The sequence below is a fragment of the Cottoperca gobio genome, chromosome 4 (assembly GCF_900634415.1).
Source record: "Cottoperca gobio chromosome 4, fCotGob3.1, whole genome shotgun sequence".
In the NCBI taxonomy this organism is placed as follows: domain Eukaryota; kingdom Metazoa; phylum Chordata; class Actinopteri; order Perciformes; family Bovichtidae; genus Cottoperca; species Cottoperca gobio.
The window spans coordinates 7963997-8036085 of NC_041358.1; the positions used below are offsets into that span (position 1 = coordinate 7963997).

Here is a 72089-nt window from a genome sequence, read left to right on the forward strand (position 1 = left end):
TACATAATGTGTAATAATTATATGTGATACCTATATACGTTTGGTGATTGATCTTGTAAGTTCCACAGCAAATAAACATTTTGATTGAAGAGTAAAAAGTAACATCAATTGACAAATCAGTATTGATCAATTAATACTGATATAAATAATCATTTTCAGCCCAGGATAAAACGTTTTGCTTTTCTTCACTTGATTTACAATTCACAGTAGCAGTGAAGTTCATTCTAAAATGTCTCTGTAAGGTCAAAGGGACAACAGTATACAAATGTTATTTCAGTGGTGGCCTCCTGAAGCACTAAAGCAATAAAACAACATTTCCTTAGATCACAGAACTGAGGAGAAAACCACTGATGCACAGCTTGGAAGTTTTATTACAAAACCACACAATCCATAGATGGAACTTGTGTAAAATGACCTTGAGGATGCTCAGTATGCTTTTCCTATATCCACCCCTCCCTCTACAACTTACAGACTTGGAGGTTCTTCAATGCAGTGACCAACTGCTGTGAGGATGCAGTAGACATACTAATGAGCACGGCACACGGCTCACACGTGTCATACGATATCAATGGAGAAAGGACATCTGTGTAATGAAATTCTATGGGCTCCAAAACATCTTGGGCCAGCCCTGGTGGGACGCTACTGCAGTTCTCAACAACTATTGGATATACTACTGTGAAATGTGGTGCAGATTTATATGATACCCAGAGGATGAATCCTTCTGACTTCAATAATCTGAGTTTTCCTTTTAGCGCCACCATGGGGTTAACATTTGTATTACATTTAGTATTTTAGTGAAATGTCTCAACAATTCTTGAATTTATTGCCGTGAAATTTTGGTTGATACATTAATTTCCCCCTCAGGAAGAATTATCATCACTTTGGTTTTTCCTTTTCATTGAGCGCCATCATCAGGTCAACAAAAAGTTGAACTGTGGAGGACTTCACGGTGCAAGAGACTCACAGAATGGCGTTCAGACAGGTGAGTAGCCTACAACAACACAATTAGTTGCCTAGAAACGTAGCCTTGTGTGTGTAGCACTACATGTGTGTGTAGCACTACATGCGTGTGTAGCACTACATGCGTGCGTGTGTAGCACTACATGCGTGTGTAGCACTACATGCGTGTGTAGCACTACATGCGTGCGTGTGTAGCACTACATGCGTGTGTAGCACTACATGCGTGTGTAGCACTACATGCGTGTGTAGCACTACATGCGTGTGTAGCACTACATGTGCAGAAACTGCGCATGCTCTCTTTTTTCTGTAATATATGTGTTTGCGTCTGTAGCCGCTGTGGAGTTTATATTGGCTTTAAATATCTGTTGTTGCTTTGGTGATGTTTTATTGTGCTGATAAATAAAGATTTAATAATGCTTGTTTCAACTGCCGCAGTGTCCAGAGCACGACCGAGGAAGGTGACTGATAATCAGTTGTATGCACAGCCTTCAAAGTGTATAAAAGGAAATCATTTTGGTTTGGACATCATTTAAGAGCTCTGTGGTGTTGTTGTTTCACCAGTGGTGGATTCAAATCTTTTCCTTAAGTAAAAATAGCATTACAGTGTAAAAACCCTCTGTTACAAGTAAAAGTCCTGTGTTACATTAATAGACGCAGTAACGTGTTCAGCACTTTATTGTTGCTGCTGGTATAGGTGGAGCTCATTTTAAGTTAATTGTATACTAATTATATATTGTATTATACATCTGAATTTGCAGTATAACTCAGGTTATCAAATAAATGGAGTAAAAATGACTATATTTATCTCTGAATTGTAGTGAAGTAGAAGTATAAAGTAGCAGACAATGAAATGTGTTTAGTTTTTACTAAAGCACGATACTCGAGTAAATATACTTTGTTACTTTCCTTTGTATGGCAGTGAATGCTGGACCATGAAGCCCACCCTGCAGAAATCCCTAGATAGTTGCTGCACGAGTATGTTGCGTGTGGTACTTGGCATCAACAAGGATGAGCATGTCACCAACACGCACTTGTATGGGGGGGCGCTAAGGGTGGGCGAGAAAACAGCGGTCAGGAGAATGAGGCTGGCAGGTCACTGCCAGAGACACCAAGAGCTAGGATGACTGAACGCACCGATGGAGGGCCCGTCTGAGGACGACCTAGTAGTAGTACTAGTGTATATGCTCACATGTTAATGAACTGTATATTGTAGCCTAAAGGTGGTCTGTAATGTATCACTTTTACATTATATAACTTTAGCTTCGTTTTTATCAATTTTACATTTACTTCAGTAACATTTATTTAAAGTAACAGTTATTTTACTTGAAAAAATTAACTACAAAACTATTCTGGTAATTATATCGATATCTTAAACACATGATTTATCACTTGATTTGTATTTTAAAAACACGTAGAACTGGAATAATTAAGATTAGATTGTGATAACCCTTCTTGAAAACTAACGTCTCAGCAGTGATTTCAACAGATTCATTCACCTCCACATTACCAAAACAAGCAGAATGAAAACGCCTCCAGTGAAAGGAGAATGTCTCGAAGACAAAGTATTTCATTTGTCAGCACACGCATCATAACTAACCCTTTTCGAAATTATTAATCACCTTAAAGCGTCTCTCAGTCTGAAGTAGTCCTACTTCTTCCTTCTGAGGACAAACTCCAGCGTGTTAACCACAATTCTGTTGTCACCTGTCAGCTGCCCTTTCCGTTAAAGAGGTGCATAACACAGGAGCTAATGAAAGAGCAGCAAGGATTGCCAGTGAGCCTGCCCGCCCAGGTAACCATCTGTTCCAAAAAAGCTTCCCCTCGCTCGCTCATGAGACCTCCCGTCACCTCAGTAGCTTCGTCCCAAGACTTTCCCCTTGCGTTACTGGTCCTGCTACTCACTGTAGCGTGCCTGCAGCCACCAGACAGGACTTCAGCATCCAGCAGGCTCAATGTGATCATACTTACTGTAAGCATGTATCCACTCAGTCTATTATAGCCAAGCATACTTTGTATAATGTTGCACTTTTTAAGGCAAGTTAGATATATTACACATATTTTTCTTCTATACAGTGTATCACATTTTACTGACACAGAAGTCACCAAAGTCTTGTGTAGAAATCGATATTTGAATTACCCCTGCAACTCCTTTGATCACAAGCTTATTAGCCAGCAGATGCATCCTAATACCTTGTCACAATCACCGGTGGAAGAAGTACTTACTTAGTAAATACCACGCTGTAGAAATTCAATTAGAAGTCCTGCATTCTAATCAAGTAAAAGTACAAAAGGCCCATTTTAGAATAATGTATGGTGTTTGTATTATAATTATGTGTTCATCACTTTAATGTTGCAGCTGGTAAAGGTGGAGCTCATTTTAATTGCTTCATATACTGCTGGTGAATTTGCCCTTGGGCAAGTCTCATCTTATCTTACATTATGATAATACATAATAATGTGTCAATCAGAATCTGCAAAGTACCTCAAGTTATCAACTAAATGAATTGGAGTAAAAAGTACAATATTTACCTCTGAATAGCGGCGGAGTATAAGTATAAAGTAAGAGAAAATGTAAATACTCAAGTAAAGAACAAGTACCTTTTGTACGTAAGTACAGTACTTGAGTAAATTCCAACACTGGTGATGATTTTTCTCTAACTGGTAGGTTGTTCATGTGTGTTTCAGTATTGTTTTAAAAAAACAACTTAATTATAACTGTTATCCCTAGAGAATCAAACCATTAAAACATAAGTAAAATGATTATGATCATATTATAATGCTATTGAATCATTCAAATTCTAATCTGTTCAATTATACCAACCAAGTTCACATTTTACAATTCACCATCATTTGATACAAGGAAGTTTTTGTATCAATTTTGTATTTTGTCTTACAAGACAATTTGTTCAACAGTTTTGGGAATCAAATGTATTTCAATATCAATCTCATGTCTGTGTGTTAAGTACAGCTAGCATGAAGATGTGGTTAGCCTAGCTTAGTATGAAGATAAAAATGATTAACAAATGATCCAGAAGATATTTTTTCTAATCCTTTATAGCTGCATAACATGTTCATTGTTGTCACTTGACTTTGAGGAGCGTTTACACAAAGAGACATTTTTCACTGTGACAGCAGGTCCTCCTCATTGTTTGTACTGAAAGAGAGCGAAAGCACACTCCATTATTGATTGTCTGGAAATGTCACACAGGCTTGTATACTGTGGGCCAATGTGTTAATGCGAGCAGCAAAAAGTTAGATTCTACCAACTCTCTAAATTCAAATAAAGTACATCTCATAACTTTGGTTGTTATCAATTTTCATTGAGGGATAAAAAGTTTACATGAGTGAGCTCCATCACAGTAGTTGGTGTGAACGTGAAGCTTTTTAATTTATTAAATCTGGCTTTGACTTTGCTGTAGCTTCAGTCTGTGACCTCCAGAGCAAGCTGAGTATAATAATTCTGGTGTGGGCAATGTGTTGTTCAGTTCAAGAGGACGAGGCAAAAACACGAGTTAAGATATCTTTATGTGTGCTGCCGTTTAGTAGATGATCATTTCTCAACAAGCCCTCATAAATGAGTAATTTACTTTGTGTCTCAAACCTAATAACGTTCCAAACCTTTCCCCATCTTTCGTAGGAATTGTTGAATTTCAAATATGTTATATAGTGTGTATCAACAGTTATAACTGTGTTTAGACATACCATAGAGACACAATGTGATATTTACAGATATATATTGGATTTATGTATTGAAAGGGTAAAGGTGCCCCCGAGTGGCCAAACAACAGAATACCTGCAGAGAGCAACTTGATGTTCAAAAACAAATGTGTAATATACACAAAAGCGATGTGAATTAGTTTAATTTACTATTAAGTGCTTTCATTCAGGTTATTGATTTTGGAAATGTCAGAAGTTGTCTGCAGCTATTACTGTACTTGAGTAGCAGTTTTGAGTTTAGTAGTATTTAGTTTTTCCATTTCACTTCCCATTCACAACATTTTAGAAGCAAATATTGTACTTAAATATTGTACTCCACTCCATTTATCTGACATCTATTGTTACGTACTTTGCAGATAAAGTGTTTACATTTCCTAGAAAACATGATCACTTTACATTATTCTATAGATACAAATGCCCAATGTTATACAAAATGCTTAAAAATAACCACTTACAGCACTAAAAGCTGCTTTCTTGCTAATAATAACAATCCATTGTTAGGCCTATGATAATGGCTCTGAACCTGTTTATCTAATCAGTTTTTCCTTTTTGATAAAGTAATGCTTTAATACTAAAAAAGAATACTTACATTGTGTTATTTGTATTTTTACTTAGGTAAAACATCATGTATATGACCATGTTAGACCAGAAGAAGAAGAATATAAGATATTGACATTTTCACAATGAAAAGTTTCTCTCTTTATTCTCAGTTGGTAATCCTTGTAGGTTATTACATTGGTAGGAAATCAACAATCAAAATGTTAACTTATTTCTTCTCAAAACATTATAAGCATGTAATTGATGCATATAGACATACCTAGAGAGATTTTGCTTTCGTGGGAATGAGGGTAGTACAAAAAGTAGTGGTATCTCTCTGCTTTTTAAAGGGAGTACTGAGCAATACTTGCAGTTTGTGAAGTGTCACATCAGCTTTCCGCAGTGGGAGAGAGTTTCCCTTGTTATCAGTGGACTGGATCAACACCGTGACTCTTCCTTTGTATGGGGGAACGAAAAATGTGTTTGTGAGGGAACTCAAAAGTTAGGGTTAAAAATAGAGTAAAAATCCCCAACAAAATTGAATAAAAATGGAGTTATAATCATTTATATTCATGTTTTCAGTCCCACGGAGGAGGAGGAGGAGCTTCTACTATCTTTTCGGAGCCCACACACAAGCCACAGCCCTGACGTTGCCGTGGCAACGGCCATCGGAGTAGGGGGGACGCCTGAAGCGTCTTGTGATTGGTCAGATCAGGCTGTTGTTCAGCCCAAATCCGCCTTTTGATTGGTCATATCTACTGTCACTCTTACATGATGCAACGTGATTGGCTAACTTCTTTATTCGACGCCTCTGTGAATAAGTTCTTGCAGCTGCACACAGTCAGAAAAAAGCGAGCGGAGGAGGTGCTAGCATAATATAATGAGTTGAAGCTGTGTTGTTTTGAGGGCAAAAAAGTTGTTTATTTCTTTCTACTGTTTGCTGTCCATTGCAGCTCTGTGTTTACTTGGAACTATACAAAGTTGGGAGAAATGTAGGGACTTTTTTGACGACTTTGTCGTTGCCTCACGATGGAGGAACCTGCGACAAGGCAAGTGGTAAAAACCGTAACTCGTTAGCTAACTTAACATACCGTTTTTAGTTGATTAATATTGGTGTTAAAGCTGTGTATTCAATTGTCTTTAAAGATTATTGTATAAAATATAAGGCATGGCAAGTATGTTTAAATAGTGACACTTTAGAGTGAATACATGTTGACATTATCCTCCATAGAGAGTTGGAGATGTCCCTGTCAGACGGTACCTCGGACGACGATATGCCCTTAACGTTACCCACAGAGGGCAGCCACAGCGGGAGCATCCGAAAGGTGAGACACCTGAACACACACACACACACACACACACACACACACACATACACATACACATACACTCACACACTCACACACACACACACACACACACACACACACACACACACACACACACACACACACACACACACACGGGTATGTGGTAATACTCATAAGGAAAGGGTCTGATAGGGGTCTGGAGATCCCCCATAGGAGGCTCCATAAAATCAACAGTAAGGTAACTGCAGACTCTGGAAATTATATACAAAAATAACTTCTGTTACCATGATGTTGCCCCTCAATCTTTTGTTAACTTCATAGAAGATGATTAGGTTAAATTAAATCAAGAAAACAATCTTTCACGTGAGGATCATTAAGCAATACTTGGGGTCTGTAACATAAACATAAAGAAAATAATGATAAATAATGATTTTATTAAAAAATAGCAAATTAGCAGCAATAATAATAAAAGTATACCAGTCTTAAAAATGTAATACAATAAAATTGTTTTTGAAAAGACACATGACAGCTGAAATGTAAAATTCTATTTTATAATGATTTGAGCACCAGACATATAATTTCAATCACCTCCTGTATGAAGCTGCAAACACTGCAGATGAGGAGATCTCAAAACTTAAGCAGATAAAACTTAAACTATCTCCGACTAAATACCACTAGAAGAAAGGGAAAACATGTATTTGGTTATTTCTGGGACCTGACGCTTTAATTATCTTAAGATAGTTTAAAGTGTGTTTGACACGTGTAACCTGTTTTGCTCCTGCATTTGTACGTACACTGATATCTGGTAATATGTATACCCCCTGAATTGAACCATGGATGGAGAGAATAAATTATTACAGACTTGGTGCCCTTAAGCAAAGCACTTCCCCTTAGCTGCTTGAGTGTAGAACTAAATCGATTAGTCGACTAATTGATTACTTAATCGACAGAAAAATAATCGCCAACTAGAGATTTCCTGCTCTTCTCTGTTTTAAATCTTATTAAACTGAACATGTTTGGACGAACAAAGCAAGACATTTAAACCGGGATGGACATTTATTTTCATTTTCAGACATTATATAAACCAAACAATTAATAGATTAATCAAGAAAATAATTGGCAGATTAATTGATAATGAAATTGTTAGTAGTCCTACTTCAGTGGGTAGTACACTGTGGTTGGAGCAGCATTTTCTAAGTTTTCATGTTTGTATCTATGTTGCTGAAAAACAACGTGTTGAGAGAAAGTCACCTGGACTTTCGAAGGTCTTTTGACGAGAGTTTAGACTTTATCTGCACGGATGTCGAGCAGCCTCCATCCTCCTGCCCTCCTGATGGTTGAGCAGAGGTGGGATCTTGGCCAGAATCCTAATCCACACAGGCACTCTAAGGATTACTTGACGCATGCATGCTAAACAAACATCTTAACTGGGTGAGAGGGAACGAGAGAGATAAAGGGGGGAAAGAGTTTGAGACAATGAGAAACGTCTGTATATTGTACTGTGTTGGCTGCGAGAGCGATAGAGATTGTGATGTAAGGAGCCACAAGAATAAGAAAGTATTCAGTATGTTTACAGTACAGCTGCTCCATCTGTCATATTATTGTACATCTGTTTACCTTTTGAAGTGTGAAACAGTGGTGCATTGTATGATAGATTGCTATTATAGTGGGCAAAATGTCATTGAAGCAATATTTAAGAAGCCTTTAAATCTTCACACAGAGACACAGCTTTGGCTTCTTTTTTGTGTCATTTAATTTGCATGTATATATTTTTTTAAATTTGAGTTTTTTTGTCATGAATGCTTTCACACAGAATGTGAATATTGTGCGGTGGAAAAACAACAAAGGTTGAATCTAATGAACTTTCACACCATGAGTAAAGGCATAAACCAAACATGTTGTGCTTAAGGGGTAGAGTTGCGGCTATATTTATAAGGGATTATAAAAGAACATGGAGACTCCATAGTCCGACCTAAGACGGCACACTTTCTTCTTCCTTTGAGCTTTGACTTTGGCAGCGCATACCAGGTTAATTCGTTCCGTACGATATATTTTGCATTTTCGTGTTGTTTGACACGCCGAACACGCCAGACATAGGCAGAAACATGCTGGCGTATATGAAAATTAGCTCAAAATGTGTCAGAGTCCAAATACGTCCAACTTTTCCACAGCGGTGTTGTAGCTGACTTATACATAACGAACACATAACAAATTATTATACGTATGTCAAATATTAATAGCTTATCACTTACCTATTTAAAACGTATCAGAGCCTCTAAAATACATCACTTCCTCTGACTTCTTCTATTTATTTTTTAAATTTTCTCTGCAGGGCTGTGATCCCTTCGCCCAGACTCAGCGCAGTAAACTGCAGCACCGGCGGTCTCGCATCAACCAGCAGATCAACAAGGAGATGCGCATGAGAGCCGGAGCAGAGAACCTGTTCAGGTGAGGTGCTGGGACGGGTCAGACGGCTCTTTTTGTCTCCAATATCAAAGTTAGTTTCATTTTCGTGTCATCTCTTTAAGGGATGTTCCCTGCATGGAACATTTTGAAGATAGTCACGTCACTGTCAGGCAATGTCACCTGAATAATTAAATAAGTGAAATTTATGTTGAAAATAAGTGAACATTTGCGATGGTAATGGCATATACCTGTTGAAATTGGATTTCAAGACACAATACAAGGATAACAAATTGTATGTTGTTTTGCGAGGGCTTTGCCTGCTTTATTAAGGCCCTGTCACACATATCCGTATGACAGAAACATACGAAATATCTGCAATAGGTTGATATAAATTAATGGTAAGTTGTGATTGTTCGAAGGACGCAGACGATACGGCGAACATGGCAGACATACGGCCCTGTCACACAGTTCCGTATGGCAGAAACATGCCGGCTTATATGAAAAGTAGCTCAAAATGTGTCCAAATACGTCCAACTTTTCCACAGCGGCAGTTGTAGCTGACGTATACATAACGAATATATAACAAATTATTATACGTATGTCAAACATTGATAGCGTATCACTTACTTATTTAAAACGTATCAGAGCGTCTGGCCAACGGAGCTGGAACAGTGCCATCTGGTTCACGTCATGCTGATGCTTGGAGAACGGCTAACATGCTGAACGCTAGCTGTACTGTAGAAACACGTTTAATAAGTTACTCCGTCGTCAGGCATAATGTTAACATAGGGTAGGAATAGGGTATCCACTCGTTATCAATACATTGGCTGTAGGATTCACCGTCAGCCGACGTAGCCTATATCTAACGTTCCTCTAACGTAGTCACGTAGGTATTTACGTACTATATTTATGTAGGTAAGTATTCACTACATATTCCGTATTCACGTATGTCTAACGTCACGTCTTCATATCTTATGAAGAACACGTCAGGGTACGTCCGGTAATTTTGAACATGCTCAAAACATCAGCGTTCAACAACGCACCCCAGCGTAACACAGTGAGCTCTTAACGAATACTACTTACACCTTACCTTATATCAACGTACACCAGCGTATTGCCGATATTTTGCATACGCCATATTGTTGTGTACGTTATGCATTCGTTGGGCATTCGTCTGATATATTTTGTATAAGTAAGTGATGCGCTATCAATAGGTTAGACATGCGTATCTGTATATGTTCACTTTTCCGATCCGATGAAAAGTTGGACGTATTTGGACTCTGACAAATTTTCGTATGCACCGGCATACGTTTCTGTCATACGGATATGTGTGACAGGGCCTTTAGATGTTTCAAATGTAGTCAAGTGGACCTATTGTTCATGGCATTTATTTTATGTATTTGAAAGGGCAAACTTCCTCTGTAAGATGTGATAATAAATGCTATTGTGGTCTCCTCTGTGTCGGTGGCTCTTTGTTAGCTTGTTGGCTCTGTCACATTTGTGGTGGTGTCCTGTGATGGGAAAAGGTCAGAGATCACTTGCCTCCAAAAAACACACACACACACACACACACACCAGCGTCACCCAGTTTTATGGCTCTGTTTGTGTCCACTGTGGGTGAACATGCATATTTATGACTTCTCTCACCATGTTGTATATGTCCGTGTCTCCGCTTCCTTTTTCTTCTACTAATATGTTTTTGAACGATAATTGAACGCCGCATACATTTCAGCATGAACACTGACAAGGCTTATAACCCAACTGAACTGTGCCGGCTTTGTGTTTTGAAGCAGTTATCTGTCATTCACACGGCACACAAGAGTCTTATTGGTGAAGAAATGTGGGAAATGAAAAAAGAAACGGTGGCTTAACATCAAAGTATTCATTCTGAGAACATTAGCGTCATCTTTATCCCCTCCAGCTTCTGGCCATGTCTCGTGCTTTTGCTTTCTCCCTCTGACTGTTTCTCAGGCTCTGTGTGTTTGTTATCCACTTGAAGTTAGATCACTACAGAGGCTGAGTGTATACATGTAATATATGTGCATACATTTGGTCTACACTTTTGTTGCGGTAGGTTTTAGAACATTTACAGCATGAATAGTCCACTGTGCAGAATTCTCCAAAAGCACGCTCCTTTTACTCATAACGATTCAACTGGAGGAGGAGGAGGAGGAGGAGGAGGAGGAGGAGGAGGAGCCACTTAATTAAAGCAAGGAGCTTCTTTCATCCTCCTTCGTGGTGCAGTGTCAGAATCTACTAAGATCATCACAGAAAACAACAGTGTCTTTAATTAAAAGACAACTAAAGGCACCCCTCATTATTATCCAAGGACTTGTTTGGCTACAACTAATTAATAAAGTTTTTTTCAGGGATCAATGGATGATAGATGGCACGGCTTGTACTTAAAATTACACGAGAAGTGAAAGATTCCTTTCATACATTTCCAGATTTCAAGGTGTCAGTTCTTTGCCTGACTATCATGCTCAAAAAATCCAAAGATATTAAGCGAACACGTATATTAGAGCTGAAATGATTAGTGGATTCATTGATCAGTTGATAAATAGCAAATTAATTGAAAACTTAATTAGGTAATCTGACACCCAAACATGACCTTGTTCTAGCTGTTTGAATGTGATGATTTACCACTTTTCTTTGTCTTACTTGATAGTGAACGGAGTATATTTGGGTTTTGACACTTTTCCTTTTATGTAATATAAATGACAATGTGAAAGAAATACAGGAAGAATCACCAAAAACATTGTAGGTTACATTTTAAAGCTAAATTCCTCAATCTGCTGACCTTTGAGAGCAACATTAAGACGCTTTATAAACAATGTTGTGCTCTAGTAAACAATTATCATAAACACATTGGTTGTAAAGATATGAATGGTGATGAGATGGCAAAAAAAGTCACATGGTAAATGAGACGGTCTGAGTGTTTCAAGACGGGTGGGTGTGTTGCTGACATTCTTCATTATGAAACTGTGTCTGTCCTACATAGACTGGCAGGTTATTAATGGTAAACACTGGATTAGCCATGGAAAATGAGAACCATGAGAGTTTTACTTAAGCAGCGTAAAAGTTGTAGCATCACGTGTTGGAGTTATTTGCTGACATCGCACATCCTTGCGAACATGCGATGTTGATGCTGAAACGATATATCGTGCAGCCCTAATGTGAAGTAATTATCTTGGACTGTGGAGAAACTGGTAAAAATGCCAATCACAATTTATGACATTTTCCAGATGAAGCAATTAATCGAGAATATAATCAAATTAAATGAATGTTTAGTTGCGGCCCTATATGATACAAAGAAAAGCAGTAAATCGTCACATTTCATGTCTTGCATTTTTTGTTTGATAAATGACTTAAATGATTAATCAATTATCAAAATGTTGAATTGCTTTTCAATTGTTTTGTATCGGCACTAACGGGCAGTTTGGAGTAACTTTTTAACAGGTAGTGATTTTCCTTTTCTTTCTCCCCAACTCCATTTTTGACTGGATTTAGGCTGTTATTCTAAAAGGTGATGACTCAGTTTAGGGGAAATAAAACAAACCCTCCTGCCCTTTCTATTGGGACGACGGGTCACAGAGACAAAGAGGACCCCCCCACACAGCCTACCGGCCTGTAATCAGCCGGCTTTGTGTCCGCCTCCTGTCCTGTTCTCATGCAGAGATTCCCAACGGAGCCCCGGCAAGCTCATCCCCCACTTATTTGTCTGGCACTGTCAGACCTTTTTTCTTTCTGTCCTCCCCCTTTCCGGTCAACTGGAATAGTCAACACTCACACACACACACACACACACACACACACACACACACACACACACACACACACACACACACACACACACACACGTCTCTCTTTCTCTCACTCTGAAACTGTTGTGGAACTGGGCCGTGGTTTGAGTGCTGGTGGGTGGGAGGGGAGGGGGAGGGGGGTGGGGGGGATTGCTAATTACAGATGAGCGAGGGGTTGTAACTCATCAGGGTTTGTGATTGGCTGATGAAGATGTCATGTTGGGAATTCAGCTGACGGACAGTAACTAGTTTAGTCCTGGTCTTCTTTTCAGCTATGACAAAAATATCATAAGTTACTTTCAGTTGTTCACACACTCAGAGTAAGACAGTTATGCTTTCCTTTTTTAAAAGCTGCAGTATGTTGTGCGTGCGAGTGGGTGTGTGTAAAGGGGATATTTGGCAGCCCAGTTAAAGCTGACTAATTAGATTGTCCTTGGCTTGATCCTAGTTATAGGCATGTGTGCGTGTGTGTGCGTGTGTGTGTGTGGTCTAACTGGAAGACAGATTAACATTATTTACAGGATCGTGAGTAAAGAATCGCAACTTTCAGTTTCTCTACAAGTCGCTGGCTATTTTTACCTCCCTGTCCATTGTTGAATCATGTATGCTCCGATGAAGGCGTGTTAGACCGAAAGCTTGAACTAAAGTGAAACGCTGCACAGATCTTAGTGTGCGGATATCCCTCTTATCAGTTTATCCCAAAGAATCCAAATACTGCTTTTGGAACATCTGCCTCATAAAGAAGAGAAGAGAACTTACCGGGGGAAATGGTTGTGCAGCAGGGAGTTGCATTACAAAGTAGGAAAGTGTGCAAATATAAAACATCAATAAAAGGTGCACGTATAAGAATATAAATAAGCAGATATGCAAAATAATTTAGGGAGAATAGAGTCTCTGTGTGCGTCCTGCCATCAAGGGAGTGATGACACAAATGTAAAGGAACAGTTTGATTATATGTTATTTACTCACCATCATGTCAGTAGAGACACAAGTGACCTTTGAGTGAACAGCAGGTCTGACGATGCACATATTCAAAAACTAAGAAAATACAAAGAGAATAGAATTGACAGTTTGTAGTTTACGTGTATTATTAATCTATGATCCAAAACATAACCACACCTTTCCAATTCTTTCAATTTGTCATAGCTAGCCTTTGGCTTTGACAGCTTATGTGTTTATTTCCTCCCCATATCTTCCACATGATGATGCATGTACAGTACTTCAGCACAGAGACTATTTAATCTTTCATTTTACCAGATAGGGTGGGTGAGTTCACACCTGCAGTTCGTCATGTGGACCTACGTGGAAAAATCTAATTCCAGTGACTGGCAGATTTTATGCAGCACTGTACTGCTTCTTATGTTTAGCATATTTTTATGTTATTTGGTGCGACAAAGTGCTCATGAAGATATAACTGATTTTAAGCATTAGCCTGTTAGTATTATTAGACTGAATCCCATGTGCTTGTGTGTGTGTGTGTATAATGTGTGCATATACATATATATATATATATATATATATATATATATATATATATATATATATATATATATATATATATATATATATATATATATGTATATGTATATGTGTGTGTGTATTAATCAGGGAAAATACCGGCGCTGACGTGCATATGTATTGCACATGATTATACAGATCAATTATAACACTTAGTGAACAGATTTCACGATCAGCTGATGGATTTATTAGTAGCTTTTTAAATCGTGCTAAAAACACCTTTTCAGGCGTTCACAGTTTGGCTACTTGGTCCTCACCGGGGCTCGATTAACAGCTTTTCACCGCAGCCCAAATGAATCGCACTAACTGGACAAACGGACCTGAGTTTGCTTCAATCAAACAGGTTGGGTTTGAAAGTCAACACAACACACAACTCTGTCTTAGTTGTGTTATCATTGAGCCAGTGGAATTTAATGATTGCGTAATTGGGGGAGTGGTTTCCTTGGCATTTGTATATTATCAGTTACCATGGCAACCCAGTGATGGCTCAGACTTCCAGGAACATTGTGTGTTGTTGACCTCAGACCCCCCCCCCCCCCCCCCCCCAGCAGGGTGAGGTGGCTTTACTTGGCATTAAGACCTTCTCCATGTGATTGGAGGAGCGACGAGTCTTGAAGTGAATGAGCAGATGGTGATGGAGGAGAGCGTGGAGAGATGAGATGGTTGCATAAATTAAAGGGCACTGTTCATTGTGTTTACGCCTATGAATGCAGATTTACACCTGCAGCTCAGTTTTTCAAGGTGGATTGTGTTATTTGTGATGCTAAGCTATTTGATAAAGACACACAGTAACATAATGTCCCCTGACATGTAGTACTGTGACAGCCAGGTGATAATGTGTGTTTACCTTGCATGGCGATGTTAGGCTCAAACACTTTTACAGAATATTTTGTGTGTGTTTTTTTTAATATTCAGAGCTCAGATGTGGTTTTCATCCTCAAATGAGAGAGATCAGTAACATACACATGAAGAAGAAAGGAGATGCACAGCTGGTTATTCTGTTACAGTATACTTTATAAAGCATCAAAACTAAAAATAGTTTAATTGATACATTAGGTAGCTAAATAATGTTCATCATATATAATGTGTTTAAGCTTAAGGGCTGAAACTACCTATTTATGTTATAATACATTGGTCTGTCATTAAATCATTTAGTCTATAAAATGCCCATCACAACTTCCCACAGCAAAAGTCGACTCCCTCAAACGTCTGTTTTGGGTCCAAAATCTAAAAATATTGAATGTCTAATGATTTAAGAAGATAATCTTCAGGTTCTGCAAATAGCTCGGTTATGATAAATTGCCTAATTTAATTTAGATGTTTAAATTGTTGACTTGGAGTCAAAATAACTCTACTTTTCTCACATCGGAAATGCAAGTCTGTTACAGTCGTGTCTATGTTTGAGTTACTGAAGGATGAGATCTGATGTGTGTAACTTCTGCAGGGCAACAACCAACAACAAGGTGAAGGAGACGGTGGCTCTGGAGCTCAGCTTCGTCAACTCCAACCTGCAGCTGCTCAAAGAGGAGCTGGAGGAGCTCAACAGCAACATGGAGGTCTACCAGACAGACAGGTAGAGACACACACACACACACACACACACACACACACACACACACACACACACAAAACATGGCCCATTTAAAAACCATGGCCCATTTATTATTTGTCTCATGGATTCCAGGTCACTGTCATTAGTCTTTAGAATTATGATTGGAGAAAACAAGCATGCACAAGCACGTCTTTGTGGGGACCACATTTTGTTGTTGGCCTGGAGTGTGAGGATATTTCGTCTGGTTCTCAATTCTTCAAAGGACAGTTTGCACGTTAAGATTTAGTTGAAGTTCAAATTAGGTTCTGTCAGATTTACTCAACGTGCTTTGCCTGGGGGCCATCCAGCCATCAGGACAACCTGGCTTAGAACAAGTGGCAGGGGAGGGGGAATTCTTTTAATAGACAAACTCTAGTAGTCTATTTTTATTTATTTAGTTTATTATTATTATTATTTAGTTTAGTTTTAGTTTTAGTTTATTTATTTATTTTTTGCTCCATATTTACTTATTTAAGTACAAAAAAGTCACATTGAGCAGATGGGCCACCCAGCACCCACTCTGACCTGCGGGATGTAAATTGAGTATCACTGGACTACAGATTTGTGTGAATGAAGATTCTCCTCACAAGTATAGAGTATAGTATAGTATTGTGTGTGTGTGTGTGTGTGTGTGTGTGTGTGTGTGTGTGTGTGTGTGTGTGTGTGTGTGTGTGTGTGTGTGTGTGTGTGTGTGTGTGTGTGTGTGTGTGTGTGTGTGCGCCAGGAGATTCTTCCCTCTGTAGCCGGGGGTCATGGGAAGGATAAATCCCCTGATGTCATTAATGGCCCCATGGCGTGTGTGCGTGTTGTGGTTCATTGTGAAGGGGAGGGGGTAACTGTGGGGGTGTAAGGGTTAATACTTGGCTTTAGCTTTGCTTATTAGCAGGATGAAGCACTGAGCAGTGAGCCTGCTGGGTTTGAAGACTAACAGATGGCAGTCCTGACTTGACCGTTGTTCTATCCTGCTCTGTGCGTTTACATGTTGGTGTTTTACATAGTGTAACACACACACGCTGTAATTGTTTCTTTTCACAGTGAGGCTATCAACGTTCCCATGATCCCACTCGGATTAAAAGAAACCAAAGAGGTTGATTTCACAGTTTCTATCCAGGTGAAGATGACATCTCAGATTTCAACCCGCTTGATTTATCTCAATTATCAAATTTCCTTTTATTTGAGAGAAAAAAAATTCTGAATTAAATGGTGAAGGTTGTATTTAAAATATTACAACAAAGAGGAGGAACATTGTTAACCTCTTTTTACAAGCAGTGTTTCAGCTTTGACACTAAACTGTAAACAACATGCATCAAGCGGCCTGCATTATTTATTGTGACAAATACCCAATTAACATCCTTATGGGAAACATTCTGGGAAGAAGTTGCAATTCATTACACATTAGGCCTATAAGCATTACTTTTTAATGTGTCAAAGCTTGATTTAAAAGTCACAAACATGTTGTTTAAACAAATGTCAAAACTCTACAATGGACACTTCCACTGATTTCTAGTGAAATCTTTTATTTGTTGAAAGGCTACTGAGGGGCAGTAAAAGCTCAGTCAAGTCTTCTGGAATTTGTTTAAATTTGAGAGAATACCTCGGCTGTGAAACTGATGTGACCGTCTGTCTCCCCTCAAAGGACTTCATCTGTGAGCACTACGGAGAGGACAGCTCTCTCTACGACAAGGAGATCAAAGAGCTTATGGAGCTCAGACAGGTTATTAAATGCTCTAAACAACTTCATACAAAACAAACTTGATTTAGTATTAAATCTGTTTTTCATCAAGGAGATCTTTTTTTTACTTTAAAATATCTTGAAAGGTCTGAAATGTACAAATTAGTTTTCTCCTTGAAGTTCTGTTTTCATGTGATGTTGTTTTGGCCAGGCCATGCGTACACCCAGTCGTAACCAGGCCGGTCTGGAGCTCCTGATAGAGTACTACAACCAGCTGTACTACCTGGACCAGCGCTTCTTTCCTTTGCACAAGAACCTGGGCGTGCACTTCCACTGGTAAGCCACCAGCACTTTCTAATGTACAAAAGTCTCAAGGTTATTGAATCCTTTCAAGACAAAAATCGGCCAAAACAAAAGTCAACTGTGTGCGGCTGAGCAACTTGCGTTCTTAAGAGACAGATAACTTAAATATTATTTTAATGAAAAGAAAAAAAAACAAAACTGACAATATACTCGACTGAGTATGTGTGACTGAAAACACACCATCCAAAACAGTCCAATCTGAAGCAACAGGCTCAGTTAAAGTCATTGTTAAGGAAGCCGTTACATTGTCATTACCAAATCCAAATATAGTGCCTCATAAAAAAGTAAGAAATAAAATGTCTTTAACTTATGCCATAAAATAGTATTCCCTACAATTGTCATTAAAACAGTCATAGTTTAGTATTTCATAAAGTAATACAGTCAAGTTATTAAAATACCCTAGGTAATCTAATTAATGAATTAATTACTTAAAATTAATCGCATATATACCAATATTTGCCATGAGAAGGATTTAAAAATATTAAAATAGATTTTGGTAGATGAGTGAGTGAATGAATGAATAGACAATATAAACTTTAATGGTCAACATCTATTTTATTTCCCATACACTGAGAAGTAAGAATACTTTTTTTTACTGTTCATATATAAAATAATGGCCGTAACAATCAAACATATGACAATAGGCTAACCTTTTCCCGTTGACCTTAGTATTATTGCTTCAAAATATTGTATGAGAAAATCATTTAGGCAATACAGATCCAACAGTTTAACATAGTGCAATTTTAATGAGTGAGAAAAGTAATGGAGGGTGGCAGAAGAAGGTGGCCACATGTTTGGGAGGCAGGGCAGGCAGCTGTAGATGGGCCCCTGCATCACCACCAGCACTCTGCTTCATAGAGGCTCACAGGCCTGTTCGACCCCACTGTGTCATCTGAGTGTGAAGCCAACAGCAGGAAGCTCCTTTTCTTTTTTCCTGTTTGAGGGCTCTGGAGTAGCTCTGCTGGGTTCATAAAACATGTCATAGAATAAAAATGCAATAAGAAAAAGTGTCATAAAAAAGTTAAGTAAAATTAATATATATATATGTCTTAAAAGTCAAGCCACTGTCGTGTACACTACATGCCATAAATATGTCATAAATAAAGTTATAGTGACTAATAAACGTAATTTGTTATGTCATAAAACAGTCATAGAACAGCCATAAAAAAAAAAATGAATTCCTACAAATTAATACAGGATACATTATAAAAAAAAACCCAGAATACATTATGCTCTGTCTCTTAGGTACGATTCTCTGACAGGCGTGCCGTCGTGCCAGCGTACTTTGGCGTTTGAAAAAGGAAGTGTGCTGTTCAACATCGGTGCCCTGTACACACAGATCGGAGCACGGCAGGACCGCTCTGCAACAGCTGGCATAGACCGAGCTGTAGATGCCTTTCAGAGAGCTGCAGGTGGTGAAACAGCTCATGCTCACTGGAAAACTTGCCATTTCCCTTAAATGGGACTCCAGTTAGGATGTCCAAGCATAAAATAAACATTATACTATTATTCTTTTTTTCTTTAGGGCAGCTATTTGATTTCCTCATTATTTAATCGATTCATTAGTTTATTCAATTAAATGATTTATTCTATTCCATGTAAAACTAGAACAAGATTATAGTATATTATAAAAGCCCAGAACATCTTTGGCAAATGTGTGTGTTTATGTCCTTTTCCATGTGTGTGTGTTCGTTTTAGGTGCATTTAATTACCTCAAAGAGAATTTCTCCAACGCTCCCAGTCTGGACATGAGCGGTCCGTCGCTCTGCATGCTGGTACGTCTGATGGTTGCCCAGGTGCAGGAGTGTGTGTTTGAGCGCGTCACACTCACCACTCAGGACACTCACTTCACTTCCCAACTCCACCTGGCACAAGAGGCTGCGCGGGTGAGTTAACACGTCTCTGGCCGAGTTGTTACTGTTGACTTCCTGTGATTCTCACTCTGCACATGCTCGTGTTTCCTGTAGGTGTCAGACGTCTACTTGTTAGTGCAGCAGACCATGACGCAGCCTCTGATGAAAGACTACGTGCCGTTTTCTTGGGCGTCAATGGTTCAGGTCAAATCTGAGCACTTCCGCGCCCTCTCGCACTACTACGCCGCTGTTGCACTCTGCGATCACACGTGTAAGTCACACCCAACCACGCAGAATATTTCATTCAATATTGTGAGTCAAACTCGTTGCCTCTGCAGTGTGAATGAGACTAAGTACCTTAAGACATTGCAGGGAAGGTTTTGAAAGAGTTTCACTGACTTCACGGGTCATCCTTACGCAGAACAATTCCTTGTGTACTGTGAAATCTCTCGTTCTGTAGTGTCGGCTGAGGAGAACGAGGGGGATGAGGAAGCAGAGAAGGCTTTCCTCCAGTTCTATGTGAACGTTCCTGCAGGACCACCACTCAGCCAGGTTTTACAAGACCCTGAAAAAAGAAGAAAGCTTGGTGAGTTCATGGAATATGTTTAGATATACAGCCATCAAGGCGACATGTTCTTGGAACTTTCTTGCCACTTTGAATTTGTAAGTATTGAATTTGAGAGACAGACGGACAGAAAGTTTACAGCAGTGACAAAACGTCACCAGGTAAATTTTGTGAAAACATCAGGGAAGTAATGTACAAAGAACTTTTAATTAACATTTTCTTTTAGATTTGGTTTCCTCTGCCACTCTAGGTAAAAGTAGTATTCACGTATTTTTTAAAGAGGACATTAATTTTCTCATTTTCAGGTTCATACGTGCATTTTGGGTTTCAACTAGAACATGTCTTCATGCTTTAATGCAGGGGTGTCAAACTCATTTTAGTTCAGGGGCCACATGCAGCCCAATTTGATCTCAAGTGGGTCGGACCAGTAACATCATATCATAAGAACCTATAAATAACGAGATCTCAAAATGTTTCCCTTTGTTTTAGTACAAAAAGTACATTCTGAAAATGTTCACATTTAATGAACTATCTTTTTACAAAACATTATGAACAACCTGAAAGTGCAATTTCAACAATATTATGCCTCAGTTTATCATTTAGTTGCATTACAACTTACAGATCACAGTGTATCAGGCACAACACATTTAGTCACAGGTATCTGGAACAATATAGCATTTTACTTTATGATCAAAACAACTTGTCAAGATATAGAAATTATTTTAAAATTACATTATCATTAAATATCTCGGCTACGGGTAACAACAGACTGCTGTTTCTTCAGACCCGCTAACAATTAATTTATCTCCTCAGTTGTCCGTGAAAGCTGTTGTATGTTTCGCCATGGTGAGTCTCATAGTGACGCCAAATATTCTATTCTTTGAGCCCTGAAACCTGCTGTGAACACACCGAGCACACAGCTTTCCCACTCACCTCTGTGAATAAATAGGAAACGGTCCATTTGTCTTAGAAAACTCTTCACTCCGTGTCTCCTTTTTGATAAAGATATTTTGGGTAATGAGTCTGCGAGTGTAATGTTGACAGAACCTGCCAGCTCCAGAAGTTCTTTTACCGGCAGCTTGCAGTGTTGTGTGCGACCCCCAGTGGACACATTGAAAAATAAGTTACTTGTATTGAACATTTGCAGTCTTCGCTGTAATTTTTACACTTTGCAAAATCATCCCGCGGGCCGTATTGGACCCTCTGGCGGGCTGGTTCTGGCCCGTGGGCCGTATGTTTTACACTCCTGCTTTAATGTTCAAAAAACACATTTTTAAAACACATTTTTCTCATACCGTCTGTCTGAATATTCCTGTATTCACCCTCTGTCTGAAACGCTTCGCTTTAGCGCCTGTCTCTTTAAGCCCCCCCTTCTGAGAAAAATCCCAATCTGCTCTGATTGGCTTGCGGAAAGAAATTGCAAAGTAATTCTCAAGCCGCTCGTAGAGATACTCAAATGGGAGGCATGTGACATCGGAAGGGGAGACAAATCTGAAGCTCTTGTTTAAACCTGATGTTTTATGAGCTGGGTTGTCTTATTTCACAGTATGTGGGTTGATTGGCACTCCAGATACCCAAATGTAAACGCACAAGTACTTAAAAAGATTAAGATAATGTCTGCTTACATGTATGCAGGTAAAGCTCACCTGCGGCGTGCAGTAATCAGACATGAGGAGGCCATGCGTGTCCACAGTCTGTGTAAGATCCTGAGGAAGATGGACATCCTGCAGGACGTTCTGTCTCTCACACACAAACGCTCTTTGGACAAGTACTCGGAGCTAGACAGAGAGGACGACTTTGATGAAACAGCAGAGGCTCCAGAGATCCAGTGTAAGCATCTGTGTTTAAGTCACAATGATATGATTCTATAGTTAAATACCAGTAAGTGACAGTGGTCTGTTCTGTTGACAGCTCAAACCCACCAGAAACCAGAAATCACCCCAACCAACTTCTCTACAGTCCAAGTTACTGACATCTTCCAAAGACTGGTAAGAGAATATTCATTATAGGAACAGTCTGATATTAGGAGCCTTTAAAAACGGCATCACCTGCTGGTACCTGAGTTGAAGATGACTTTTCCCTGTGCGGCAGGGGCCTCTGTCAGTGTTTTGTGCACGGGCTCGCTGGGGTCCGGTCCGTGTGATCTGCCTGCAGAGGAGAGAGGGTGGACTGGGTCTCACGCTCAGAGGAGACTCCCCCGTCCTGGTGGCTGGAGTGGTGCCTGGAGGCTGTGCAGCGGTAAGACGGACTCCACTGACCTTTACACTGTACATTTACAGCAGAACTGCTCATCTCTTCCACATCCTGTCAAACTATGAGATGGTGAGAAGCAGTCACAAAGGTTAGATTCTCATTCGCAACAATGCAATGCATCCACGCCATCTTTCAACCATTTTTTTCCTCTTTCTTTTTGAAGGGACTAATCCATAATTTGCAGCCCAGATTTCTTCACGTCTGAGCTGTGCTGTGTTTTCTGTAAACTGCAGTGTTTTGTGCCAGCAGGAAAACTAAATAATCTTTGGTCCGTGCAGACGTACAATCCAGCTGAAAATCAGTTTAAACTGAATTTAATTAAATTTGCTCCTGGGTATTTTTTAATATTTGTTTTCTGTAAAACATATGAAGAATGAGCCTTATGTTGAATCTACCTCATATTAACCAGCATTATAACAGATTCCGCCATAGAACCCGGGATAGGCAGTTTATTTTTGGTGTCTTGAAGCATATTTTAAGTGGTCGGAGAGAGAGCTAGACTTCTGCACCTCCTCCTGGCTGTTTTCAGGCTTTAAAAAATGTTGCAAGTGACGAGAGACTTTAGCCAGGTCTTTCAGAGAAATGGCGTTCCTATTGGCTGTTCTACAAATACAGATGCACATTCAAGTCCCTTCCGTGAAAGCCTGATTCAACGCAGAATATCCTGTAGTAAAAGTTGCTATTCCAGCGATGGATCCACCACAAACTAGCATACAGCAGTTGGCCTGCATGAGTGGATGAAGAGTGGTTGCAGAATTTGCAATTGAAAATGTATCGTTCAACTCTCAACCGTGTGGAAAATGCAAAAAGGAAATAGCTCACTATTTCGTGATTAACAAATGTTGTGGATTTTCACTCTTTTCCTAATATTTGTGTGTCGCACAGGAGGCCGGACTAAGGGAAGGAGACTACATAGTAGCCGTGGACGGTGAGGACTGTAAATGGGCCAAACATGGCGAGGTGGTGCACATGCTAAAGAGCTGTAGCGACAGAGGAGTGGAGCTCAGTGTGGTCACATTACACTCACACGATACACAGGTAAGCACGTGAGCGTGTGTGTGTAGTCGGGCTGTACCGAATGTCAATGTATTACATTCAAAGCTTCTATTGAGGTTTTCGAATGAAGCTTTGAATGTCTGTTGTCATGTTTTATGTTATCACTCTAAACACAACAACATCCTCAATTTGAATAAATGAAATGAAGTGATGACGTCTTGATGGAGTGCTGAGTGAATGCAGATACAGATTTTCTTTTTTTTGTAACGACGTTATTTACTATGAATAGTATAATACTAATAATACGTGTATAGCTTGATCTTTATCAGCATCTGTGCAGAAATAGCAGCTTTTACACAGGAGGAAAAGAAAAGAAAAGCTGTGCAGTATTCGAATGTTGATTTTAGAATTCAAATGTGAACGTTATGAATGAAGCTTCAAACTATTCGGTGAAGCCTTAGTTTGGGGATGTCAGCGGCTGCTGTTTCAATGCGTGCTGCTGACCTGTGCGTGTGTGTGTGTGTGTGTGTGCAGGTGGAGAGGAAGGCCATCGCACTGTCCCACGGCAGCGATAAGGAAAACACTCGGCAACGTCTGCTGGGAGGACCCAAGGGCCAGAGCTCCGCCTCCTTGTTGAACTGGAACAGGAAGAAGAAGCGGGAAGGAGGCGGGGGCACTAAGAGACTAGGAAGCACTTTCAGTTTGTCGTTTGGAAGCATCCGAGACACTGAGGCCATGTACTGAGACATGACTGCAGGGGAACCACTCAGGGAATCTCAGCAGTGGAGCACATGGTACGATCAGGACGGCATCAGAGCCTGACAGGCAGGGGTGCTGCTGCAGAAAGCACAAGGTTAGTCCAGTAAAGTTGTTCCTGGCTTCTCTTTTGCTCCAACACAGTCCAGGAGAGTTGAACAATCCTGCCTGTGGGGAGTTTGCTGTACTCCTCTGTGCTGTGGAGTCTAAAGGTGCGTTGAGACAGAACACAAGGAACATTTTAGATGCAGGATGCTATAAAATCACGTAGGACTTGGTCTGTGTGGTTTACAGACGGCCATGCTGTTGCTCCTGCTCTGGGCTAAAACATTTTTTTAAAGTGCAGTGATTTGGCGGACAAAATATTAACTTCATTTAACTTTTTTCGGCAAACAAAGTCATTCCCAACAACTAGGGATGAATAGTAAGTCGAGGGTCAAGGATTCACACTATCTTTCAGTCTTAACGACGCTCGCGTGCTTTGTGAACATTGAGATCTGACAAGAAAACTAATATATTTTTCTGCTTTTGTTCTAACCCAGATTCAGACTAACAATCTTAATGCAGTGTTTTTGGAGATAACCCTAATCTATTGGGTTTACCAAAAACGAGTGCGCCTTTATTGACTAAGGTTAACACACACTGGTTGTCGTATGAATCAAACACAACTATTTGCTTCGATTTTTGAAAATAGGCAATTCTAAGACGACACCCCAGCAATATCGGATATAGAAAAGCAGACATTTCATCACCTCCGCTTCCTTGATCGGCACATCCCGGCTAATGTAATTGCGCAGAGGGCAAAATCTTTAGTGAAAATTAAGGAAAACATTACTGAAAGCTCCTTAACACAGAACGTATGTATTGTAACATTAATGTCACGGATGTAAAAAGAATTTAGAGGGAGAATTAAAAATCAAGTACATTATTTCTTGTGTCTCATATTATCCTTAAGTGGTCTCCGATGTTAGTGACCCGTTTCACCACTGAAGTGCTCTCAGTTCATCCACTGATGCTTTACTTTGTACTTTACTTAGAACAAAATAAATGTTTGTTGTTTTTAGTTTTGTCATTTTTAGATGATTAAAAGCACTTCAGATCAAATGTTTTGTAGCTTTTGTTATTTTTTAATGCACTGTGAATATTGAAAAGGACACATCTGTTGTTCATAATGTCGTTCTGATGATTGAACGTGAAACACTCACACGGAGAGGTTGTGTGTATTTGAAATGAAATGTGATACCGAGAGTTCCTGCAGGAAAACCACGACGTGGCGTCCAGTGTGAGTTTAGTGTCGTTAATGTTTTCAGCCGCTGTCCTCTGTTACAGTCCGCCAATATGAGGAACAATAGATGTTAGTGGAAAAAAATAGTCTATTTTAATTAACATTGTTTGAACATTTTGTAAGATTGTGATGTAACTACAGATGTGAGAATTGTAGCACATTACTGATTTGATCCAGCTAAAAAATAATGCTGTTTGTATTTTTGCCATGGCCTGTGTGTTTTTGCTTTTTTCTGTACAATGTTGTGCCATGAAGGTCCATAGTGTTCAGACACACACACACACACACACACACACACACACACCCCCCACACACACACACACACACCATTGTTCTGTTATGCATTTTGTTTTCTTGGAAAAAGTTTAGCAATTACAAAAAAAAGCAGTGTTGACAAAATAAGCCAAGATTGCAAAAAATAGTAGGATCTTTTTTTATTCTCATAATCAGGAATTTCTGATTCAAGGAAACAAGTTTGTCATGCTGTGATCAAAGTGTCTACAATGTTTCCTCTTCAGCTCTCTGTGCTCCGTCTGTATGAGTGAGTAAATGTTTGTCGAGACTGTTGTGAACAGGAATATTTCTTTCCTTCCGTCTGTGTTTCTGACTGATTATCTGATCATCCCTTATTGATTGCATTTGGGGATTTGCACAGTATTTTTTTTTCATGTATAAATACAATAAAAGTGAATGAATGACTCTGTTGTATAATGTTTGAATTTACGTAACATGTTGAGCTCACGCCGCTCTACTGAGCTTGATTCATCTTTCCTTGAAAAGTGAATCAAACAATTAAATCGAATATCAAAAAGTTGCAAATCGATTATTCTGCTAATAGTTTGAGTTTTAAACAAACTCAAACTATTATACTACTATCTCAAAATGATAGTACAATATACAGACACATGTGTATATATAGAACTAGATTATGTGTATTATTTTTCCTTCTATCAATACGACATCGGGTCTCATGCAGGAAGATACAAGAACAAATGTACAATCATTACAAACTATTAGATGTTTTTTGATTTCCCTGTAACTTCAGAACTAACTCTGGAAAATCACATGTTTACTTTGTTTAAGTTGATTTTAAACCTTGAAGTTCTTTTTACAACCGTTCTTACCACCAGCTGTCCAATTCTTTGGCATGATCCAGAGTATTTGCACACGGCACAACACCTGCTCTTAGTGTTTAGGGGCGTTACCTAAGCTAATAATAAACAATCAGCCACACATCTCCAAATTATGATCAGGTGAGATTCATCATTCAGTACATCTGGGTTAGAGCAGATGTAGACGGTTAAGAACGTTTGGTGCATCTGGAGTCAACTTCTTTTATACTTTTTTTTTTAAGATTGTCGCTGCATGAAACCCATTGTGTATGAAATAACACCATTTAGGTTGTAGTTATTTCACAATACTACTGGTTTGTTTTTGGTCACTAGCAGTAAGATGACGTTTACATTTTGAGGCCGTTGCTTTAATGAGATATTACAGATCACTGTTAGCACGTCACACACATTTGTGCAGTCCTGTTCTGATATATACATATGTAGTCTGCAATACATGGGGAAGTTCTTGCATTAATTTTGTCTCCACATTTGTCCTTTTTTTTTTTTTTTACCAATTTATCTCACTGTTGCCAAATTGCATTTACCAAAAGCTATTCAGAGAACTGCTAATATTTTGGGACTGAAATGATGATTTTGATGTGCAGTGCTAAAGCCATATACTTTATGACCACTAGGTGGCATCAAAACATTAACAAAAGCTGACAAATGCACAGCTCCTACATATCCCCTCAGCCAGAAAAAACACTTTAGCGTTCAGTCTGACTTAGACTACACTTAATTCTGGGTAATTATTATGCTAGTGGACAGTATTGGTCATGAGATTTATGAGATTCATTGCAGCCCCGACAGCCTCACCTTGGCACATCCAGGCGTTAGACTGTCACTGCTGCTGGCTGGATACATCACACTCAGTTATGTGTAGACTGAAGTTATACGACAGCGACATCGCTACAAAGAAGTTTGATGAAGCAGTCAGTCGATTAAACAGGTTGTATTCCCTCATCTCAGCAAATCCATTACTAGGTACGATTATAATTATTACTGATAAACCAATATTATCAATTACATGGATGGCTACTTTACTGTAGAAGAGTGTGTGACCGTTGACACGTCACTCACTCTAGTGCAGAACACAGTATAAACTCACAAGACACCAGAGACAACGCTTTCACTGAATGCCACCTGCAAAAATAACAAATCAACACCTGTCCTATTTTTTCAACAGGTGAGTGGCTTTAAAGCTAGGGTTTATTTTAGAAGCATTTTACTTTATATTCATTGAAATTCTCCTGACAGTAATCAATAAATGAAATTACCTGACATGAAAAATAAAAAGTATCTTTTGCCTGCAATCATTTTTTTAGTCTGCATGAAATTGTTCCCGTGACTCATTGAGGCAGCGCTTAAATGTTTTGGGAGAGTGGCTGGGATTTTATTTTGGTTGGATACTTTCAAAAATATAATCTTTCACCAAAGTTGCCTTCCCCAGCTTTAACAGTAAACGTTGATTTGGACTAATTTGCTTTTCATTCAGCTTCGTGAAGCCCTGTCACACAGCTCCGTATGACAGAAACTTATGCCGGCACATACGAAATATCGGCAATACGTTGATATAAATTAAGGGTAAGTTGTGATCGTTTGGAGGACGCAGACGATACGCCGAACACGCCAGACATACGGCCCTGTCACACAGCTTCTGTATGACAGAACATGCTGGCGTATATGAAAAGTAGCTCAAGTGCCATCTGGTTCACGTCATGCTGATGCTGGAGAACAGCTAACATGCTGAACGCTAGCTGTACTGTAGAAACACGTTTAATAAGTTACTCCGTCGTCAGGCATAATGTTAACATAGGGTAGGAATAGGTTATCCACTCGTTATCAATAAACTGGCTGTAGTGTTCATCGTCAGCCGACGTAGCCTATATCTAACGTTCCTCTAACGTAGTCACGTAGGTATATACGTACTATATTTACGTAGGTAAGTATTCACTACATATTCCGTATTCACGTATGTCTAACGTAACGTAACGTCTGCATATCTTATGAAGCACACGTCGGGTACGTCCGGTAATTTTGAACATGCTCAAAACATCAGTGTTCAACAACGTACACCAGCGTAACACAGTGAGCTCTTAACAAATACTACTTATACCTTACCTTATATCTACGTACACCAGCGTATTGCCGATATTTTGTATCGATATTTTGTATACGTCATATTTGTGTATACGTTATGCATTCGTTGGGTATTCGTCGGATACATTTTGTATAAGTAAGTGATACGATATCAATAGGTTAGACATGCGTATCTGTATATGTTCACTTTTTCGATCGGATGAAAAGTTGGACGTATTTGGACTCTGACATACGTTTCTGTCATACGGATATGTGTGACAGGAACTTTAGAAGTCTGTCCTCCACTTGCTTTGAGAATGACTTGCAGTGTCGATTACAATTATTTGCAGGTAAACTTTGCCATATTAATACATTATAAGAAACGTGTTAACTTATGCCCCCCCCGACAACTACGTGCTTCCTAACAACCCAAACTATGTTGGCACGAGAACAGTGTGACAGAGTTATCTGGAGTATTTCAGCACAAAAGTGGTCCATTTTATATAACCATGTTTTATTTTTTTAGGGATAGCTACTGGTCCAGTCTAATATGGAGCGTGGGATACAGTGGGATTTATTTATCATAGAACTGATCAATACAACATTATTGTGTTTACTTACAATTGTATGCACAATGAAAAGATGTGTAGCAGGTTAAATGACCCCGACAGACTTCATGAGAAGCTTCTCCTTTAAATGATGTAGAATACTTCATGTACAGTATAGGGAATAGATGCATCTTCATGGAGAGTGCTGAGCGTAGAAGCACATTTCTCTCTGCGACTTTAAATGAACACCAACAGTTCCTGGGAATCCGGCTGCAGGCGAGGTGGACTTCAGTCCACCTCTCGTCTCCCTGCGGGGGCTGTCGCTGCCCCGAAGCCACTCTGTTCCAGCTCCGCTATCACCGACATGTGTTTGAAGGCTGCGGGTTGGTGGTTAAATGTCTCGACCATTTGGTACGTCTCCTGCTTCTGCGTGCCGTAGAACAGCTGCACCTGATTGGCCAAACACTGAGCCTGGTGGACGGTCTGGGGAAGGGATACACGGTTTCACATGTAGCAAATACACAAGTCTTTAAATAGATCTGTCCTTTTTGTTGTCCAGGTCTGATACACTACAAGGTTCATAATATGTGGATTACTGAACATGCTACTTTTTCTTTTAGTCATACAGTATAGTGCATGTTATCTGTAAATAGTGGGGAAAACACCAGTATGGTCCATTAAGAAGGGTGTAGCCTGCAGCCGGGTGAGTCCATACAGGTGAAGGACTTACTATGAATTTGGGGTCCAGCTCGGCCGTCATGAGGACCACGCCCTTCTCCTCCTTCAGGTCGGGGTAGTGGTAGAGAATCAGCTGACTGGGAGCGTTCTCGCCCATCGTCTGCACTCAGAAAGAAAAAAAACGCAATTAGCACTTAGTCATTAGTGATGAGTACTTTGTCATTTAATTAAGTTTCAAGTGAAATTATGGAGAAAAATAATAAAAAATGTCATACATTCACTGTTTGTTCATCACATTGTAAAGTGTGACGTTAGAGTTACTAAGTTGTGGTTATTATCAAGTTATACATCATCATTGTGTATCACGATATTTCAATATCGGATTTCATCACGATACGTTTCAATTGTGAGATGACAAATTACCGCTCAACTCTACTTTATGCACATTCAAGTTATAGCACAGATGCCAAAGCAACGTTTGTTGCATTTGTGAAGTTTTTTCACCTCATTGTTGCTGGTGTGCAGCGAAAATATTATCAACTGGGATGGAAGCTCAAACGGCGTCAGACTTTCCCAGCCACACGTGAAGGGGCCGTGTGATGGGGTTTACCTGGACGTTGATGAGGGAGGTGAAGTGGAGCTCGTGGCCGGACCACTGACCCAAGAAGAACTCGTATCCCTCCCTCTGAGGCAAAGCGTAGAGGAACTGAGGAGAAGGAAACCACAGAGAGAAAGAAGAGTTAGGAAAATGAAGAGGAAAAATGTGATGCACATTCTGGCTGACTGATGAAAATTTCATAGAAGTGCATCATGATCAGATTATTGAATTAAACTATTTAATCAATTGTGTTTCATGTAGCAGAATACTTTAACGCTGTTTCTGGTTCTAATGACTGATAAATCCAGCACTTCTTTTCTGCAGCTTTCCCTCAGTGTGAGCAGCAGTCATCTTACCATCGGGGAAGACTTTGATCTGCTCAAAATCATATTGAACATCTGCGTCTGCAATGTAAAGAAAGACCGGTTATTAGGTCATTACTGTGTATTACAAAGTGTCCTATTTACAAGCTTCTTTGTGCAACTGCAGTTATAGCAGTCCATGTCAAAGTGTACGGAATATCAAAAGCAAGAAAATGACTTTGTGCACATTAAATATGTTGAATGGTAAAATGAATGGGCGTGATTACTTTGAACTAATAAATCCAGAAAAACACCCCACAGTTAAATGTAAAGAGAATAATATCAGTTATTGTTCAGGGAAAGAACATTATTTTGTGAATTTAATCCAGGCATGGAAGAAATATATCAAATATTAAAAGATGTAAATGACATCAGTAAATATTAAATATCGGGGGACTGTGCTGTGTCCGCATGTTCTCTGGTGTTACACTCACCGGGATCACGGCGCTGACTGTGTCCTTGGACGAATAATATGTCATCCAAAGCTGAGAGAAGAACACAAAAGGTCAAACCAAGAACAAACGGTTTAAACTGCCACAGTAAACGACGGACAGTAACGGAGGCAGACTCACCTCTGCAACCTCCTCGCCCGTCATTTCTCCGATCCTCTCCAGGTTGATGATGGAGCCCAGCGTCTGAAGAACACGTTACAGTCTGTTACCACACATTTCATCATCCTCGTCACCACACTGAAAACATTTTATTTACTGTATTCCTACAATGGAAAAACCACTGATCAAGATAAAACTAAGAAACTATAAATGAGCAAGATTGTGATCAAATATCAAGGTTCACACAGATTTTTAAAGAATAAATTTGAGCGCTTTTCAAGCACTTTCAAGACTCCCGAAGCCTTTATCATCAAGTGTTACCATCAATGCAATGGAATGCAAAACAATCAGTTTACATAATTCTTTTATACCCACAGTAAACAATGTATATTGTCACGTTGATTATTCTACCAGCTGTTCATCCATATTAACTTTGATTGAAGTGATTGTGAGGACGAAACACCAGATTATGTTGAAAATTAAGCATTTTCAAGGAAAATCTATTTGAATTCAAGCGTACTCCCCACCTTGTCCTTTGTGAAACCTCCTGATGCTCCATCGGCAGCAGCTATCTCGTCCTTTTTCTCCAACTGCAAAGAGCATGAATAAATGAAATCTCTTTTTCCATCTCCATTATGTAGAACAGGTGCATAGAAGTATAGTCGGGTCAAACTATTGAGGACATTTCAACGCACACAATTTATCATTTGATGAGTCTAAATTTCGGACTTTAATTTGTTTGACATTTCAGGACTCCCAGAATGTGTTCATGGTGTTCTGCTCTGATACTCCACCTCCTGCTCCATGAGCCTCATGAACTTCGTCGAGTATCCCAGCACTTCCTTCTTGGCCTCATGACGAGTCTCCACTCTGTCCTTGTACTCCTTTGGTTTGGCGCTGAAAACAAGTTGAACATCCAATGAAACACCGGCAACTTCGAAAATGGCTAAATCCCCTTTCATTCTGTGATACGTTTATATTCAGCAATAATGTACAGTTTTGACAAACCTGCCTTGTCCACTACTTCAGTTAGGGACTCCCAACATTTCCCAGAATGCCTTGTAACTGCCTCAGCTTGATAAACCATCATATCCTATTTTATCTTATTAACTACACGTGCTGTGCATTTCTTTGAGAATTAAGATATTTTAAAATGAATTTCAACCTTAAAGCAAGTTATTAATTTAAATACACTATAGAAGTGTTATATTATTCATCAAGGTCAAGTGTTTCCTCACAGGCAGGAACATGTGTTGCTTTCCTGACAGACACAACTGTTGGAAGCTTGAGGTTCATCTAAAACCATAAGGAGACTAACTTGGAAGAAAACATTGTGGTAACTGAGAAGTAAATAAACTCCTGATTGTATTGTGTCACATTTAATGATTATCACATGTACTCGTCCGCCTCAATCAAAATGTATTATTGCACAACATGTATTTCTGCACAAATGTATAATGAGCACTATTTAGTTATGAATGTGAAGCACTGTAGGTTCTCTTCAAAGAGTTTCAGGTCCACCTCCATCTCGTCACAACAAGACGACCCACCAAGGGGCATAACCGCGCCAACATGGACCAATGAGGGACGACGACACCCTTCAGTAGAGAATATAGCAAAATGATTATGATGTTTTTGTACCACTTTCACCAACAGACAGCTAACTGGCTCTTTATTGATTCGGACTGTGGACTTGGTGTGTGAAAGTGTCCTCGGCTGAGGGTATTTTTTGACATTGCTGTCATCATCACTTTAAATAAATAAGTATCTTGATCAACTAGAAGTTTACTGGATTCAATTGAAAGACTACCTCAGCGCCCTTTGGGCCTCAAAACCCAACATAACTCCGCTAACATTTAGAAATGTTCCTGTTTTTTAAACGTTTAAAGTCATTTATCAAGCAAACATCTCAACATGTCATGTTCCCATCTTCTCAAATGTGAAGATTTTTTATGTTTTCCGTTGTGAATCACTGGTAATTGAATATATTTGGGTTTGTGACTTTTTTGGTCAGAAAAACATAATTGATAACATACAATGTATGTTATCAATTATGTTGATACATGTTTCACTATTTGTGTCGGAAAATGACTGTCGTGTCGCTAGCAGCTCGCTACGTTCGCGCGCTGACCTGCGAAGCTTCTGGATCTTGTCCTGGTACTTGCTGAAGAACGGGTTCTCCTCCAGCTGCGGCTCCTTCCGCACTGAGAAGGCTCGGAACTGCACCGGGACCAGCCCGGGGATCAGCGGCCTGATGCCGGTGGCCCTGACCGCTAACATCCCCCGGTACAAACAAGACATTTGTACGATGGCCGCTGCCATCTTTCCATCGCTCCCGTGCAACATCTATAGTGCTCCGGCCGGGAGCTGCTTTCAAATATTGGTTCCGCTCAGTGATTCATTATTTGATTATGTTGGTAATCTACTGCAACGTTACGTTTTAATTATTTTCTTTTTCTCATGGAAACAAAACATATTATAATAGAATAAAGAGTACTGATGAGCTAAGATAAGACAGTAGGCCTACTTCATTTATCCTGAGGGATATTTGTGTGCTGCAGTTAGAGTACAAAGTGGGAAAGAGTGCAAATATATACAGTGCAAATACAAACAAATAAACAAATAATAAGAGTAAAGTTTATCAGTAAGGTAAACTGATGAATTGGAAGTACAGGTAAGTGTATTGCCTACATATATGATTCTTTCAAAAATATATTATCAAAAAGATATTTCACATATTATACTTTATTGCCCATTAGATATTACATTACAATACAGTACATTACATGTACTTCTTTTTTTATCCAAAGCAACTAACAATAATTGCATTCAACTAAGTGGGTACAACAACACAAATGAGAGCCATGGTGTCCCGTAAATCAGAGCGCTGTAATGATTGCAATCGATAAAGAGACAAGGAAAAAAGATATCTTAAAATATAAAAGTACTTAAGTAAAATGTGTAGTATTATCTGTAATATCAAATATAACAAAAATAATGAAAAGTTTCTTCACATATATTTAATATTTCAATTTTTTTAAACGTTTACTTTTTGCTTAAAGAAGGTTTATGAGGATTTACGTGCTTTGTGATATGTGAACTTTTGCAGTGATGATAATAAAATACAGATATTATATGATTGTGAGAAAATCGTATTTGTTTCACTGACATCACAAAATATCATTATTTGTGTCTCTCGATATTTAAGTTGTTATTTTATGATTTCAAGGAAACAAGTTTTTGTTGTTATCATCACAAGAAACTTCCGTCCACATACTTTTAGCCTTTCTCTGACATCTTTAATGACACTTTCGGAGTATTTGTTAATGTGAGTGATGAACAATTTCAAAATTTGCCACATCTGTCTGAATGTTGTCCCTGTTGAGACCACTGGAGGTCACTATATCTCTTCATTGAGAACTGCCTGAATATCTTTACATGCATAGAAGTTGATCCTCACTGATATGTGAACACTGGGAATCACTGCAGCTATCTACCTCCACAGCACACAGCTCAGATTGACAAACAAATAAATGAGCAGATATGTACAGTAAACAATCTGCTCCAACCCTCCGGTCACTTACTGATGTGTGTGCGTGTGTGTGTGTGTGTGTGTGTGTGTGTGTGTGTGTGTGTGTGTGTGTGTGTGTGTGTGTGTGTGTGTGTGTGTGAGAGAGAGACCAACTACAAAGAGACGCAAAATGACTACAAAAAGGGGCAAAACAACCATTGATAAACAATAAGTACAAGAAGACCAAAACAATTACAGAATGCAACAAAACAACTACAAAGAGACACAAAATGACCACAGAGAAAATAGAGCTGCAAGAATTAACCGATTAATTGATTAATGGGTCGACTGAATAATAATCTCTTTTATACTCAATTAATCATTAAAGTAATTTTTCATACAAAAAGGGCAGAAATGCTGTTTCTGCCTCACAAAAATGAATGTTTCCTGCTTTTCTCTGTTTTATGTTGTATTAAACTAAATATCATTGTGTCTTGGACTGACAAAACAACACATCTAAAGACATCACCTTGGATTTTGAGAAACTGGGATGGACAGTTTTCACTGTTTTCTAACATTTTATAGAGCGATACAAATGATTACTCTAAAACATAATTAGCAGATTAATTGATAATGAAAATAATCGTTGATAATAGTATAATAGTTGCAGCACTATAAAAGAGACATAAAACAACGAAGGGACGCAAAGTAACTACGAAAAGAGGCTAAACAATCTATAAAGTCTGTGTGTCTTGATCCTACGTAGGAGAGGTGGTGGGACCTGTGTGTGTGTGTGTGTGTGTGTGTGTGTGTGTGTGTGTGTGTGTGTGTGTGTGTGTGTGTGTGTGTGTGTGTGTGTGTGTGTGTGTTCACTAACAAACATGTTGGCTGTAAATTCAATGACGTGTGTTTCCCCGATGACCGTCTGAGTGCTTCTGTGTTTACTTTCCAGAGCCAATCATTTTTCATCCCTAATCAATAAACGAAGCCGCTGGGAGCCGTTCACTGTACATCAGTGTCCCAGCAGAGGATGATGGGGGCTGATGTTTTTATGTGTGCATACATGGCAACTGCTTCATCACAGATAATATCATTTCATTTGTTTCGGGTGCTGATGATTTTCTTTTTCTAATGTAGGCTCAGTTTAAGCTTCTAGCTACAGTTAGGCATTTGCATGTTAGAGTTTTTGTTATGTGGAACTGTATGAAACTGTGAATAGTATGATAACTGTTTTTTTGCAAAAAGTAATACAAAAACATCTACATGTAAATTGTGAAATTGTGTGCAAATCTTATAAATAATTGGTTTCCTCTTGTATGAGCCATCTTCAGGTTAACTTCAGGTTGTTTCCTGCCTGCGTGTGGTGTGTGAACGCCACTCAGACCTGATGTGACCTCACAGTAGATTTAAACTTCAAATTCATGTAAAAACCCCATAAAAAAAAGAAATATGTTTACCATATAAATATGAAATATAGTCACAACCATAATTGAAGAGTTTCAGTTTTAAGTGTGCTTCTCTCAAGTCACCAGAATTAAAAACAATGGTCGGTTAGAGAAACAACAGAAAACGTCAATAACTCACATTTATTCTAAACTATGTGTTTAGCAGCAGAGCCGTGGCTTCCACTGAGGACACTAAGTATGTTGGTAGAGGAGGTGGTGTTGGCAACATGTTACTATATTTAAATGCTTTTTGTTTTTTTGCTTTTATGCATCACATTTTTGACTGTGTTTTCTAAAAAAAAACAGAACAAAAAAAACACATGTTATAAATAAAAGCATGACCCGGGTGAGACGCTCACAAAGGGAATGACACATGTGACGTCTTCAGTTTGAGTTAGACTCCATATTAACAGATTTCACTACTTAAAATGATCACTGTCCATTCCTTCATCAGACCTCTGTCCTTATTTCAGTTTAACTTCAGTTTACAGAGTCCCCTTTATGTTGCTAACACAGGATTGTCTCTATCCTTACTGATGACTTTAGTGATCTGAGCGTGAAATAAGAACAACTTTCTTTATTTAAGTAAACTTAAAATAATAAAATGACTGTTTTATAAGATCTGTAAGAACTTTCTTTTAAAATGCATACAAGAAAGGATAATGTTACACATGAATATCCAGGAATACAGTGATAGTTACAATACAATGATGTTGATATTTTGTGTCATGTGTGCTGCAGATTTGCCCGTGACCATAAACACACCTCTCCAGACTCTTACGCTTTCTTTAATCTACTCTCTGCTTCTGTTCTTTCTTCCTCTCCTCTCACTGACCTGCTGCCCTCCTCTCCTCTCTCTGTATTCTCTCACTCTCTTTGTTATGGGGGTCCTGCATGGAGGATGTATATTTTATGTGCGGCTCTGGAGGCTTTTACCATTAATTATAGAGAAACACTAAGCTCTCCATTTGCCGGACAGATGTTATTTTTTACTTAAGGAGAGAAAGGGGACTGTTTCATAATTCAGAGGTAATCCTGCTCACCAGAGAACAAATAAATAAATGAATAAATAAATAAAGCAAAAGCAAAAACCACAAACATTTGGTACCCTGCTCCTGCGTCCTCAGACATGTAACGCAGCAGCCGACACACACGCACAGTGTTCAGCCTTTAAGTGCCTTCCATGTAATAAATATGGAACAGCTGCTTTATCATTTCATTTTTTATTTAATCTGCTTCTCTCAAAGTATTTCACAAAATCACAGACACACACAACAGCAACCTTTTTGTTCTTTCTTTTTTTTGTATTCCTTCAGAACAATAGATGTGTGAATATTAAGGGTTTTTTCAAGCTGAAATATTTGGTGCAAATCTGGATAATAATAAAAAAACAATGTTATGAAAAACAGATCAGAAATGAACATTTTTAAACTGTTTTGTAAAACCTGGGTACATCATTGGAAAGTCATGTTATACAACCAGGTAGAGTTTAAATGATAGAAAATTATTAAGAATAATTTTGAGGATTGATTTATTGTTATAAAGGTCATGTCAACATTATCTGGTTCTAGCTTCTCAAATGTGAGGAGATGCTGCTTTCCCCTGTTTTGTATCACTGCAAACTGAGTATCTTAAACGCACCCCGGGTTCTGGGAACCTGCGATCGGTATTGTTCAGGGTCGCAGTCAATATTGAGGACACTAAAGTCATGTCCTCTGTGAAATTTCTGGAATTTGGGGGAATTAAATGACAGGAAGAGGAGTTCACATATAATACTGAGTGTTTTTAGGGCTGATTCAGGGTATTTATTTTAGATTAAATATATATTTTTAGGATAAAAACTGTATAAATAAAAACAAAAGGGATTCTCCTGTATTTTCCACCGTAATTACATACCTGGTAGTGAAAAGAAGACTTTAAAAAATAAAAATAAAGCAAATATAATGTGAAATGATGATGTTTTTTTAAATACCCCCACAAACTGTACAGAGTTGGTTGGTGGCTAATCAAACATGTATCAGAGTGTAGTGCTGGGCAAAGCTGGACTCATGACCTCAATATTTCTAAAATCTTCTCTTCAGCTCGAGCATTTTCATTATCTTTGACATTTTATATACATGAAAAGATTAACTGATTATTTGAAAAATGTAAATGAATGTGTGGTGTTGCCTCTGAGGAAATAAGAAGATTACCTGAGGGACGATTACTGGGGAACTCAGGAGAATAGGAGGTGAAATATGTTAGAGGAGCTGGAGTTAAATACTTGTATTCTGCAGCCCAGGAACCAGATATTAATATCTGGACACAACTACATTTCTAAACTCAAACATATTTTGTGTTTTTGGAAAGTTGGAGATCATTTATGCTTTATTTATTTTCGAGAAACAATTTTTAAGGATGGAACTGTTTAATGTCTTTTCTGTATAAGCTTGTTGCAACTCTTCAGTGAGTTTACATCCTGTTTATACCAAGACACATTAAACATTTTAATCACATCATCATGACAAACTCATTCGCAAACTCTATCTGCTGATGAAGATCATGTTGTGACAGAACGTTCTAGAACAGCTGGATGTTGTCCTGGGATCGTTTTCTTAACTAATAATTCATGTTCCTGTTTTTTATGGCTGCATCATTCCATCAAAAAGGAAATATTCTGGATGTCTTCAGTGCATCACTTTATGCAAATTCCACAAAATTCAGCCTGAAATATTGTATTTAAACTCAAGTTCTGCTGGTTTGGACAATGTTTGGCTGGTCCAGCAGATCAGTGGGTCTAACCTCTTCTGTGTAGACAATGATGTACAAGACATGTGTAACATTCGATGGAATGATGCAGCCATAAAAACATGACAGTATAATAATTAAGTGTTGAACAACTACACACAGGGTATACTGAATATGTGATGCTGTTATGCAGTGTAGAAAATCTGAGATGTCCCTTAATTTAGGGAACCATGAGGTGAAATCTGAGGGGAAAACAAGAGGATGAATAAAAGTGTAAAATGCATGACTTTCCTCGATATTAAAACAATATATTGTGCTTCATGTAATAGCAGCTCAGTGATATTTCCATGTGTAGTCTCAGTCTGCCATGTTGGCCTCGGTGAGTGTGGAACTTGTGCGATGAGGTTTGATTTCAAGCCTTGGGTTTTTTTGGGGTCTTGGGACCACTCACTTACTCTCCCTCCGGCAAGCTGAAATCGCACCCCTGGGCCGGTGGATGACCCTTATCCACACCTCCTGTACACACACACACACACACACACACACACACACACACACACACACACACACACACACACACACACACACACACACACACACACACACTGCTAAGCACTTACTCACGTACACACTCAGTGAAAGAGGGTCGAGCTTGGCAGAGGAATCCCATCGTTTTAGAGAGGGATCCCATTAAAAGTGCATGAGTGTGTCTGTCTGGGAATCAAGACACACCGCTCTGCTGCTCAGCCGATCGCTCTGTACGTGTGATTGTGTGTGTGTGTGGGTGTGTTATTTATTCATGCACAGTGTTATTAGGGCATCCTGTGGCGGGCATCACTCACTTTCTACTGGACACAGAGGAGCTGTAGAAGGTTGAATGAAATCGGAAAGTTTAGCAGATTTCAGGTCTTCTTCATGTAGATCATTAACTCGACCTCTGACCCTGGATGGATCGTTTAAAACACACAACATTTACATCTTTAAATCATATTCAAATCCTCAAAATATATGACGTCTTGGAGGTGAGGGGATATTGTACTAAAATGTTTTGACCGTGATCAATCTCCTTTGTCTGCTTTTTTCTTGCTCAGACCTGAAATTCAACATTTTGCATTCACATTAAAAGAATATTGAGACACTGTACCAGCAGCACACAGAGAGTATGCAGGAGGAAAAAGTAGGATTAAGTAAAAAAGAGAAATAGTCCGCACACTGAATACCCCAAGACCCAATTTCTTTTTTTTTTTAAATGATGCAACATTTTAGCTTTGAAGGTCTTAGTCAGGTCAAAACTCTTCTTCCTTTGTTGTCCGGCACCTGCTCTGTATCCAACTACGGTTGGACGTGGATACTATATACACTTTAAAAATGAGAATAAACATCACGTCTTACATCAGCCCCACACAATTGTTTTTAATAACTAGATGATGAAGTTGTAAATTAAGTTCAGGTTTGGTTTGATTTCACTAAATAAGACCATTTCAGATTTACAGTTTTAAAGATTAAATGAGATCTTCAGAAACGTGTAACTATCACTAACATAAAAACTACTGGATAGTCATAATTAAAGGGAAACAATATATTTTTAGGTATATGAAATTAAATCATGATTAAAATCAAATAACTGGTGTTAAATGACTAAATATAATTTTATTTTAATCAACTCTACCTTCTTTTTTTTTTTTTTTAATTGACTGATTTTGTACACCCACGTTAAACACATAAGGCTACAAATCAGGTCAGGATCAGACAGAATAATATTGTTTTATTATTATTTTACATTCAAATATTATATTTCGTGAATGAGAACTTGATGTCACACAAACTCCATAAACAGCACTTATTCGCTTGTGTTTATAGCAATAACAAAAAACTAAAAAACAACGCAAAGACTATAGCCTATAAGTTTAATTTATGTTCGCACCGTTTCATTTTTCAAACTCTCTTCACATCTTTTTAAACTCGCGAAGATACAAAATAAACAGATAAAACCATCTATAACTCACGTTCACAGAAAAGGAACAGTTTGTTTGTCTCACCTAAACATTTTGTTTCCTCCTCGCGCTCCTCCGCGGTCTGGTGAAACGCAGCGGTGTGACGTTCAGATCAGCACCGAGCAGAGAGAGAGCACTGCGGCAGACTGACGCTGCTGCTGCCGCTGAGCTGCAGCTCCTCCTCCGGCCAGCAGGCGACGCTGCTTGCATACGAACCCGGCGGGGCTCTGAGGCCACAGCGGGGGCAAAGCAGAGCAGCAGGTCCTCTTAACAACAGACTCACACCCCAGAGAGGTCACAACTGTCCTGGAAGACAAAACAAACACATCTTCTTGTGAATCTGGTTCACAAAGTAATAGTTAACTTCGTCCCTGATTCTAAATATGTTCTTAAAATTTGAATAATTAGGCTCACTGTCACTTGTTATTGCCTTTTTATTTCCTTCTTGTTTCAGCACTTATTAAAGTCTTTTTTTCTCTTGCCTCGTCTTGTTTCCTGTCCTCCCCCTAACCTCTTGTCTCTTATCTCCTTTCTTGGTTTTTCTTCTATCCTCCTGTCTTTCCTCCTGTTCTTTACCTTTGTTTCTCCTCTTTCATATACTTGGTCCCTCTCCTTGTTTCCTCTACTCTTAACTCTTGGCCTTTCCTCCTTCCTCTTTCCTTATTCTCCTCTTCTTTCATTCTTCCTCTCTTCCAATCTCTCCATTTCCTTTCCTCATCACTAGATCTCATTGTTTTCTCCACTTTCTTCTCTTGTCTACTTTCCTCTCTTTCTTCCTCCCTAAGCTTCTCTCCTCTCCTCTCTCACTTCTTACTTTGTTCTCCTCCCCCTCACCCCCCTTCTCTTCTTCTGTTTTCACCTTTCATTACTTATTTTGCCCTCCCTTCCTGTCATACCTCTTTTCTCCTTTCATTCTTTCCCTATTTCCTTTCCTCAGATCTCATTGTTTATCTCGTCTCCTCACTTTTCTTCTTTGTATCCTTCTCTTGTCCCCTCTTCTTTGTTTACTTTCCTCTCCTTCTTCCTCATCTTATCTTATCTTCTCTACTCTCCCTCCCTCCCTTTCTTACGTTTCTTTATTATTATCTCAGTTTCTAACACCTCTCCTCTCCTCTCCTCTCCTCTCCTCTCTTCTCCTCTCTTCTCCTCTCCTCTCCTCTCCTCTCCTCTCCTCTCCTCTCCTCTCCTCTCCTCTCCGCTCCTCCCCTTCTCCGTCCTGGCCACGCTCCAAGGGCGGATGGAGGGGGAGCATCTGGAGCACGCTCACTGGCGCTGACAGCTGTCACTTTGGCTGGTGCTAATGCAGACGGGCTAACCTGAAATGAGCAGGGACAGGCCTGAAGCTCAGCGTGACCGCCGCCTCCTCCTCCTCCTCCTCCTCCTCCTCCTCCTCAGGGAGAGGTAGCAGCAGAGTATGTGGTGAGGGCTGAGGTGCAGGGTGCTGTGGTGGGTTGGAGGAGATAAGGCAGCGGATATAAGAGGGGTCAGCGGGGTCACAGTGTGGTTAGCACTGACAGCAGGGTTCTGAAAGTGAGCCGGCAGCAGTGCTAACAGAGAGGCACAAAACAAGACGGGACAAGTAGGAGGAAATTGATGGAGGAAGGAGAGCAGATGAGGAGCAGTGATGAAAGAGTAGAGTTTATTTGGAGGATGGGAAACATTAGAGCGCGGGATCACAACTTTTAAGGCTTATGAGCTCTCATTTTAATTGTTTTTAGATCCTGAAGAGGTCAAAATCCTCCAGTCTTCCACACAAAAAAAGGGCACAAAGCTCCTTTATTAGGTAAACTTCACCACACCACAATTTCCATGACCAAGAGTGAACTTTCAATCTCAATTCTTTAAGCCAACATTGACGAGAAGTCTATAAGTTGCTCACAAAAAAAAGGAAATGTCAACCTTTTGTTAGTTGTTAATAAATAATTTACTATATACTTTATAGATTTGTTAAAGATATACAAGTTAAAAAGCTTTTACAGTAATAAAGGGTATTCACAACTATTACATTTGTGGTTGTCAATGTTAACAAGTTGTTAATAAATGGACTCTGGTCTAACACAGAGATTCCCAACTTGTACCAGGGCTAATTTGAAATGAATTAAATGTTTAGTAAAATATCATGAAACTTATTTTTTAGGATAGAGAGAAAACTAGTTTTCAAGCAAGAAGAAAACATTCATTATTCTTTAAGGATACACACATTGTGTTTTGATGAGAAACTTTGAATGCAAATATACCTACTTTTGGTTTTCAAGAAAACTTGACGGAGCATATTTGATCATCTTGCGACCCCTCACGATCATTCTGTGACCCCGTGCGGGATCCCCACCCCATGTCGGGAACCACTGCATTAGCGAGAGGAGATAGGATGAGACAGACACACAGAGGAGAGTAAAGTGTAGGAAAAACAATGGAGGGATGAGGATGAAGTGACAGTTGTGTCTCTAAAAGGAATCCTACTCATTATAACGCCTGATGTCAGTCTTTGTCTTTCCTCCTGTATCTCTACAAATGGCAGATGCATCCTCACTTTAACTCCATCTGTGTGTGTGTGTGTGTGTGCATGTGTGTGTGTGTGTGTGTGTGTGTGTGTGTGTGTGTGAGCGTCCCACTCTGTGCATATCCACAGTGCGTGCTGATTCAGCTCGTTATCTGATGGAGCCGCAGACAGAATGAGTTTAAATCTCAGCATCGCCGCAAACTCTCACACTGCTTCATCTACTGTATACACTCTCTCACACACACATGCACACACTTTTACTGTACACTGCACATATTGGGCTTCACAGGTACACACACACTATATGTGAGAGGTACAATAGACAGCACAAAAGTAAGACAGAAAGTATTTTTTACAGAAGGTTTTTATGGCTTTAATGTGCTTCTTTCAGAGGAAGGGAAGAATCCGGACACCAATTACACATAAATGTGATATCTGAACATCTAAAATCAACTCCATGAGCATCGATGTGCTGCTGTAACAGCCTCAACTCATCTGGTTTCAGACTCTACACCTGACTTTGGAACCTGGCCGCAGGGATCTGCTCACATTCAGGCACAAGAGAGCGGTTGGATGGCTTTCAGGTCCTAAACCTGGGAAAACCGTTTCTTCATGGAACTGGCTCTGTGCACAGGGACATGTCGTGTTGGAACTGAAAAAAGGAACAAACACAAACTGTAACAAAAAGTACACTAATGTCTAAAATATTGTTGTAATGCTGTAGCTTTAAGATTCCCCTTGATTGGAACATAAAGGTGTAGACCAAACCAGGAAAAACTTCCCAGGCCCAAAGTACACAGAAGCATGTGTACAATGTGTACAATGTGTACAATGTGTACAGGGATGTCTGCATACGTTGGGCCACTACATAGTCTAGCAGCCTAAAGTACAGTAACAGCAATGTATCCAGGGAAAAGGAAAATAAAAGCATAACAGCCCACAGGCTGCAGGCTTTGAAAGCCAGGTACAAAAAACCCACCACAGGCATAGGTTTAGTGTCCAACCATAGTGGTTTAACAGCAAAACACACAGAACAAGTAAGGAAAGGCAAAAAGAAGGCTTGGTGTTGGCGTCTCCAAAACTGGCATTAATGTCAATAAAGACACAGGACAGTTTCAGAATAAGCACTATGAACGGCAGTTGTGAAATACTCTGCAGAGTCCAATGTGACGTCTTGAAATTGCTAGTTTTGTCTAACCAACAGTCCAAATTATAATGACATTGAAGACAGAAAAGCAGACAATCCTCTAAATCTATCATCAAAATTGTAAACTGTTCATTTTCAACCACTCTTTTCTGGACTAAATTTCGTAATTGAAAATAAAAAGTGTGCCACTGCAGAGAGTTACCACATCCAGTGCAGGCTTTACAGGATAATGACTCTCATTTAGGGATTGAGAGACAACATTTTGAACCAACCCCTTTTGGTAATTTGGGCTCAGGGCCTGGTGAGCCTGTACTGATGTAATAATCAGGATAATCTGCCTGTAATAGCTGGATTACAGCAGGTTAGGGACACTGTACTCTCTGGCAGAGACCTCCTTTTGATCCAAACTCTAATTCATTAATCAACTAATGCCCATTCAAGGACTGCTTACAGACGCAGAGGGACTCAGCAGAGCTCTGACGGAGGGAGCTTCAACCCACTGCTGGGGCCGTCATTACCCAGACAGGCATTGTTCAAACCCACAGAAATACATTTTAAAGGGTGAAGCTGTAGTTATATTCTTCTTATTGTCAACAAATCCCATGAAAAGACAAACAAATCAGCAATGTGTGAGTCCGTCTCAGTACCTTTTGACTCCCCTACCCTTTCTGTGGCACTCAGCCTACCCAAGCCTACTGAAGACGTAAATCATTTATAACGGCTCACAAATGTAAAGTTTTTTTTTTTTTTAAAGGTTCCGTAATATCTTAAAACACCTGGTCACTGTAGTTTTGAACAAATTGTTCTCAAACAGGAACGATTGCATTTATTTGGGACTATTTTCAAAGGTGGATGAATCTACATTAGGTGCTCTAGTGAGTATTTGGCTTTGATACACACACAATACTTGCCAATAGAATGAGTTCATTGATAGATTTGGTCTTTTTATGGAATTTATTGACAAGAAGAAACAATGTGAAGATCACCAGCCTGCTCACACGAGAAGTTGAACTTGTGTGGAGCTCAACTGTGGTGAATTATAACTCCCACATTTTTATCATTGACTAATAGAAAACCTCTTTCTATGAAAATAATTTATTTCAGGTCTTTTCGCCAAGTGGGAGAATTAGTCAGAAGTCAGAGGCTTGCAAAAATGTGTTTTATTCCCCACACTTATGCGGCATAAACATCTAGTCGTACTGAGGAGTTGAAACTCATACAGTAGACGTAAATATTGCAAAACAAAGTGGAAAACATATTTTGTAAATTTGAAACTACATAAGGAGAAAGTGAAGGAGACATTCAGGATTGAACAAGTTCAAGAAACAACATTATGCGCATCTGTATGTATCAGGATGAGTGCTGGTGGTCGTGACTATGAATCTCAGTCTCACAATCTTAAACATCCTGAATCTGTGACTCTCCTCCCCCTCCTGCAGCCACATGTCCCTCTGTGGGGCCACAGGTCCGGTGTGAAATGCACGCAAACATTTAAATATTTCAGACAGTACTCTTGCTCACCAACCAACCACCAACCAGCCAACACACAGACACACACACACACACACACAGACACACAGACACACACACACAGACACACAGAGAGAGACGGCGGCGACAGCTTCATAAATAGTCCATGAGGAACGAACGGCCCCTCCTCACCACAACCTGTCAAAGGCCCACAATGATTTATTGATTTCTTTATTTGTCACATAAAAAGGGAAACTCGCTCCTCATGTTTCTCACTTTCGCTTCTTCTCACTCGTTTTCTTCTTCATCTCTGAAAAAAACAAAAAAACAAGGAAGGACAAATCGCCACTTGACAGGCTGAACAAGAGGGAATTCCCAGTGTGTGTGTGTGTGTGTGTGTGTGTGTGTGTGTGTGTGTGTGTGTGTGTGTGTGTGTGTGTGTGTGTGTGAAGGACCTGTGACTGCATTTGTTCAACTGTCTTTGTAATTTAATTTCTTTCTTTCTTATTAATAATGCGAGCCTTATATATTACTTAGCAGAGCAAATATACAGTGTAAAATAAAACACAGCAGGGTTAAAATAATATACCTGTCCTTTCTTATTTCATGTCTGTTATTTTAATTTCTTCCTCTTTTCAATCCGGCTACTCTTTCCTTTACTCCCTTTCACCTTCTCTTTTCTTACATTCAGCCCCTAATTCCTTTCTTCTCTCCATTTTTCTCATTATTTTCTTTTCTTCCTTTTCTTTTCTTTTCTTTTCTTTCCTCTCTTCTCCTTTCTTTTCCTTCCATTTCGCTCCTTCCCCAGGTCCTCTCCTCTTCTTCCTTTCATTTTCCTTGTCTTTCCTTTCCTTCCTCTCTTTTTTCCTTTTCTTCATTCTATTCTTTCCTCCCTCTCATTCCTTTTCATTTCCTCCCTTGCTTGTTTCCTTTGTTTCTTCCCTTCTTCCATTTCCTTTTCTTTTTCTTCTGTGTTTCTTTTCTTTCCTTTTCTGCATTGCTTGTTTCCTTCCATTCATTCTGCCCTTTCTCTCATTTATTTATTTCCTTTCCTACCTTCTTTCTATCTATTTCCTACATTAGTTTCCTTCCCTTCTTCTCTTTTAGTTTTTTTTACTTGTTTTCTTTCCTTTCTTCCTGTCATTTTAAATCATAAGAACCTTTTCTCAAACACTAATCCCTTCCTGGCTGTTACCAACTCTACTGTCACATCTTCTCAGGGTTTTTTTCAGTCCTCCCTTGAAGGTGTCCCGCTCTACCATCCTGGACCTAAAAACAGATTTATTTAGATGTTATATGAGTCTCTACAGGGCATTATTCAGTCCCAAAGCAGTGGGGGTTGACAGGGACAGTCATGTGCTGCTAAGGACACGAAGTTAACAGAACAATGAGACGTCTTCAGGTTGTTTTATTCCCTCCAGACTCTCTCTTCTCTTTTAGTCACCTTCAGTCCGTCCTCTCCCCCCAAAGTAAACCTCCCTCTCATTTAAACAGTATAAAGTCCCTTCTTTTTACTCACCCCTCACTCTCCAGCTGTCTGTTCCCTTCTCTCTGTCCCTGTCCATCCATCCCTCCCTGTCCCCCCTCTGTCTATCTGTCCCCTGCTTTCAGAGTCTCTCTGAGCGCTGGCAGTCTGTCGATGAGAAGCATTGGTTGGCGGCCGGCGCAGTCGATGACCCTGACAGTGTGCAGTTATCGTTCTAATTAAGATGCCACACTTGAGTTAAACCGCAGCATTAGGATTTGATGGGGAATTGATCAGGGTGTCAGAGGCGGAGTGAGAAAGAGAGAGAGAGATGGGGAGGGGGAGATATGGTGGGGGAGGATGAGAGGGTGGGAGGGGTTGACATAATGTAAGGGTATTTGGAGAGAGGGAGGTGCAATAACCAGGGCCGGAGAGAAAGACAAAGAAAGAATAGAGTGGATCAAGTCCTGCTATGTTATTTTAGGTATGCAGTTATGAATGTTTTCTGTCTAAGCAAACAGCATGTGGTGAGAGTTAAGAGTACGGTGGCCCTGAGGTGCCAAAAGAAAAACATTTCAGAAAACAAAATGACCGTTTGACCAAAACCTTAGACAAAAATATGCAATGAAGACAACAATGCAAATACTTTTCGTTGTGGTTTTCATTGACACTATTTATTTGAATCCAATAGTATTAAGCTTTTAAATTCATGCTCAAATGCTCAAAGAATATATATGTATTGCACACGTTTTAAAATGAGCATTTTCTATAATTTGTGCAAGGCAACTACAGTATAGTTATGATTTAGGAAAGATGGTGGGTATGGCTAATAGTACAGCAATGGTGACGGGACGGTTACTCTGGCTTCCTGCATAGAAGTCCACTACAGTCACATCCACCACCCTGATCTCCATCCTGTTATGTCATTTTCACTATGGGAACGTGACAAATAAACAACACAAAAATGTGAAATACTTTATATGTCTGGGGTTTTATTGTGCAGAACGGTGGCTCTGGTATGTGCTGCCTTTGTTAAAGCTGAAAGAAGTAACAATGTTTACCGTCTTTGTTCGGACTATCGAGCCTCCGTATTGTTGTTTTCTACTGCACATAAATATAGGCGCAACTCAACACTTTCTGCATAACGAGATTGGCTGATGCCTTTATTTGTGGCACGAAAGCTCACAAAAACTTCCCTCATTTCTGAAAAAAATGACATCATTTTTTTGCGGCGTATTTAGAATTCATCACAAAATGAATCGCACCAAAAAAGCCACCCATGATGTGTAAAGGCCTTTAAGCCTTATTTCAATCTGGCCCCTCCCTCTACATACACATTTCCACTCTGTTTGCGCGTTCCTGTCTAGGGTCTGCTTTATTAAGTGCAACATTTGCTAAACTGCTCAAACTAATAAAGAAATTGAACATTGTCATACAGCTGTTAACAACTTAAAGCTTACATTGCATTTAGGATCAACCACACCCTTGAATAGTCTAGAAAACAGTCGCTATGTTCATTTCATTGTGAAGTGTTGTATATTTACACTGCAGCAAAAATGTAAAAAAGAAAGTCACCAAAGAAGCTTGGGAGTTTTATTTCTCTCCATATGCTTAGGTTGCCGCTTCCCATAGATGCTGACACGAAACCCTTGTTCCTGTTTCCGCTGGAGTGAGGAAAGTTTGTCCCAAAAGCTTGCAGCTGTATTTATACCCTACACACCTTATAGAAGGTGCTTGAGAAATAAAAATAGAAAAACATATTAATATTTCATAGTATTTCATAAAGGGTGCTTCAATTAGCTGTGAGTGTGACTACAAACAGTGTTCAATTTGTCACTGAGTGGCAGGGTGTAGGGGCCAGATTAGAATTGGGCCTTACATTCCATCAATAGAATTAAACACTAACCTCGACTGGTACTGAACGGATTGTACGGAAATCGCAACGTGCAGAATAATCCAACATGGATAAAATTCCAAGGGAATCTGAGTTTGAATATTATAACCACTGTCTCAAAATCCTGTGTTGGTCTGCTTTGCTTTTACACCACAAACAAACACCATCTGATTACAACTGTACCAAGACTACTTGGACAGATGGGCGTTCATATAAACCACAACACTGAAAACATATAATTTTATAAACCATATGTTTCTGCTGCGTAACTTTGTTCTATGAAATATTAATGTGCTTTTCTATTTTTATTTCTCAAGCAATTCTTTTTTACCGAACCTGAAGGTCACTATTTATAAAGGACTGTTACAAAGACACATCACGTTATACAAACATACAGCACAATGTGTACAAACTGTGTACAGCATAAACAACAGTATATTGGCACAGCTGCACACTTCTTCTCTTTAAGAGGTCACAAATCTTGTGACCTGTTAGCATTGTATTCATTTGTTCATTCATTTTCATAGTCACTATTGAGTCAGGTTTGATCCTCCATATTTTTTACTGTGGTGGAGCTTCCTGTGTGTTTGTGGAGTCTGAGGAGCAGCAGGGCGAAGGTTAAGATGATCCTTGATACCACTTGATCACCACGTCAATATCCTCAATGACAGGAGCCGAGTGTGTTATGTGTGTGTGTGTGTGTGTGTCTGTGTGTGTGTGTGTGTGTGTGTGTGTGTTTGCATGCTCTGCACATTAGCTTGACACTGAAAGCTTTGACGGTTTCTTGCGGTTTCACTTGAACCGCACACACTTAAATGGCGGAGCAGCTGCTTCATACAGAACATCAACAATAAGTACATTCACTTAAACTGAACACTTGAAACAACAGAACACACTGCTGCACATTAGAAAACTGTGAGTGTGTGATTACACACACTAGAACAGCTGTGTGTCCGGATGCATGTATGTGCTGCAGATAAATATGAATGAGCAGCAGATAGGCTTCATGCATTAAAATGGGTGCGGCGATGCATATTTACTCAGCTCATTGCACACATTCACATGCATTTTAGACGCATTCTCACATAGGACTTTACTAACAACTCTGCACGCACAACACAGTGGGCACTTGGCCTTCAGAGGAGGGACTGGTCGAGGGTCGAATTATATCTTGAGTGACGAATTTTGTGTGTGTGTGTGTATTAGCAGTGGAAGACTTATTTAGGTATTTTATTTAATTAAAATAATGCATTTCACAATGTTAACAATAGGCCTTGTTAACTAAAAGTTAACCAAAACAATCACATGTGGGCTGGCTGCAGGTAAACAGTCTGTGTAAAGAGCAGAAATAGCGGAATGCATTAGCCGAAATGAAGTCTCACAAAATCAGCTATCATCTGATGACAAATTAGCTTTTTATTAGCCTTTTTATTTATTTATCTGCATTCCTATGCAGATATCTGTTTATAGAGATGAGATGAGACCTTGTCTCTCAACTCGTATCCCAAGTTGTTGTAAACAATGACCTGGGCTCAAAGGTTTTGGCCCAATATTTGATCGATTATCCAGATATCGATTGGAGAAACTATCAACTAATCAGAGTTTTGTAAACAGGATTAAAAATGAAGGCATCATTCTCAAAAAATGGCAAAAATGGCAATGGTGGATGAGATTGAGCTCCACCCAGCTGTGCAATCCTGTTATTGATCCACATGTACAATTCGCCCTTGACTGTGTTATCATGCCTCCATGTGTGTGGGTGTGTATGCGTGTGTTCACTTGTGTTTGTGTCAGGTCTGGTCAATCAGAGTGCTTTCAGGCAGCTGTTAGCAGCAGACAGAGTTCAACCGTGTGTCAGGTGTCATTCATGCTTCCTGTCAGTGTTGATGACGAGCTCGTCCCTCAGGTGTTTTATGTCACTATGTCTTTCTTCCACTCAGACAGCAGACTTATCAGGACAGGCATAAGATAAAACTCACAACATGACAGTAGAGTCCAGATGTGGACTGACTGCTCTCAAGAACCTTCCATCTCTCCAACTGCAGCTTTTGAAGACATGGCATAGCCAGTTCAGAGACTGGTATACCAACATGTAGCAAGGCTAAAGATGTTAGGTGTCAACATTTCTTCAGGCTGAACACAATCTAAATTTTTCGTCGATTATTAGCTTGTTTTTGTTGCTATCTTGAGAGATTTCCTCATGTTTATTAATTTTCTCCAACAATGATGATGAGGTACATTTTTGCTTCTCGTTGCTTGTCCAACTTTGTCCTACTCTTTTACGAGTGTAACAATCTGCTTGTTTTTTGGTGTACTGTTTTATGTTGAAGTGGTACTTCCTGTCTGTGTCTTTACCCTCCTCTTCTGATTGTTAATATGTTCCTCCTGTGTCCATTTACTCTGCCCTTGTGTTTCTGCCTTTCTCCTCAGCTGTGTCTTGTTCCCTTGTTTGGTGTCTGTGCATTTAGCCCTGTCTGCCCCAGTGTGTTTTGTGGGATTGTCATTCATGTTACGTCGTGTCCTGCTCGTGTCCTGCTCGTGTCCTGCTCGTGTCCTGATTAGTTTGTGTTTGTTTGTTACTTTATATTTTTGTACTTTGTCAGCTTCGGCTTTGTTTTCAATAAAGCTCGTTTTTTTGTTAACATCATCTTCCAGTGAACTATATTTGGGTCCTCACCTTCACCACACCGTGACAGTACAATCTCACCAAAAATAGACCCAGCAGTGCTTGACGACGAGGATTATCTTTGTCTTTATGTCGAGTTAATATGTATTGTGCGGGAATGGAAAGAGGTCGCCTGTGGAAGGGACCAGCAGGTCCTTCTTCGAGAAGCCCGCTGGGAGGTAGCTAAGAAGCCCTGGTTGAGGAGTCTTCTGCCTGAGGTGCTCAGGGATTTCCTCAACCTTGCAGATCGGTCTGCCTTTCCGTCAGCTCGGCAGACCTCCGTTCCTGCAGCCGGACCTCTGCAGACCCCGACCGTCTACCTGCCGCCTCTGCAGACCCCGGCTGTCTACCTGCCGCCTTTGCAGACCCTGACCGTCCCCCTGCCGCCTCTGCAGACCCCGGCCCTCCCCCTGCCGCCTCTGCAGACCCCGGCCTTCTACCTGCCACCTCTTCAGACCCCGGCCGTCTACCTGCCGCCTCAGCAGACCCCGGCCATCTACCTGCCGCCTCTGCAGAAATCGGCCGTCCCCCTGCCGCCTCTGCAGACCCCGGCTGTCTCCCTGCCACCTCTGCAGACCCTGGCTGTTCCCCAGCTGCCCCTCGAGATCCCAGCTGTTCCCCAGCTGCCCCTCGAGGCCCCAGCTGTTCCCCAGCTGCCCCTCGAGGCCTTAGTCCCTGTTTCTGCTGCCAGGCCGCGACAGCCTCCACTTCCTTCTGCCGGGCCGCGACAGCCTCCAGTTCCCTCTGCCGGACCTCCGCAGATTTCAGTTCCCGTTGCTGGACCTGTGCTCCCTCTGTCCCTCGATACCCCAGACCCTGTGCTCCCTCTGTCCCTCGATACTCCAGCCCCTGCGATCCCTCTGTCCCTCTCCTCCCGAGACCCCTGGGCTCCCATCTCTTCCCGCGACCCCTGTGCTCCCATTGCATCACGAGACCCCTGTGCTCCCATCTCTTCCCGAGACCCCTGTTCTCCCATCTCTTCCCGAGACCCCTGTTCTCCCATCTCTTCCCGAGACCCCTGTTCTCCCATCTCTTCCCGAGACCCCTGTGCTCCCATCTCCTCCCGAGACCCCTGCGCTCCTATCTTCTCCCGAGACCCCTGTGCTCCCATCTCTTCCCGAGACCCCTGTGCTCCCATTGCTTCTCGAGACCCCTGTGCTCCCATCTCTTCCCGAGACCCCTTCACTCCCCTTTCTTCCCGAGACCCTAGTGCTTCCTCCAGCCCGGACTCCACACCGGCCTCTCCGCCGACCTCCCCGCCGGCCTCCCCGCCGGCCTCCTGAGTGGCTCCGCCCGCATACTCCCCGGCCCCCAGCTGTGTCTTGTTCCCTCGTTTGGTGTATGTGTATTTAGCCCTGTCCTTCACCACACCGTGACAACAAGATGCTTCTCCAAGTATTCATCACGTTGCAACGTATACAAATCTGTGTCAAAGATCTGCGCCAAGGTTCACAAGGGATCCATGGCTTCAAGTTGATGGCAGTGTCGGGTTGTTTAGTCCACACCAGAGATGTAGATTGGCAGCTTTCACATCAGCCAATACTTTTCTGAGTATCTGCATTCATGGGACGAAAAAGCTTTTTACTCTCTACTCCAGGATCAAACTGATCGACTGCAAGAAGAATGAGTAACAGGCTGAGTACTCAGATATTACATAAAGGAGTCATATTCAATTGAACACACCCTTTTAGAATGTTCATTATGAAAGGGAAAAAAAGGTTTGGAAGCAATGTGACCCCTCATCTTGTCTTACAAGGCCGTTATAACCAGCCTGACAACGAAATGTCGTTTAAATCGAAAACGTTCTCAGTAACATTTAAGACCCTCAAGGCTATTCCATCCATTGATTACCACTGATGGCGATCATTTGCATAAGTATGGGAATGTTCAAGGTTAGTTCATGCTAAAATGATTTTCTGAGACCGTTTCAGGTCATTTTAAAAAATAATGCATTTCCTATATAATATCAAGGTCCATGCATGCCCATCTCCAAGCTCTCTTTCTCTCTCTGACGAAGGAAAAGAGCTATCGACTAACCATCAAATCTCCTATCTGCACGGCGGGCTATTTCTCCTTGTCTCAGCACTCCACACCTCCTCCATTATAGCTTACAATCTCATCTGAACAGGCAAATGACCCTATGAGACATACAGAGAGAGGGAGAGACAGAAAGAAAGGAAGGAGGAGAGAGAAAGTGAACAAAATGAGCATAACATCGTTTTAATAACATCCACCTGCCTGGCACAAGACATTTCTGCAGGAAAAATGAGATAGGTAACTAGTAGGAGGTGTGCATTTGTCCCTCTGGATGAAGATAACAAGGTGTGAACAACAAAAAAGCTTTTTATGACACACTGTAATTCAATGCTGATTTGTTACAATTCAGATGTGATTTAAAGGACAACTCCTGTGTAATTGTATATTGTTTCTTATTATCAACAAATCCCTTGAAAAGCCATCAAAACCAATAATGTATTAGACCATTAAACCAGGACCCACTCCCAACTTCTCAAATACTGCATCTTGGTCAGTGGTCTTACCCGCCAAACTATGGCGCTCCACATACCCCTCTAGCGTCAGTTTTGCTCGAGTAGGGTTTCCTCTAGTGGCCGTAGTAATTATGAGGGGAGTAAAGCAGGAAGTCAGGTGACGCAGTATAAAGTCAAAGTCCACATAGGGACAGGGTTGAGGTGGATGGATAGGTCAAACAAGCAGAGAACTTTCACCCAGGAGACCGCAGTTTGTGTCCAGTGTGAAACCAAGTGTTTTTTTAACTTACTTAACTTACATCACGTACTTAACATACTTAACGTACTTAATTTACATAACAAACGTACTTATTTTATCCCAAACCATGATCTTTTCCTAAACCTAACAAATCAACGTAGTAACATAACATACTTAACTTACATCACGTACGTATAATATCTAACTAACTCCCCGTATATAATATAAGGTAATGCTAACCACGGGTTGAAGTCTACAGGACTACCCCGCACGTTAAAAAGTGATGCCAAGGAGTTCTGACCAAGCAACTGTATTTGAGAAGTTGGGAGAGAGAACCTGTTGTATATACATTACTTTCTTATTCATCAGACACCAAAACACTGCACAGTGGTTTAAAATACAATTATTACAGCTAGAATATTTGTATTCTTCGTCTCGATGACCGTTAACAGTATAATTACACTTTTCATATTCAAAGTAAAGTAGCGGGAATGCACACTTGCATGTATTTGTTTGTTGCCTGGTGATGTTGCATTGTGTTGTTGAACAGTTGTGCTAGATTCAACTTTTTGGTCGCATGATCCTCAGTTTTCCTCAGCATCACAATGCCTACACTTTAAACACAGTGGGCTTATTGAAATAATCGAAGGGGCTGAGTTTTGTCACATAGAGAATCCCTCTGAACATGGACAGAAGCTTAACTAAGCAGCCTGAATTTGACATCTACGTCCTTTTGTGCTCGTCATCATCACTTCCTGTGTAAAAAAAACATCAACCTGTCTCTCTCAATGGGTTGCTAACCACAGCTGCCCCCCCCTCCCTCTCTCTGCTGACCATTGATCATCAGTGACAGTGATGTCTCTACTGCGCTCTCAGACAGAACTGACAGTCGTCCACCAAGGATCTCTCCTGACCCTGTAGGCATCTGTACCTGCCGGTTACTGTGACAACTACATCCTGAGCGGTTATTGGTCCAGCCTGCCTGCTCCGACTCGCCTTCTGTTGGCAGCCATAACTCCTGGCAAATGAGGCTTATGATCCCTTGCCTCCAACGCCCTTTATGGGTGCTTGGGGAGACAATGGGGCGATGCAACCCCGCCCCCTCCCCCCCTCTCTCAACTGTATTTTCCCTCTGTCTTTCCTCACACATACACACACACATATAGGTATATATATATATATATATATATATATATATATATGGCTGAAAGTGGTCCATCACCCCCCTCACCCCTCACCCCCCCTCTCTCTCAGCTGCTCAGTGATGGATGGAGAGGCAGAGGAATTAACCTTGGCTTTATGGGGACTCCTCTGCCACTCTCCACTGCTGTCTGAGATCCCTGTTTGCCTCTCTGACTCTTTTCTCTTGATTGTTCTGTGTGTGTGTGTGTGTGTGTGTGTGTGTGTGTGTGTGTTCGTGTTGTGTGTGTGTGTGTGTGTGTGTGGTGTGCATGTGTGTGTGTTCCTCTTAGCAAACGCCCCATAAACAGGGCAAATGATGCATATTGAGAATTGCTTCCAAATGAGGAGCGATTTGTCTCTCCTCAACTGAAGGCAGTTAGTCAAACACAGAGGACCGTAGCCATGGCGACAAGTCTCAAATATATGTTTGACGTGAGATGACAGAGAAAAAATGTGATAGATAATTATAAACATACACGTTTGATCATTCGTCTCAAGGACAAACTGTCAGTCACTTGGTTGCTAATTCACTATCCTGTACATACACACAAATGACACATTAAAAGGAAAAACATGAACAAATAGGAGAATAAAAATGCAAAAGAAGAACAACAATGCTGATTCAAAGTTGGAAGTGGGACCTTGTGGCTCTATAAAAACTCCATCAGACTATGACTGATAGAGGCCTTTGTCACTCGGAGGTATTGTTTTGAGGCTGTTTGTGTTGTGTGCTGAAACCAAAGTAGAGTGAGAATAGATTGAAATGTATGTGCGTAAGTTAAGTTACATAACATACTTAACAATGGTATTTATATTAACCCAAACCACTATCTTTTCCTAAACCTAACCATGTATTTTTGTTGCCTAAATCTAACCAGGTTTCCTGTGAACACAGAAGTTTATTTTGAGAAGATAGTGTATGCATGTAAAGAGCAAAACGGACACATGAAAAATGACGCTCGAGCGGGTACTGAGAACGTCATATTTTGAATCGTAGGGCTTGACCAAGCTGACGTAATCAGACAGTCAAACAAAATGGTGCAAATTGATTATTCAATCTCACATAACAGTAGATACTGTTGAAACCCTGTCACAGTCCACATTTGGTATTTTGTGTCTCCTCAAAAGTCTCATCCAGTGATGACCATTCCTCCGCCCAACAACCTTCTGCCCTTTCCTTCATCATCACCATTACACACACGCCATACACGTTCAAACAATATATTGTGAGCTTGTGGTTTTCATCACTAAAGGCGCAGCTACAACATGATTGCACTCCTGTATTAGCGTCTGTATCAATCCAATAACTGAGTACTTTGAGGCAGATCGACCATCACTGCTGTACATGCCTATAAAACCACCAGGGTGACATGTCACATAAAACCACCGACCCTGCTCTTAACCCCTCTCTTTCGCCCTAAGGCGACCCTCTCGCCACCCCCTCACCCGTAGCTAATTCCAGGTAGTGATGGCGGAGTGAAAGGGGTGACAGAGGGGAGAGTGACAGGGGAGTGAGGGTGAGGTAGGAAGGGGTGATGGAGGTTAATAGTCCGTCTCTCTTTACTGGCCGTAAAGGGCCCAGACAGTCTGTTAGTGCTTTAGTGCCAGGTCAATCGTACATGTCCCTTTGTATTAAAGCTCATAGGTGACAGACAGCAGGAGGAGCAGGACTGGGGGGAGTTGAGGGGGGAGACCAGGCAGGAGTTGTTGTACCTTTCATTGACAGGCAGGTAGAGCAACTATTAGTATATTATTATTATTAGTTACTTTAACATGAGTCTATGGATGTAAGTATAACCAGTATAACCAGTTCCTGCTGCAGGAAGACAATTATCACTGCCAGGCAGTTTAAACAAGGTTGAAGTAAACAAGGTCCTCTTGCAACTACGGCTCAGAAAATACTTTTGGTAAAAGGACAAGAAGTATAGAATAACAATAAATGCAAATGAGTTACTACTCCTGCGCCAAAAAGTAATTTAACTGCTCCTTTCTGCATATGGTTTAATTAAAATTAGATTTTCATTCAAATGTTTTGATTATTTATTTATTTATTATGGATTTTTCTTTTTTTTATAACTAAAAATAACTAAAGACATAGGCAAGTTTCCAGATTTCTCTCTCTCTCTCTCTCTCTCTCTCTCTCTCTCTCTCGCTGTATATATATATATATATATATACATATATATATATATATATATATATATATATATATATATATTTATATATATACATATATATCTATATATACATATATATATATATATATATATATATATATATATATATATATATATATATATATATATATATATACACATACCAAGTCATTTTGCAGCAAAACATGTGTGAGCTTGGTAATCTATTAAAGTGAATATATTTCTTGTAGTTTAGTCAAAGTTACCATATCATTTCATAAATAATGAAGCTGAAACCTTTCACTCACCTGCAAAGTCCCCTGCTGGTGCATTGATGTGCTTTCCAGAAGCAGAACCTTGTTGCGTTCACGAGTTCTGTTGTGGGTAAAACACACAATACGTAACATTCTGGGTGTTTAAACATTTTTAAAACAAGGACATTTTAACCATCCTTCCTCCCTGAATGAAAACTGACCAGCAGCCATCTGTTGTGACATTATCCTGTATCATTATAATCTCTTATTGTACAAAAAATACTTAAGTGCATCAATATTCCAGCAATTAGTGTCAATGACAAAAGTACCCACCACCTTTATAAACTGCAAACAACTACAAATATAAATATTTCATCTGACTCAACAACTACAAATAGACATCTCTGTGAAGTATGCACTCAGTTACGGTTAAAGTTGCCGTATCAATGCAGTTTTTATCATACACGGATGCATTAAATGACATACTGTATCTGGATGCAAAAAAATTGGATTTTGCTCACATTGCTCTCAGATCATAAAAAACAGATATGTCAGCGTTTAGGCTTGCCTTGCCTTGTGATGGGAACTGTGCATAACCTGGACGCACTCCAGACAGCGAGGTAGAGCAGGGAAAAATACTGCACTAACAAAATGAGATAAATGCATAACAGCCACTTTCGGTCTGCGAAACTTAACACCAGACCTCAGGAAACATGACAACATGAACACAGCGTCAGGATTCAGGTATGAGCGCTCACTCCTCTAATCATTGAACATTCATCACATGTATTTTATCTTTGGTCATGCACAGGAGCATTTACATACATTCACATCATCATCATGGTCGGCATTTGCAATTGGTTCTAAACCAGCGAAGAAAATGTCTCGGCCACATAAATGCACAAAATCAATTCTATGTACAGACATTCCAAACTGTTTTATCTTCTGAATTGCACTGATATGGGACTTTATGCTACAACATGGTGCATCACAAAGTATAAGTGCCTCTAAGATAATCTTTTAAGGTATCATGACTCTAAGATCCTGTTTACTCCTGGAAATTAACATGCGTCTTTTGTGATCCGATCCCAGATCACACCTGCCATTTGAATGCGTCTCCACATACGTCTCAAGTGTCCACTTGTGATCGGATCTCACTTAACAAACACAGCATTTCTGTTTGCAAGGACCAAATGCATTGTTATTTTTAACTGGCAAGCCAGCAATGCACTTCCCAACCCTAGTCTGCCGGAAATTAAAAGTAGAAGAAATACAGTGTGAACTGTGAATTGAAGTTCTCTCTGGTAAGCAGTGATGCAGTGTATACATCTAAGGCTTTTATTGTTAAACGGAAGAAGTGAGGCTGTAATGTGCGACCGCTGACTATGACAATTTCTGAGCAATAAAAACTTTGCATGGATGCCTGTACAAAATTTCATGGCATCCAGTCCAATATTAGCTTTTCAGTCTTAACAAAATAGGTGGACAGACCGTCGTCGCCTTAACACTCTGGATGATCAGAGCTGTGTGATTGTTTCCGGGCCTTCCTACAACTGAATCTCTGTCAGGCATGTCTTCATTTAAATTTGTTGTATGGGTTTGGTATAGCGCTACTTTTTTAGCTTCCTGTTTATAGAGATCATGAACATTTGAGACCTAAAAAACAGGTACACAGGGCCAAATAACAAGATTTAGTTAAGACTTCTTCACCCCCTTTACAACCTGCTTCCATGCCTGCATTTATGTGTGTGCTTTTTTTGTGTGTCAGACTTCCTGACTACTTGCAAATTTTATCCAACCTCAGAAATGGCTGAATATGGCCGTCAGATTTCACCGCAAACACACACACAAACAAAGACACATGTTGGAATGTCCATGTTTTCCCATCACACTGACTGTATTTGTGTCGGTATGTGTGTATGACAGTGAGAGAAAGCGAACGCTTCGGTGCGTGGCTCCTGATTGTTTCAGAGAAATTCCGGTCCTGCTACATGATCAGGTGTGGCGGCTGGAGATTGTCTGTCTCCCCATCAGCCTGTTACCGTGAGGATAGGAGCTGAGCTCTGTCCCCTTTTAGTGTCAGCCCCAGCGACGTCCATGTCATGTCAGTCCGAACGAATGGCATGAGTGTGTGTGTGTGTTTGTGTTTTGGGGGAGCAGCTGAGTGGCCCTGGCAGTCTGTCCCTTAGGATCAGTCCTTCCTGTGTGACCTGCTGACCTCCACACACACACACACACACACACACACACACACACACACACACACACACACACACACACACACACACATACACACATACACATACAGAGGAGGTTTCCTACTTTACTCAACTGTACAGTACATAAAGAAATAGGAGGTGATATGGATTTTTGTATGTCAAGAATCTTTTATTAGTTATTTAGTTCATAATTGCGACTCATCCCGGTGTTTGAGTGTGTTTAATGATAGCTAGCTTAACTGTTATTGGTGTAACTACTGAAATGCATTAGTTATTATTCTTCTGGTGTCTTTGGCAAATACCAAGCACTTTCAGCTGCATCAACTCATGTACTGGAGTAGAGTCCAATTTGTATGGAAAAAGCAAGATGGATTGAAATTGGATTTATGGGTGGGCCATAACGCAAAATTTGGTTTTGATTCAACACCAAGTAATGGTGGGCCAGAATCGTCAATATCGATACTGATATATTTACTTTCATGTTGCTTTCCACTGTTAATGACTTAATCACATGCATGTTCAAATACAGGACCTTTTTTAAAGGCAAATAACAAAAACATTGTTCTCATTATTGTAAATTGAATGTGAAAAAAACAAAAGCACAAACTACGCTCAATCATCATTCACAGATGTGAAATGGCTCCAAATGATGTTTTTCTATTGATGCTAGAATCCGTCTTCAAAAATGGGACTCAGGTATTCGTAGTAACGATATTTTCGTATCAATCCACCGACCCCTAATTAGATTTACTAAAAGGCCAATGATGATGAATATATGTGAATATAAGTGTAAATGAAAGTTCTCTATCAGGATATAAGACATTTAAAAAAGAACTCCTCCTTATCATTTGACTTATCACTGCGAGAGACACTCCTGTGACATCGCTGGACTGATGATCAAAATTCATATTGTTTTTTTATTCCATGCATTTTTTGTCCTTGTTCCCTGGTGCCTACATTATCCACAATGCAACTCAACTTCCAACAGTTCAGTAGGAGATTCAGGTGTGTTATGCTAGTAGCAGCTAATTTAGCCTTGAGCCTGCAGCAGAGATGATCAGCGGGCTACAGAGGACTGGCAAGCACACTTCTTTCTAACGCCACTTCCCCAAGTGATGTCCCTTGAAGCAATTCATAAGACTTCATGTAACTCCCTCTGGAGCCACAACAGACTTTGTACACTTTTTTGCACACAAAGTAAAAAGAATACTTAGCAGGAAATTGGATGAAACATCTGTCTATCACGTCTTGCCGAAACCAGTCTGGTGTCAAGCTAAAAGCTACTTTTCAGTACTGTTCTTTGCTCTTCTTTCAATGAAGAGATACCCTCCAGTTCTGATATAACTGATGCTATTGCAGCATCTATGCTAACCTCTTTAGGAACCGCCATTGTCGTTTTGAACTAACACACCTAAACAATGCATGCCCGTAACTGTCAGTAGCTCCTCACAGGACGCTGATAAACACATTACTTGAAGCATGACAAGATGTCATCCCCTGATCCAGCCGATTATTGTGTGTCTCGTGATATCACAAGACACACCCTGGTGCCATGCAAAGCAAAGAGCTGTACATCATCAGTGTAGAAGTGGAGGCAATTATGACGGAAGATTTTACAGAAGTGGAGAGTAAGGGAGCGGACCATTTTTAACCATGTGTGTGAGATGTTGTGAGACAAACCTCGCTCCATGACACCGGCCAAGGGAGGACTGTCACACACACACACACACACACACACACACACACACACACACACACACACACACACACACACACACACGCATGTAGCAGGCAAGCGGTGTGGCAGTTAGGATGAAGACACAATGTCCAAGACGTGGGGGGAGGGAGGAGCTGCTCTGCTATTTCCTGCGTCTGAGGAGGAGCATTAGACCCAAGACAATGTCACAGCCAATCACCTTCAACACTGTCACATGACCCCTCGCAGTTGGTCGTCTCGTCATCCTTCCTCCTTCCTAAGCCTTTCTGACAAACCCCCATCTGAAGGACTCCACTTGTCCAAACACACCTTTCCTTCCTGCCCTCTCCCCTCCTCTTCTCCTTTTTTTGTTACATTTTTCCTCTCTTCCTAAGTCGCCTCCTCCTTCCTCCCTTCATCTCTCCTCTTCGTGTCCACGCCAGCTCATTGATCTCTGTCAGTATTGAATGTCAGAGACACGTTCAAAGATGCTTTTCGTTCCCCATTAATAATTCACACTGCCTGAATCATCAATAATAATTCTCACAGAGCAATCATTCAGCTTTACCACCTCTCCCTCTCTCTCTCTCTCTCTCTCTCTCTCTCTCTCTCTCTCTCTCTCTCTCTCTCTCTCTCCCTCATCCCTCTCTTCCTCTCTTTATCCACTTCCTGCCCTAGGCCATTCCTCCCTTCTACACCTTATTCCCTACTTAAACTCCTTTCGCTACTGTGCTATCTCTTTTTGCTTATTCGGCCCACTTTTCCAGCCCTTTTATGTGTATCATATCTTCATAATTTTTCCCTTGGCAAGGCAGTTTTTCATGAGGTCGGCCGATGCTTTTACAGTTATGGATTATCTAAATATGACTGATTCCCACCTTATTCTAAAGGAACAATAAGTTGTGTTGTTTTTCCACAATTTCCATTATGTAATGAAACATTAACAATATTATTTGACTGGCAGGGAAATCCTATTCTGCAGTCTTCTTCTTTAACCATAGCGATAACTCAATTCCTGTCAATCACCTGCTCAAAAATGAATGAGGATGGACTATGTGTCACCGCCCAGCCAGTGTATATTTACTTTAATAGATATAGTGGAGAGGAGGAAGAGGCGGAGGAGGACAAATAGAGGCAGAAAGCCTCTCTTAATGTACATGTAAAACTCTCCAGTGGGCCCATGCCAAGTGTAAGTGGTTGAGTGATATTGGCAAAGGGAAAGGAGGGGATGGAAGGAGAGAAAGTGTCAGATTTAGGCATTTTCCTTAATGCTATAAGAGCTTATTGATATTTTGATTTTCACTGGAGGGCCGGCAGGTGCTGATGCAGCTGCTTTTCACTCTGTCTCTTTATCTGAGATGTGGAGTTCATCCCATCCTGCTCGCGGAAAACCGTCCGGAAAACTGTCTCCTGGGAATGCTACCACGACCAGGGAGAGAGATGGAAATGGGGAAGAGGGAGGGAGGGGAGAGCTGTTGCATGTTGGGGCACCAGAGAATGGGTCATCTAAGGCCTGTCAGTTTGAGGACTAGTGGTCCCTGTCAGAGGAAGAGATACACATGTGTACTTCATACAATGATTAACTTATTCAAGAGAGCACAGTCTGATAACCAGTGAGTATTTGCTGTGCAAAGATATGCAGGCCCTCCAGAGGATGGTGATGGCGATGTCAGTCAGTTTGTCCAAAACTTTGGTCTGAAGCGAGATATCTCAGCAACTGGCCAGATTGCTGCAAACTTCCAGGATGCTAATCTTTTTTTGTGACCTTTACTTTACTACTGGTTTGCTGGCCACACTGTGATTCACAGAGGTTTAGTGTTGCGTTTATCTCTCGTAAAGTCATAAATCAGTGCTTTTAAATCTGTTGTGCTTTTAACCTCTTCATATAAAGCAATGTACTAGGCGCATGTAAATGAGTTGTGAGCAGTTCAATCGGAGTGAATAATCTGCTCAGACAGTTTCAGTTAAATTACTTTTAGAGCCCTGTAGAAGTAAAACTTTACAGTATGTCACAAGAAGAAAAGCAAAGATGCTTAGAAAAAGTAAACTATACTTAATATTGTGTTGCAGAAATGTGTTGATTCATCTCATGAGCCCTTGTGGCAGTCGGGATATAAGGTTTCGAGACTCCGCTTTTACCAATAACAATAACAATGGCTGCATTCAGTTCAGTTGTGTCCCTCATATTTTGGATGTAAACTTACTGGCATGACGTAACACATGACCCTCAAAGACAAACTTCACATTTTTACTCACAAAGAAATATGAAAGAATTATAAACTTGAAGCGTTCTGACCTATTTCTCCAAAGAAACCAGGACTAAACTTGTGCTTTTGCTCCAGAGAGTGTCCTTTTACAGTTCGACTGACATGAAAGTCTGCTGCTCTTTACACTGTAAATAAAAATGACATTGATCCGTTAGATTTGGTGGTACAGCACGTTTGGGTGCGTCATAATACAATTATCCGATTACTGAATAACAGAATGATAAATACCGCCTTTGGATTACATATTGGATGATGAGTTTTTCAATTTAATGGACATATAAAATCTGAACTACAACAGCAAATAATAAAAGTGAATAAAAGGAAATGACACGAAGAATACAATTAAGCTGCAAGTATTCCATTGGCTATACACTCTTTGTCTGATGATAATCATTTCACACTGTTCTTCCGTCTCTCTCTCTCAGTCTCACAGACTGTCTGACTCCTACTGTAAATAAATACAAGGACTCCTGCGTCTCATTAAGAAGAGGAAGCTCGTAATCACTTAGACTCTTCACCCACCCCGAGTCTCTCCAGAACACTTCTGTCTTTAATTGAAACTGCTCACTAACAACCCTCTCAGGGATCCGGCCCTGTTTTCACAGTCTCCTCTCCCTCAGGAGGGGCTGCAGCCACAGAGGAATATCACACAATACAAAAATCCATCTTGTCTGATTTAAACATAACATGGATCGACTGTCACACACACACACACACACACACACACACACACACACACACACACACACACACACGCTTACACTCACACACACACACACACACACGAGTAGGTCAAGGAGAAACAGGGAGTCGGTGTCCAATCGACTGTTGGGAATGAAACCATCCTGCTCTGACTGCTGCAGGGCGACAGTCAAAGTCAAGACACTGTTTCTGAGCTCAGTGTTACTGTCAAGGAGCTGTGACTACTGCACACTTGAAAATGTCTCTCTATCTCGCACTCACGCTCTACACAAAATCTACAATTTACATTAGAAACACTCACTCCATGTAGACCTGAAAAGTAGCTGTGAAAAGTTTGTATTGCGCTTTCACACTCGGAATCTTGTCAATAGCAACAGATTCCAATAGTGACAAGATTTCACGGTGGACATAAATAACATGCAAGGTGAACTTCTCAAGCATAATTCACTTAATTTATCTCAGTCCATAAACTCAGTTAAGTTAAGGCTAAATACCCAGCTTTAGACGTGACAATATACTCCCTCTAAATAGATGTTACCAGACGACAATTAATAAACTACTAAATTGATTCAGACCTAGTTGGAAGCAGGTATGTTGGACTAACCAATGAGTGAGCTCGAACAGAGTGATTCTGACCAATGACAAAGCAGCAATTCAAACACACATGTTCATCAGGTCAACAGGGTCAGGAGTAAATGGGGGTTTAAAGAATATTATTTATGTCAAAATATGAAGTGAAGTGTTGTAAAATTCTGACCAAACAGATGCAGCACGGATGTAAATTATGATGCAGCAATTATTTAAGAAGTTTTTATGGATGTTTTTATACTTATTTGTAGTTTGTAAACGTATCTTATCTTTTCGGATCCATTATTCATTTTATAATCAGAAAATGAAACAAAAATACAAACTTTTAGACCCAATTTCACATCTTTCAGGTCTACTTAAAGAGGGAAAGATGTCCAGGTAGGATATCATTTGAACAAGTTATTTAAACCTAAAGCTTGTATTTAGCCTAATAGTCCCAATAAAATCTAAATTCCTTAAAACAAACCAAAACAAATCTGATAATGGAGTGAGCTAGAAAATTCCTAAAGCAATGGAAACTGTACAGGGAAGTGTTTTTATAGCAGAACATTTTGAGTAAATGACCTTTTAAAGACATGTGTTTTTTTTCATCATTCAAGTTGTCAACCCGCTTGTGTATCCTGAGGAACCAACATCTGTACACTGACTCATTGTTTAGTGTTATTAAAATAAGCATGAATGAGAAACAGAACTATTAATATGAACAGTGAGTAAAAGGAGCTGTATTATGTGCAGGGGTCTCTGTGGTCACTGAGTGCTGCTGTCTGAAGCACTGCTGATTTGCACATTTACAAATCAGTTATATGATACCACTAAATGGAGGCAAATAGAATGAGGCTGACTTGTTTTATTACAGTGTCACTGTGTAAACTGTAAAATGATAAAACACATACTATTTTAATATCTGTGAGCCTTCTTTCCTTTATTCTCATCGAAACACATTTAATTACCAAAGATAGACTTTAACTGACTTCAGTGCAGATAAAAATAATACTACATTAATTTAATACTACATATAAGCCTAGTATATGCATAAGTATATGCACGTCGCTGAAGTAACTTCTAACCTGATGGAATCACAAATGATTGGAAAATATAGATAATTGAAAACAAATCTGTTCCCAACACAATCAAATGAAGATATCAATAGAATTGATTTCTGCTCACTGATTACCGCGACATGGCTATGGCTGTTACCCACACCAAACATGTCATCTGCAATAGTTCCTTCTGTGGCAAAAAAATAATAATTTTATCATTGGAAGAGGATAAGCTATTTTTTCCCCATTCTTTTAAAATTAAATGATACATTTTCTTTCTAGCATATTATGAAAACTGTAAACTGAAAAGTCTTGTGAAGGCAGTTTGAGGTCAGTGTTAGTGTCTATAGTTGGTTTGCCAGATTTCATAGCATATTAATGTTTTATTTTATACACAAACCCAGACTTAACCTGCCTTAAAAGGTGACCAGTAGTAGTGTACATAATATGAATGTAGTGGACTACAATATACAAAAAACATTAAATTAGTCTCACTTGCTCTTCAATCTCATTCCTTTACAGTTTTCCCATGATGCTCGGGGGTTAACAGAGACCTCTTCCACCTGTTCTAAGAAACAATTGATTTGTGTACTGCAGCCCCGGTGAAGCCCACAGGTAAGGGAAATTTAACACCGAGGAGGACACTCTCACCTGTGTGTCACTGCAGGCCTCCTCTGCTGCCTGCACTGTCTCTGTGAACACATACAGCATAACATTGGACAGCCTTATGGCCGTTAGGCTATTCAACTCAATTATTTGCTGCTTTAGAGCCAAATTTGTTGTATTTTAAAGTTTGCAATATTCTATGATGTTAATTTCACTTAACAATTTTCATGCAAAGACACTCAAGATGATTCAGAGAAATACAGTATTACTTCAAAATAAAATAAGTTGAACATAATGCAAAACATTTAGATCAAATATTTGAAATATAAAATATTACTCCAAACTAAACCAGATTAATACCATTCAACCAAGCGATTCTTTAAAGCAACCAGTTAATTATTAATAGTAATTATTCAGGAGGTCTCATTGGATAAAGATCTCTTTCACAACTGCACACCATTAATAATCGCTCAGATTTGAATTGTAATGCAAAACTATTTTCTTATCATAGCCAGATGTCCACATTGTTATTTCATATCATATTATTTATTATTGTGACACACAAACGTATTTCATTCTAACAAATAGTATGTTATTAGAATATAGAGGTTATGTGTTATAACAAGAAAAGTAAGTCCATATTAAAAAAAATAATAATCCTGGTTTAAACCACAAATTAAGCAATTTTTTTATAATTCTCGAGGGAAACATTTGCAACATCTAAGTTGTTCTGGCTTAAACAAAAAAGTGAAAGAACTTTAGAATTAATTATAAAAGAAGTAAAAAATATAGACAGCTCAGGTGTAATATTATCTACCACCAAGCAGGGTTACATTTACAGCAGAATATATATATATATAGTGTGTGTGTGTGTGTGTGTGTGTGCGTGTGTGTGTGTGTGTGTGTGTGTGTGTGTGTGTGTGTGTGTGTGTATATGTATATGTATTTGTGTGTGTGTGTGTGTGTGTGTGTGTGTGTGTGTGTGTGTGTGTGTGTGTGTGTCAGTGGGATAGATGGTAAGGGATATCCAACACCTAAGAGGAAAGACTCACCTGAGGCGGTGCCAGTTTTCACTTCCTGTACTTATCGACACCTGCTTCCTGTTGCAGTAGGAAGTGGCCACACAGCACGCAACCCGAGTGAAACTGGAGAGAGTTTTGCACTGCTACGCTCGGATTGTGTCGGCAAAAAATCCGCCTCCGGATAAATTATGAATGAGAGTGATGGAGGGGATAAGAGGAGGAGGGAGATAGAGACGGAAGGGGGAGGTATGACGTTATAGTGTTATCTTCTGTTTTACTGAAACAGCTGGAGAGCTGAGAGGGAGATAAGTGACACACACACACACATTCCCGTTTTCCCACCTTTTTCTTGCAAATAATTTTTTTTTTTACATCACAAGTAAAAGTTCTGTGTAAAGTAAAAGTAAACTTTAATCAACTGTAAATGTTCTCAGACATCAGTTATCAGATAACAGTAAAAGTGAACATGTGTAGAGCTCCATTGCACGGTGGGATGAAAAACAGTTTTGAGAGTTTTCATGATTTCAAGTCAGTTGAAGTAGGAAAGGAATAACATTTGTAAGAACAGAGGAAAGGAAAAAAGAAAAGAAAATGCGTAAGTACAAGAGAATGGAAGGATGAAAAAGGAAGAAAGACACAAACCAAATAAGTATGGACATAAGGAAAAAAGGACAAAGCAGTGAACAAGAAAGTGGGAATAAAATGAGGAAGTCACAATGGCAAGAAAGAAAGAAAGAAAGAAAGAAAGAAAGAAAGAAAGACAGAAGGAAAGAAAGAAACAGAGAAAGAAAGAAAGAAACAGAGAAAGAAAGAAAGAAAGAAAGAAAGAAAGAAAGAAAGAAAGAAAGAAAGAAAGAAGTGTGTAAGGACGAAAAGAAGGAAAGTGTCAAGAGAACATGACAAAACAAGGAAGGTAATAAGACAGAAAATAAGTGACGGGGGAAATATATTATGTGTAAAGGAAGGAGGAATAAAGAAAGAAAGGAAAGAGGAAATAAAAGATAGAAGAAGGAAAGTAGGAAGAAAATAAGGAAACAAGAATGAAAATAAATAACAAGAGAAAGAAACAATTGAATGAATGAAGGAAATAAATAAGGACTCGCTGTAGCAATTGTAGGAAAATAGAAGAAAAAAAGAAAGTAGAGAAGGAAAAAAGAGAAAACAAGTAGGAATAAAATGAAGAGATAAGGATGAAAGAAATAAGGAAGGAATCAAACAAATGAAAGAGGACTGTGAGGACAGAGAAAAAAAGGAAAGAAGGAGACAGGAATATAAAGAGTGGAAGAAAAAAGGAGGCAATTGAGGAAATAATTATAGAAATTAATAAGAAAGATAGATAGGAGAAAAAAGGAAAGAAAGAAGAAAAGAAGGAAACTATATGGGGGAAATTAAGGAAACAAGGAAGGAAAAATCAATGAATGAAATAGGCAAGTACAAGTGTGTAAGGACAGAAGGAATGATAGATGTAAAAACAAAAGGAAATCAATTTAAATAGAAACTTTTATCTCATTCTAAATGTAAAATCTAGTAGTTAGTGTCCTAGAATGGAAATACTCAAGCCACCAAATGTTACTTCAAAGCTGCCTTTCTGAACAGCATCTGAGTAAATGTTGTTGTAGTGCGTCACTAACCCTGAACACTTCCTGTGACCTGGTGCATGCCCTGCCTGTGGTGCTTTCACACTCTGCAGTGCAGGCGGGAGGACAGACTGCGTGAATGGGAAATGAATTAAAAAGAAGCCCCTCATTTGATCCATAATTGATCGTCTTTATATGAGATGGCTGGTGAGTAGAACACAGAGGGAGTCTGATCTAGATAACAAGCGCACCACCCCGCGTCGTGACGGCTGTACGTGACCGCAGGTTGGAGAGAGGCGAGCCTGAGAGTGCCTCGCTTTCCATCTCTTGATGTTTTTCCCTCTTTTCTCTTTTAATGAGTGTCAGAATGCAGGTTTCTTTTTTTTAAAGAGGGGGGTGGGAGGGAGATGGGGGGGGGGGGGAACAAAACAACAAGAAAGCAGAAAAAGACCAAAAGAACAAGCATTTCTGATAAAGTGCTTACAGAGCGGTTATAGCAAGTTCTGCAGACATGCGGTTGAGCGCTGATGTAGGGCACAAGCCCACAAGTCGTGTGGGGGTTTATCTCATTGATTAGAGGCACACAGCAGGAACAGAGAGAGGGAAACATAGGAGAGCCTGGGCATCATACACAAATACCCTGATGTACATAATTAGCCTCTTCTCATCTGCTAGCTTCCAAAGTAAGGGCTGCTCCTACAAAGAAAGCCTTTTCCAAATAGTTTTATCTAATTCGTGTGGGTTTGTTCCAGACTCCATTCACATACATTTTTCACAATTCACTTTGGCCTGTCGAGGCTTTCAGGGAAAGCCTGGTAATATTCTATATGTTTCTTATCGGCCTCAAATTCCATAAAAAGGCAAAAACCAACACAATAATGTTTTGTCTTTGTATCAAAGCCTGATACATCCCTACGTGCCATAGAGCTCCAACACATAAATGAGCCACACTGTTGCACACGCAGTCCATGGGAACTGTTTTTATATTGTATGAGTCCAACCCTGTTTCCTATACAACTTAATTGCATTCTCAATTACCTTTCAAGGGAAACATATTTTCTCCTGGATTGCAGTTGCAGTTTTAAACATGTGGTTAATGTTGTAAATTGAAAAAAATAATGCAACAAAACTACTTGCTTAAGTTTAGTAGCACATCATGGTTTGTCTTTGTTGTTGTTTGTTACGCGTTCAAGTTACGGACATGAATTAAAATAAGTGAAAATTGACTTTAGCTTCCACACAGGACTCGACCTGTGTTTGCTTTACCCATCCATCCACAATCTGTGCTCGCCTCCTCCCTGTGCAGACTGTGATTAGAAATGTATTTGTCATACCAAAAAAAATAATGTAATCTGCGAGAAAATATGTTTCCCTCAAAATGGAATTGAAAATTCAGTCACACACACATCAACTTGCCTAAGCCCCCAGAAAAGCACTGGGATGTGAAACGATTGTGGTTTAGTGGCCACACTTGGTATTGCAGGATCACATGACACCCCCCACTCACAATTAAAACAAAAGCTGTAAAGGCCCTATCACACATATCCGTATGGCAGAAACATATGCCGGCGCATACGAAATATCAGCAATACGTTGATGTAAATTAAGGGTAAGTTGTGATAGTTCAAAGGACGCAGACGATACGCCAAACACGGCAAACATATGGCCCTGTCACACAGTTACTCCGTCGTCAGGGATAAGTTTAACATAGGTTACGAATAGGTTATCCACTCGTTATCAATA

The 72089-nt window shown here is 39.9% G+C and overlaps 2 protein-coding genes and 1 long non-coding RNA gene across 4 annotated transcripts; 1 reads left to right on the forward strand and 2 right to left on the reverse strand.

Annotated features, from left to right (window-relative positions):
- Positions 1-6079: 6079 nt before the first annotated feature.
- On the forward strand, positions 6080-26396 carry rhpn1 (rhophilin, Rho GTPase binding protein 1). 2 transcript variants are annotated; one of them, XR_003832180.1, is made up of 17 exons: positions 6080-6263; positions 6446-6539; positions 8857-8972; positions 15696-15824; positions 16878-16953; positions 17479-17556; positions 17726-17850; positions 19123-19289; positions 19576-19763; positions 19845-20001; positions 20191-20316; positions 21931-22125; positions 22207-22283; positions 22387-22533; positions 23434-23586; positions 24079-24397; positions 24995-26396. XR_003832180.1 is itself a non-coding variant. In XM_029430303.1 (16 exons), the coding sequence occupies exons 1-16, from the start codon at positions 6244-6246 to the stop codon at positions 24286-24288; spliced, it is 2058 nt and encodes a 685-aa protein (XP_029286163.1). In that variant the 5' UTR covers positions 6080-6243; the 3' UTR covers positions 24289-26396. The 2 variants fall into 2 exon arrangements, 1 of the variants encoding a protein (XP_029286163.1); XM_029430303.1 differs by having other exon boundaries at positions 24079-26396.
- On the reverse strand, positions 18419-20147 carry LOC115007438 (uncharacterized). The gene is made up of 3 exons (XR_003832181.1): positions 20088-20147; positions 19590-19838; positions 18419-18835 (listed from the first exon to the last, which is right to left on the reverse strand). It is a non-coding gene; the product is annotated as an uncharacterized LOC115007438 (long non-coding RNA).
- A 2873-nt stretch (positions 26397-29269) lies between the features above and the next one.
- atpaf1 (ATP synthase mitochondrial F1 complex assembly factor 1) lies at positions 29270-33878 on the reverse strand. Its single transcript, XM_029429750.1, has 9 exons — positions 33645-33878; positions 32308-32410; positions 32041-32103; positions 31535-31597; positions 31397-31447; positions 30957-31004; positions 30613-30708; positions 30055-30162; positions 29270-29807 (listed from the first exon to the last, which is right to left on the reverse strand). Exons 1-9 carry the CDS (start codon positions 33857-33859, stop codon positions 29613-29615), a joined length of 942 nt encoding a protein of 313 aa, XP_029285610.1. The 5' UTR covers positions 33860-33878; the 3' UTR covers positions 29270-29612.
- Positions 33879-72089: the final 38211 nt, after the last annotated feature.

Bases quoted from the DNA above. Each gene is read 5' to 3' on its own strand.
- rhpn1 (XM_029430303.1), top strand. From the start codon at position 6,244: ATGGAGGAACCTGCGACAAG. The intron at 19,290-19,575 runs GTGGTGAAACAG...TGTTCGTTTTAG, and splicing joins TGCCTTTCAGAGAGCTGCAG to GTGCATTTAATTACCTCAAA. The intron at 20,002-20,190 runs GTAAGTCACACC...CTCGTTCTGTAG, and splicing joins TGCACTCTGCGATCACACGT to TGTCGGCTGAGGAGAACGAG.
- atpaf1 (XM_029429750.1), bottom strand. From the start codon at position 33,859: ATGTTGCACGGGAGCGATGGAAAGATGGCAGCGGCCATCGTACAAATG. The intron at 30,163-30,612 runs GTAAACCCCATC...TTCTGAGTGCAG, and splicing joins CCTCCCTCATCAACGTCCAG to ACGATGGGCGAGAACGCTCC. The intron at 29,808-30,054 runs GTAAGTCCTTCA...TCCCTTCCCCAG, and splicing joins AGCTGGACCCCAAATTCATA to ACCGTCCACCAGGCTCAGTG.